Source organism: Cryptomeria japonica, chromosome 9 (genome assembly GCF_030272615.1).
Source record: "Cryptomeria japonica chromosome 9, Sugi_1.0, whole genome shotgun sequence".
In the NCBI taxonomy this organism is placed as follows: Eukaryota; Viridiplantae; Streptophyta; class Pinopsida; order Cupressales; family Cupressaceae; genus Cryptomeria; species Cryptomeria japonica.
In genome coordinates, this window is record NC_081413.1 from 274,898,718 (window position 1) to 274,970,806 (window position 72,089).

Below are 72,089 nucleotides of genomic sequence, written 5' to 3' on the forward strand. Positions count from 1 at the left end.
TTGCTCTTAATTTTTTAAAATCAATGTGTTCATGCAAGATCTAGTTTAAACAAAATATGCAAAGCACCATCATGACACTGATATATACTTATATCTCTTTCTCTCTACCTATCTCTATCTTTATCTCTCCCTCTCCTTCTTTCTCTTTATCTATCAATTTTCTTATATGTATCTCTCTATTTTTATCTGTAACTCTCCCTCTATCTCACTCTATCTCTCTATCTATTTCTTTCTCTTCCTCTCCCCCTCTATCTTCATCTCAAGTTTTATGTACTCTAAACTAATGGCAGGAACATGATGCTTTGCATCTCTTGTTATTATTATTATTATAGAATTTATGTATTTATTATTTGACCCCACTAAACATCCTATACATTTTTCTTTCCTAAGACTTATGCTACCTCATCCTTAAATTTTTATTTTTTTTAAATGAATAAAATATTGTATACCTTAAATTCATACACTCTCTCTTATTTAATGTTAAATAGCCTAGCTCATGGGAGAATGATCTAAAATAAAAAGAATGGCAAGAGTATTTTTATTTTTGGGGGGAGAACAACTTTATTTCATTGTTTTTCAGAATCAATAGTAAACTTATATATTTTTTTATTTTTAGTTTAAATTTGATTTTACCTTATAGAATGAACAATGTGTTTCCTAGATAAACAAAACATCTTTGAGACATCCTTTAAGGGGTGCAAGTGCTATTACATATTTTTTTCTAAGACTAGTGAATGAAAGCCCATAATTATCCAAATTTAAAGAGGGTATATGTGTAGTTGAGGATAGGTAGCAAAAATAATTACAGTAAGACTAAAAGTATCCAACATAGCAAATTTGGAGAAGGCAGTAGAGAATGGTCTTAGCATTGGATCTTAAACATATCATTTAGTTTATAGTCAATCAACATGGAACGATTTGTCCTCTATTTTGAATACGTTACACCTCTTGGTATTGACATAATGATAGATTTAAAAGGATCTCATAAAAAGGCTTCAAATAGGCAAATGAAATTGGTAGGTGTAAGGTTGAATTTGGTGCTTAAAACTCTTATGGTGGAGAGATGGGCTGAATTTGGTGTTTAAATCCACTATGGTGGAGAGATGGGCAAGGCATGTGCATTGTTTAACATACTAGGTTTCATTAAAAACAACCCCAAACAACATGATTTCAAATAAGCATATACAATATCTATTGAAGAGGCTCTATAAATTTCCAAACAATTATAATTTACAACACAAAAATGAATAATGAAAAGCCCAATTCTTGTAGGGATGATACTATATCCTTATGATCCGACTGCCTTTGGAAACTTGACTCTAAACATATTTATTTAGAATTTTTCAAACAAATGCATTTGGAACGCATAAACACAAAATAGATAAATTTTTATGGTGATGTATGGTCTTTCTTTAGTGACCATCCCCATTAATTTTTCTTGTTTCTTGCATTTGGTGAGAGGATCAACTCAAAAAACTCAATTTTGCATCAATATGTTAGGATACAAAAAAAAATCAATAATCATCATCAAACTTCCATGCATTTCTAAATAAACATAATGATTAACTAATCCATAATTAAAAAATAAAATAAATATAAAGTCAACAATAAACAATCAACAATCAATATATTAATTACTTTTCTACTTATGTCACATTATGTCAAAATATTAATAATAATTATGTCTGATAAAATTCGGGGTTGTGATAGTCTTCGGTAATGTCAATCTACCAACTAAATCATGTCACACTACATCTAAAGCTTGAGCAAATTTTTCATTACTATTTTTACTAAACACATCCTTGAAATAAGCATTTTTTTCAAAAGCAAGCAGATACTGTAGTACCCCTACTCGTTTGAACTCATTAGACTCATATTTTATTATTGTTTACTTTTAGTGGATACATTACCATGATGTGTTATTCAGACTTATATGACATTATTTCATGCTTTATCTAGATATGAGATGCATAATTTATTTGCAGTATTTCAGTACTTGTGGTTTATGGCATTTTATGGATTATTGCTATGTACTGACACTTTACTTTATCTATGCAATGTGTAATTATATGTTGTGTGTCTGCGAGTGTATTGGATACAAGGGGATGATTTTCCTTCACTCACTCTGGTGAGATAGGGAACATCACGATTCTCCTTCATCGGTGTGCATGCCATTTTTTCTATATTGTATATATGCATGTGTGGTTCGGTGATGTAGGATATTGCAATTACAAGTACCGGGTAGGTACGGGGTATCATCTCCACCTGGCTTCACAGGTCTGAGCGTGTCTTATATTGTCTGATGGAAGTGGAGGAGGTAGTAGTTGACCCTATTTTACTCAGTTACATTCGTGTGAGTGTCGTCAGTTGGTCGCCTGTCAATTTGTTCGGCCTTCGTATTTTGTCGTTTGATCTTTTTATGAGTATTTGCTTGAGGTTTGTTCAGTTTGTGTGTTTTAGTGGATTTAATTAATTAATTAAATTTATGGAGTTGTCTCATAGTTAGTTTTTTTGAATTATGTATTTTATGCATTGAGATTATAAATTTAGTTAATTAAAAAGAATTATTAAATTAAGTTGCAAGTTGCATGATATTGAAAATATATTTAATTTAAATTTTAGTGAAAAATAAATTAGATTAATTTCATTTATTGTTTCCTAGAATTTTAAATAAATAAAAGAATAAAAGAATAAATAAATAAATAAAAGAATTAATTAGAATTAAAGTATTGCTTTAATTTCTTTATTTAGAAAATTAATTAATTTGCATGAGAAAAGAAAAGAAAGAAAAATGATTTTTAATTATTGCATGTTAACTTATCCTTTGTTGGAAAATTAGAAAAGAAAAGAAAATTGCTTTTATTACTAAAATTAAATATTATGGTTTTTTGGGAAAAATATATGCAACCTAGAATTTTAGTTTAAAAGGGGAATAGGTATTTTATTTTGGGGGACACATGAAACATGTCAGGGATTTAGGTGAAGAGAAATTTATTTGGAAGCTTGTTGAAGGATTGGTTCTCTTCTACAAATTTCTTCCAGGAAAGCTATACTAGGTTGGGTGGCTTCTTTTGTTTGTTTGTTTTAACAAAATATTTTCTTTCTTTCTTCTTTCTGAATGATGTGTGTGTTAAGACATTTGTCAAATCTAAAATCCTGTCTGATTATTTCTTGTTTTTGGCTAAAGTGCATTCCTGAATTTAATTTCTAGTTTATGGAAAGAAGTTATTTCTTGGGTGTTTGTAGATTAAATTTTGAGAAAATTGGGAAAAGTTATTATGGCAAATTTTGCCAAGATTTTTATTGTGTATGGAAATTGCAAGATTTGGGAGGAATGGGATTTACCAGAGAAATCATTCCCTCTTATTTGATTTTTGTTTCAATATCTGGCTATGACAGTCTTTGTTTAATGTTTGTATATCTCTGTGAAATTATTTATTTACTTTAGAAATAAATTTAATTATTAATTAAATTTATTGGATTATTTAAGTTTTGGGGAAATTGTATGCTGTTGTTTTTGTATGCTATTGTATTTTTTTAAAGAAATTAATTTAAAAATTAAAAAAAAAAATTAAAATTTGGAGTGGGGACGCAAAGCCTGCTACCCATGGTAGCAGAAGCTACCCGAAGGTAAGGCAGTAGCGCTACCCAAAGGTAGTAGCTGTTACCATATGGTAGTGACTGTTGCCATTTGGTAGCGACTGCTGCCATATGGTAGCAGTGCTACCATTTGGCAACACGACTACCAAGAGTTTTGCCACATCGCCTTGCCCTTTTTGGTGTGTGCAACACAACGACTATGAATGGTTGTTATTAAATTTTATTTTTAAAAAAATATAATAAATTATATATATATATATATATATATAAGGTTTTGTTTAAAGGAATGTCATTCTTATAATATTTGAGAATGGATTAAAATCGAGGAATTTAGTCTTTATATTTTAATATATATATATTTTTTAAATATGATATATGTTTGTATATATATATTGGAGTTAATTTATTTTATTTGGAAGCATATATTTAGATTCTTTTATTGATTAATCATGAATATATGTTAGGGGGTTAATTTTGATGTAGTTTTATTTAACCTTATTGGACGAATGACAACTTTGATTTCTTTGTATAAATATGGTTGTATTTTCTATTTTTAGGAAAAATCTTTAATTGCAAGTTATTTATGCTTTTGGCTATTTAAAGAAAAGATTGCCTGTATTAGGATCTTGTGTAAATGGTGTTTGCAGTCAAGCTTAATTTCGTTGCAATTCTGGTTGAGTTGTCATTGTGTCATATGTTGTAATACCCCCTTGGTCAGGTGTTGTTGTGTAACCTTGTTGATATGAGCCATTGTGTGTTTTGTTCCAAATGGTCAATCCTGGGTTAGTGATTGTGTATCCTTCACCTGTGGTTTGTTAGGATTAGATATGGCTGTCTGTTTCGCCATAAAGTTCTTGTAGAGAGAGACCTTTCCTGTTAGTGTCCTATGAGAGAGAGTGGCTTTTGAGTAGGGGTCACGCCCAAAGTGGATGGCAGGATAACCCTTCGAAAGTCAGTTAAGAAGTGATAACCTAATAATTGATTTGGGGTGGGTAGATTAAATATTAATTAAGATAATGTACCTTGTGCATAGGTGAGTGCTAGTACAAGGTTCATAATGTAGTGAGAAGGCCTAGAATGACAAACTTACCACCTTGTCTTCACAAAAGGATTGGTAGGGTCCGCATGAGACTTAGATGGAGCCAGAGGTTCGGGAGAGGTTACCAGGATAACCCAGGATAGGGACCAGGACCTATGGAGGCCTACCAGGGTAACCACCATAAGCCATGCGATGACACTCTCTCCTTAGAGTCACTAGTGTTTGTGAGTTGAGTCACATGGATATTTGCAGAGTCATGTAGTTCTTTTGTACTTGTCTTATTTTGCTTTCTTGAGGGTTTTCTACTATCTCCTAGCACGATGGGGTGGTTCCATTTTGGGATCACATGGTCGGGTGGTAGTGCCACTTCCCATCCGATGTTCTGGATTGTATCTTTAGGCGAGGAAAGGCTTCGCTGGTGTTTCTTGGTTCGTAGTTCATGTACCAGCTCTTGTTCGTGATCATTGTTCAGTTGAGACCTTGTGATCATTGTATCAGACTTTTATGTAACCTTGATATTGTAACTTTTGGATTCTGTGGTATTTTTGGAAGCCATGTATTTATGGATATTGTAATATTATATTGGTGGAATGTATGTTAATTCAGTTCCTTTGATTTTATGTATAAATGGTTTATGGATAAATAAATGCATTGGAATACTTTGATTCTTTCATTATGGAATTTAGATGTATGTGTAGGTTTAATCTTAAACATTTAATTTATCTAATTAAATGGACAATTGGATTAACCATGGTGTTAATATAATATGCGAATTAGTCTTCGTTGGTAACCCTTAGGAAATCATGTATTGGACTTCCGCTATGTTATTAAACATGCAATTATTATAATTAATGCACTTAATCTTTAAAAAAAAAATATTTCACCCTTTAGTTGCCTAGTTGTGTTGTTTTCCTTTAGGGTTCCTGGCGGGGCATTACAGATACAACCATCTTCTTAAAATCAACCATTCTTGAACTTCACCAAATATAATGCTAAAGCAAGATAAAACCCACATCATATAAACTTCTAAAATTTCATTGACAAATTCAAAATATGCATAATTACTTCTCTACAAAATTACAAAATATGAATGCAAATTTCACAACATCAAAATTAGTCACAACAAGCTTACTAATAAAGCATTGTTCCAACAATTTTTTACTATCTAACTAGTTAATTGAAGAAAAATCTAAGAAATCATATAAATTTAGAGAAAATTTTACACACTCATCCCTAACAATTTTTTTTTCTTTAGAGAAATCCAATTTTTGAACCACATTTTTATTGAACAACAAACTAGTTAACAAATTTTCCACAAGAATATGCAAAATTCTAACTAATTAGAGCTATATAAATAAGGTTCACCTCTAGAGCAAAAAGGTAGTTTAGAATTCAATATCACATATTGATCTTGTTTGCGATCTATGTTGTAAATACTAACAAAACAAAAAAATAATAAGAATGAAGAAAATTATTAATATTTAGTATAATGTATTGCTATATGACACAAACCCCCCATCTGATAGACAAGTTTTTGAGTGAGATGAAGCTACTTAGTAGTGGATCTATCCAAGTAGTTGATCTCTTGAATTTTAATTAGAGAAACATTATTAGGGGTAAACGAGGGGGTGAATTACATCATATTTGTAGGGGTTTCTAAAGTCTTTGTTTTGCACTATGATGTGCAATTTCTAGTGGTAAAGAGTGCATATCCTAAGATTTTAGACTTAACAAGATAAAAAATGACCATGCTTGACTTCCATAGGCTTGACATGTGGAAATAATGATGAAACCTCACACATGCTTAAGACAAGTGATTTGAAAACCCTATTATTGCTTATTTGTAGGTGTTTGTAAAGTGTAGTGCCCCTCCTTGATTCATCTTGCCTTTTTGTACGTCAATAGACCATATTAATATAACTAGTCTGCTTTAAGATGATTTGATGGTATCATACTATGTATTAACCCTATTTTATGATTAAATTGGATATGATGGTGACTGTGATAGAGCTTGGTTGTCGTGACTGTCTTCTATTGCGTTTGTGATAGAGACGATGTCATACCACTCATTCATGAGCACGATATGACATTGCGATTCCCCTTCACTTGCTTGTTTATTTCTCGATATATGTTATTGTATATGTTTTTGTGTGTGCATCGGTGGTGACAGGTTTGTAGGTACTAGACATCAACTCCACCTGACTTCATAGGTTTGAGCATGTCTTCATCCTAATGGCAAGTTGATTGGAGGTCACATGAAATCCTATCCTACACTCTAGGTTTAAGTTGATATCCTTGTTAGTCTAGTATCTTGATTTGAGTCGTCGTATAGCGTCGTGTGGTATTTTACATTACTGTTTGTTGAGTTGTCTTGAGGAATTGTGATTACTGGTTATTTAATTATTAATTAATTAATTGATTCATATAGTTTATAATAATAAATTAAAATAATAGTTGATATTAATATTTAATATTTAATATTAATGTGAGATTATTATTGGGATTACTATTTATTAATGATTTTATATTATTGTTATTTATTATTTATTATTGGAGTCCTTTGAGATTTATTAATTGTTCATTCTACATACCTTACTTTGCTATTGGTTGAGTTGTTGGGGTAAGTAATTAAATATTATTATATTAATATTTGCCTTGATATTTGAGAGGGTTGGTAAGAGATATATTTTAATTTATTATTTTCATAGGCTAACTTGTTCTATAGTTTTGATTTTAATTTTATTTATTTATTTGGTTTCCTGTGTGATTGTTGGGATTGACTTTTGGAATTATTTTTCTGCGATTTTAAAGATTGTTGCATTGCTGGATTTTGATTTGGTTGGAGCTTGGGGATTTTGGATTGCTCTTCTTCAAATTGCTTTACCATAACTTCTATTCTTTCAGGTTGGATATTTCTCTTCTTTCTTCGCATTTCAAATTAAAAAGATCTGTCTACGCAATGTTTGGAAAAGTTTGTTTGTGGGCTGGGAAAATGGATAATGTCATGAGAATTAATTGTATAGTTTGAGAAATAATAATTCGGGAAAAAGCTATAATATTTTAGTATTAATTGTTGTGATTTGTCGTATTTGGCTTTTTGTGGATGCGTATGTGTAATTATCAGGCATGAGTTGTTGATAAATTCTCGTATCCTATTGTTGATAACTTGTGGTTGATAAATTGGTTTATTTTATGTTAATGTTCTATTTATGCATTGTTCTGTATAGTTCGCCCTTGGTATAAGCATTGAATTCAATTTTCAGACTTATCCTAATGTTTTATGGGCCGTCTTTGAGTCTGTTTCATGCTTTGGAATATGCTAGAGAAATTGTTCTATGCACTATTAAAAATGATCTATGTGCTAAAAGAATTGGTGGATGCGCTTAAAGAACTAGTTTATGCGCTAATAAATCTATTCTATGCGCCAAACTGCTCTGTCTTTTGTATTTTTGATCATTTTGGGTTTTCTGAGTTGATTATCCAATTCTATATCTTCCCAGAGGTTGTTGTCTTTAGATTATCAGGGTTCTTGAGTTGTCCCAATATCGGTTTATTAGTTGTAATGGATTCTCTGTGTTATTTGTGATTATTTACCTGGGCTCATATTAGATATGATCTTGATGTTATTTATCAGATTCAGAACCTTGGATAACCAGGTATGTATTGTTGAGAGCCTTTGGTCATGTTATATTATGCTTGTATATGATGTTACCCTAAGGTCTAGGTGCATGCTAGGGGGAGTGGGCTTTCAAGTGAGTGATTGGAGTTGCGAGGAATAGACATCCAGGTTACCTAGAATCTAGATCACCAGAATATCTCATTGGGAGTTTACCTTGTAATCAAGTGATAACTTATTTAATTAATTCTAGAAGGGTTTGGGTAGTAGCAAATCATCTTAATAAGATAATGAATGGACATGGTGGCCCCAATGCCTTGCCTAGGGGTGGTAATTCAGCATAGGATTGGGAAGACCTTGGTGACCTAGGTAAGCTAATCTCTCTTACTCCTTCAAGGTTGAGATGGCTCCGCATGAGCATCTTGGATGCCGGGATAGGTGCCCAGGTTCCCATTATGATTGCATGCAATGACACTCTTTCCCTACATGTAGGTCCCAACACCTTGAGTCTTGATTTGTGAGTAGCCTCTGGAGGTCTTATGTTTATATTGAGCTTGATCTAGCTGCATGAAGTGTGGAGTGTTATCCTTTGGTTGTTAGGTGTCAGCCTGGATCTAGAGTGTGTGTGGGATCTTGTGTCATCTCCTAGCACGAGGGGTGGTTCCTTATTGTTCCACATGGTCGGGTGGTTTGATGCCTTCTTCCATTGGGATATTCTTCATTGGATGCTCTTGTGCATGGATGTGGATTCTTATCTCTTCAGCTATGGATGGATATTTGTAGCAGATTGATGTATATGATTCATATGGCATATGTATGTGTAGAATTCATGATGTAATTGTATTTGTAGTTGAGAGCTATGCTCTTTGATGTTAAAAGGTTGATGTATATGTAATGGTAGATGATGTATTAGGTCATGATCATAGTACTTGTAAGAGAACATATAGATGTATCTTGTTGTATCGTGGATAATGCTCATTAATGGAATTGGTTCTGTGGATATGCATTTAATGTTATGTGAATGTCTATGATGATTAATGAAATGGATTAGTAAGGTAGTTGTTAGCATTAGAAATGGAGTAATGATGCTAGAATGTTGAATAAGAAGTTGGGATTAGGTACATTTGGATTGGTGCTCTTAAAATGAATCTTAGGGGGTTTAATGAGATTTGCATTATTAATGAATGGAATCATGATAGACAGGCTAGTGAGCTATCTTATGTATGCATGAAAAGATAAATGTTAGTTGAGTTAAAATGCATTGGATTATGGTAGCAATTGTAGATAATGTCGCTGAGATACCCTAGGGGCAGATGTTGTGAGTTTGTGTTTATGTTCATGGTGGATATGTGTATATCTTGCAAATGGATGTTAAATGCATATGAATAGTTAATTGTACATATTGTATTAGAAGATGTTTATTTTTTATTTTTAATTCTATTTGCATATTAGATGGTTAATTTCTCTAGAGTATTTTGATGGGCATTACATAAAATCGATATTTTATACTAAGATGTGCAATTTCTAGTGATAAAGAATACATATCCTAAAATTTTAAACTTACGTCAAAGAATGACCATACTCGACTTCCATAGACTTATTATGTGGACATAATGATGAAACTCAAGATAAATGATTTGAAAACCCTACTATTGCTTTCTCCGTTACTAAAATGAGAATGGAAACACTAAATTTGTGCATTTATATAATTAATCTTAAACTAAGAAAGAACAACCAAAATTTCACTCAATTTTTTCTTGTTTTGTGTTCTTTTTTCTTGTCTTCGGATCTGTTGTTTGAATCAGCTCCAGTGCGACTATTTTACTGTGTTTTTATGGATAATTTGCTGTTAATATTTCCGTCTTAAATTTTTTTAGACCCCTTCTGTTCTATCTGTTTAATCAAAAACTTATTTTGTAAAAGACATGTCTTTAATACAATAAAAAAATACTTAACCCGACGCTCCAGGCCGCACCAGATATGTTTATCCTACCGGCAAAAAATATAATTTAAATTGAGTTGAACCAAATCAGCAGACTTTATTAGATCGATTAACTCGATAAGCCAAAGATTAAGTAAAGCGGTATCAACTGCGCAGAGTTAACTCAAACCGTCCTGCAATTTATTTTTATTTTTCAATCGGGTGGAGCTTCTCAATTGGTATACACAAATATGGCAGCACCACCTTCCAGATGGGGAATCCGGATTCCCTACATTGCCTCTCGCGCATACTTCTTTCTCATATTTCTGCAGATCCCTCTATTCAGGTACACTGCACTGATTTGTTTCTGGATTTGATCGATTCATCAATTTTACATGAATTACTGTATTTTTTGAAATTATTTGGTTTTAGGAGCCGTCTTTCTGTTTTTTCTTTTCTTTTTCTAAGGCAGTAGTTTTATCAAATTTCCATTTTTATAATATACTAAGTACTATTACACAGATATTTGCAGTTATAACCAGCGTGCATGAAATCTTAAATCAGAACAGTCTCATGAAGCTAGGAAATTTTACTTTAAGGATATATACCTAGAAAATATCTTCTAAACAATCAAACACACTGTGATTAGCCCTACCGACCGTGCTAGTGTAAAGCATGTTACTTGTTGGTTCTGTTCATGTGGGATTTTAACTGGATATATGTTAAGCCATCTTTTGTACATGACCCTTTATTTCATGCGTATTCACAATGAAAGAACCCACAAAGTATACAGATACCTTTAAGGTATGTTCATACCAGAGAAAAGGAAGATAGTAACATATTGATCTGGAGACATTAATCCCAAAGCTTGATCTAGATTGGCAAAGCTTTTGCCTCATGTGTAAACCTTTGTCCATAATCCTTCCTCTCCTCCAAGAAAAATAGAAAGAAAAAAATAATCAGTTTCCTGCAAATTGCTTAACTTGTCACAGAGCATTTGATCTCGTGGACTGCCAAAATGCATTTTTAAACGTTTCCAAAGGAGAAGTGATGTCTTTTTTCTGCGCTTGCAGGGGGCTATTCTTCACTGTTTTCATAGTTGAACTCAGGGTTCTTCTTCTTTGTGTTTCATTCAAGTTTTTGTGAAATAGTTTTATTAATATTATCCAATTTTTAATTTTTTTTGTTTTCGCATATATTGGTGATTTAGAGAAAAGGGTAAAGGCTGGTGTTAGTCAGCTTAACTAACCAATTTTTGAGGGTCTTTGCTATTCTGTTGCATATGTTCTTTTTTTAATGGGCAAATAGAGGTTCACAACAGGTGCTCCACCTTTTAAACCATATATAAAAAAACTATAGTTCTGACAATAAACAAGGAGCACGTATGCGTATTTTTGATAGGTAAATGATGGGTTTGTGGAGGACCCTTACCCCCAAAATATGAAAGATTGCATAGAATTGCACCAATGGGCCACATCTGGGACACAAGCCTAGAAAGCTGCTCCAATCAATTAGAAATGGCAAGAAGCCCATTGCAATTTTATTTAAAAGATATCATATAACATTTAAAATTGGCAACTTTAGAAATTTGTGTGGAAACTCTTGGCCATACCAACCAAAACTAAATTACCATTAGAAGGTCATCTTGCATGAACTGCTGGAGGAAAGAAGCTGTACCAAACCAAGAAGCAAGCTGAGGATCTAATCCCCGATGGAAGAGGAAGGACCTGCTTCATGGCCATACTGATGGACCACCTGCATCAGCATTGAAGTTGCCATCCAATGTAATGTACTAGTATCCATTCCCATCTCATTTCAGTCACTTGTAGCAATTGGCACTTGACCATGCTCCTGACACCTACCATCATGATTGCATCTACCATTCCCACAATCTCTACCTTGTATAACATTAACGAACATCTGCAGGGGAATGTTTTGCCACTCACTCGAGCAAGAAAACTGGCCTAAGTTGTACCATTCTTTTCTAGTCTTCTTTGGCCTGTTGAGGAGCTACATGCAATTTGCAGGGCCTCTGCTGCCCCCTGGCAGAATTGTGAGGACAACCTCAGCACCTGGCTTGCTTGGATTGATGACTGAAGCCAAGCCAAGAAGAGCATCTGCCAAAGGGAGTTGCTGGAAAACCAGTTGGGAGGCCAAGAATAGCAGCCTGTTTTTACCATTTTCTTCAACCAGTTTATGATTGACAGCTTTGAACTTCAGGAATTCCATGTAGTATGAGTGCAGGGTTTCAAATATTGACTCCATGAATATCAGTATTTGGTACTAAATTGGATTTTGAATAGAGGCCCCAAAACTATCCTGCCAGCATTAGCCATGTCATTCCTAGCTATAATGGGATGTTTAAACTTCATCTCTTGAAGCCTTCTTGTAATGTCCCCACTTTGAAAGAGAATTTAATGGTAAATAATAATAATAAAATTAAAATTTGAAAGAATAAAAATAAAATTAAAATTAAAATTTGAAAGAACAAAAATAAAATAAAAATAAAAATATAAAAGAATATAATTAATTATAATTAAAATCTTATTGAGTTAATGAATGGTCAAAAGACATGTAATGAAAAGTTGTGACTCCCTCAAACATGAGATATAAAAGGGAGAAGAGAACCTCATTTGAGAGGGGATAATTTGGGAATCAGAAGTGTAGATCTGATTTAAATAAGAACTGCAGATCTGATCATGAAAGGTTGTGTCCCTTTCAAAGGGCAGATATAATGAAGAGTTGCACTCTTTCAAAGGGTGCTAATGGTGGAAAGGGTGTGTCTCTTGCCAAAGGGCATACATGATGAAGAAGTGTGACCTCTCCCTCACATTGAGAGATATAAAGGAAGGAATATAGGAATAGATATTCTGCTTAATGTATTGAATGCTGAGCAAATAGCATTGGATTTACAGCTTGGTACGCTGAGCATACCCTTGCTGTTACAATATGGATTTATTGTTCTTTCTGATTTATAGATAAAGGTAATTCTCAGAATAAGGTTAAGAGCATAAAAGAAATAATATACTTTCCTAAAGAAATCTGGTTATTTCATTAGCAGTATCAGTAGTAGATATCATAGTTATAAGGAATTCTTATGGTATCAGATGAAATTCATATATTTCTGATCTAACCTCTGTTATTTCTGCTAATGCCTATGGAGGATGGGTTAGATTTGTGCTCAGGGAGAGGCAGTCTAATTCCAACCAATTAGGTAGTCCTGAGATGGGGTAAGCATCAGATTTCGCAAACCTTGAGGGTATAATCCCAAGATGGGGTAAGGGTCTGCATCCGTAAACCTTGAGGGAGCTTGTTGTAGTTTGGTTTCTCAGTGCCCTGGCAACATAATCACCCCTTCCTCCCTTAGGGTTAGGTAGTAACAGGGTTAGATCATAATATAGAAGGCTATGAATTTTGAAATGTAGAATTAATTGTAAAAAGGCATAATAACTTGGTAATGCATTCAGTAATGTATAATAATTGTTGGAAATATGATAGCTTCCCAGTAGGGGACATCACACTTCTGTTCTACACCATGTTTTGTTTCCCACAATAAGTGGATCTTTGCAGGCAGGGAAGAAATTGTCCAGCAAGGAGAAGTCAGCTGGTCATGATTACAGAGATATGTTGTCACCATGGCAACATATTTTGTAGGAAGTTGTCTGCTTTTACTGAATTTGGTGGCTTGAATCTAGGGAGATTGACTATCTCATCAGAGCCAAATTCTCTACACCAAATCAAAAGCTATTACCTTTGTGACTACAAAAATAATCTTAAGATGTCTAGTAGAAACAACGCCACCAAAGAGGATATCATGGCCCAACATAGCACTACTTCAAAAACCAGTCAGAGCCACTATAGAACCAAAGGCAGGGAGCAATATTAAGTAGGCTTGAATGAAGGTAAAGCAGAGTGCCAAAGACAGGATCAAGCCCAAATGATGAAAGTTTGATTGCAAATTGTAATGTCCCTTTTTGCAAATGCCCCAGTTTTTGCCCTAAAAACACAATTCCAAGTAACTTTCCTACTAGGGTTAGGAACATAAACTTAATCATATGATATCTCTAATTTGTTGGGGAAATTCAACTGTAGGGAAACTAGAATAAGGTGACTTGGTAGGGCGCCCTAGAGATCCTCTACCCTAGGCCCAAGAGTGGATATACCATCCCTCTTGGCCTCATGTGGCCCTTGCCATCCATATGAGATGGTGTACCTAGTGAGGTGTCCTATAACCGTTCCCCTCAATCTTGCCACTTTTATCCTACTTCCCATGATTGAACGTTCTTAATGCATTCATTTACCATGATAGAGAGCATGAGGAGCATTCACAATAGGGTGCCCTGAAAGTCTATCCTTTCTAAGCCCAAAGGCAGTACCCTTTTGACCCCATGGGACTCCCTGGTCTTATACCATGAGCTGGCGTACCTAGAAGATGACCCCATTGCTGTTCCCCTACTTGTAATGCCTCATTACCCCTACCATGGCTGAAAAAAAGAATACATATAGAACATCGTATATTATGTCACGTATTCTATATATCTATATATTAAACAATCATAAGCAACAGCACAATATGAATTAGCAATGAACAGATAGAAATAATATTCATTATGCTATATTAGACAGTCATAAACAGCAATGCATCATTAATCAGCAGTGTGCAGATATACATAGTATTCATTTTGCTATGCATAGGAAACTCATACCAAAACCACCGTATAGAATCGAACAGCTGTATACTTAATCATTAATACCTGAATTTGATCTCTTCAATGATTGATTGATTGAATGAATGAATTCCTTTGATTTGATGATTTGAGGTATTGGTGAGTGATGATTGAGTGACTGTTGATTTGATAGAATGATTTGCTGATTGATTGTTTTGCTTGATTTACATGATTGAAATAATGATTGATAAGTGATCCTCGAATGATTGGAATGATCTCTTTTATACTTCATTGGTGAAATTTTGGTCACCACCTTTCATAAGACTTGAGTCACCACCCTTCATTGCTACCTTTGAGAATAATATATTATTCTCCAAATTGATCTCCTTCCATCTCTTCCTCAAATGAACCTTCCTCCCTTTATATCTTCCCATGTGAGGGAGAGGTCACATCTCTTCACCATGCCTGCCCTTTGGCAAGAGACACAACCTTTCACAATTTCCACCCTTTGAAATAGTACAACCCTTCATAATTTTTGCCCTTTGAAAGAGACACAACCTTTCTACTTCCCATTCTTTTTCCCTTCGCTGAGCTTGGGTTTTTTGCCATTTCGCAGCCCTTAACTCACGAGCATCTCTCCTTCGCGAAGTCACGCTGACCGTCGATCTTTTTGGAACATGCTCACTGGTTAAGCCGTCCGTTTCCTGCAAAACTCGCCTGCCTGCCTCGGGATCCGTGTCTGCGTGGGGTCCAGCTGTCCATCAATCCTTCCTTGGTTCACATGCTTCCATTCATTTCTTCCCTCCTTTTTCCTTTTCAAATGATCTCTTCTCCCTTTTATATCTCATGTTTGAGAGTCTTCATTCCATGCCTATTGACCTTGAATTAACTTAATTACATTTTAAGTATGTTATATTGTATTTATTATTAAATCCTATTTTTAAAAAGGGAACATTACAATTTATGACTAAAATAATTTTCACTCCAGCCATTCCATCACTTGTAACCCAACTGCATATGCCAAATGTTATAGGATGATGTCAACAATGATGATATTTCTAAATTTTCATATAATTTTGGCCAAGAAATGAAGAGGCATATAGGGATTTAATTGGATTCCCACCCTGAGGAAGTATTTAACATTATTTAGTTGATCGGTCTCCAATCCTGTGGAATTGGAAGCAACGGGGAGGCAAGAATCTGCTCAGTCACCCACAACTGAGCTAGAGATACAGGTTAAGGTATCTTGGTCTGCCCCAAAGTTGGCCAAAAATCTGCTGACCTATTTTCTTCTTGATAGCACTGGGAGAAGCAGACCTGCAGAAAATCTACAGTCAGTTCTCTAGCCTCCCTGAGGACGTTGCTTGACTTCCATCTTAGATTTTGACATTTGTTCTCTGCTGAGATGATGATATGAGGCTTTTCACCATGGTCTGCATCTGCCTTATTGTTCATTCCATGTGGGATGAACAGGGAGGCGGCCATAACCCATTTTTCCAGTGTTTTCTCTCTTGATGCCTCCAGCTCTAGTTCTTGCTGGGTTTTCTTGGGAAGCTCCTTCAAAAAATGGTGTAGGGAAGGATCCACTTGACGAAGGATCTATCAATCTTGATTTCTCTTTTCTCTTTAAAGGGAAAGGAGCACATATATATTAAGATTTAGAGTTCATAGCTTACACACATTATTGCACATGCAGGATATACTTGGCAACGCAAAACAGCTTCTAAGGCAGCACAGCCAGGCTAGTATGCCTGAGGCTGATACCAAAACCAAATTACTAACATCTCCTATTATGCCACAAGTTGACAAATTTTCTGTCAAAACACATGAACAATCAAATAACCGGATACCAAAACTGCTATCAGCAGCTGATTTAGATAAATGCAAGTCCCATTGAATGCCCTTCTTTTGAAGATACGACAGATGCGCAAAGTGATGAATTTCCAAGTATCCTCCCCTTCTGCTGTTTACTGTGTCTTTGCTACTGGGACTACTTTCTTCAATGCTGTCCTGTCAATTTCCCTTCAGCCTCTCTATCCTTGACGTTTCAGATACTGTTTCTTTTGTGAGTTAGGAGCATTTTTGCCAAATAAAATTCTTTTTTCCTACACAATGATCAATCTAAACATGGTAGATGTTGGCTGCAAAAGTAAATACTTTTAATAAGAAATATTAAATATATAATGGAAAAAATAGATTGATGGAATAATGCTGAATATTTATCCTGTCTGCGAATTAAACCATTTTGGAGGCCTCATTATTAGCCTTTGAGCACATAAATCCCTGAAATCCCTTGTTTTGGAATACACAATCACGTAACATCTATACCTGACAAAGAGAGCTTGTTGATACTTTGCTCTGGCAGTACATTTCTTTGCTTACTAAGAATTGTCTATTCTTAATGTAGCTGTTACACACACACAACACACATGTATGTACATACATACAAACATACTTATGCATGTAGATACAAATATCAATGTTGCAAGAGCACAGATATGGTATCAGATACGAAAACGGCCATTTACTAAGGCCCCTACTATGGATATGGCTGGATACAACATTTGTTAAAAATGCATACACATATATGGTATCTGATACAAATACGGCCATTTTCCAAGGCCCCTAGTAGGGATTCGGCTGGATACAACATTTGTAAAAAACGCACACACACACACACATATATAACACACAATTATACAATTTAATAGAGGATATTTTTATTACTTTAAAAGCAATATAGATACATAATTGCTACATATTCTGAAGTGTTTATATTTAGATATAGTCTCATCATCAAAGGAGTCACGTTGGAAGAAATCATGGTGTAAGCAGGTTGTGAAAAAAACTGTTGGAAAGTTCCTTAATTTTGTGAACATTGAACTGTACTCCTCAACATTATTCATACAAAATTGGACCTGCACTTTTAATAGTTTCTCACTGGTTTTAGCCAATCCATAACCTGAGGTATAAATATTTTTTAATTTTTTTAGCCAACTCACTACAAATGCAGGGCAATTTTTTTACAAACCCAAATCCTTGTGAATCTGGCACAGATGGAGACCAAAGAAATTTAGGGCACAGTAAGTATGCTATCTGGGCCATATCTGCTCTGTACTATACCCGAATCCATACTGGGTACTCAGGTATGTGTGCCTATAAGGGGGTGTGGCGTATCTTGCAACCTTGACAAATGTGTGTACCATAAAATAAAAAGGAAATCACATACTCAAGCAGCTACCAGTTAAGATATCGTGCCTTGAATTTCTATTGATTGGTAGCATGGTTTGTGTGAAATAACGCATTCATAGGATTCTTTAGTTATTAGGCCCGCCAAGACATTTCAGGGACTATTTTTTTTGTTTGTTAGGAATGTTGTTGCCAAATAAAATTTATCTTATTATACTATGATCAATATAAACAGGCTTGATTTGGGCTTCCAAAAGTAAATACTTTCATTAAGAAATTTACCAATAAAGAAATAGATTGATTGAATAATGCTTAACATTTTTGTTTTTCAGAGTGAAACCTTTTTGGGGGCCTATTGTGACGTCTTCACACATCGCCCCATTGCAAATGGGGACCCCCACTTTTCGCTTTTTAGAGTGGAAGTTTTGCCTAGTTTCCTAGTGTTTGCCTTTGTCGATGAGAGGGTTTTTTTTGAATTTTGAATAGGATCAAGTTGCAAATGTTGATATTTTAATGATCCTAAAGTTTTGTCCAAGTGTTTGACCTTTTGAGCGTTAACGTGTTTTTAAACACGCGCATCAGTGATTTTAAAGTGCCAAGGTATTCCCAGACCTTTTGGAATTGTTTTCTCGCTCCTATGGTATTATTTAAGTTGATTTTGCATTTTATCCCAATATTTTCCTCGCGTTTTGCCCATATTTTGGAAAATTTGCCTAAGTCCAGTCTAAATTTAAAGTTTCTAAGTGATTTTGAGTGGTTAAAATGATAAAATCCTAAGGGAAATCTTTATTCCAAGGGTAAAAGGGTCAAATTCCATGCTAGAGGTGCTTTTCCCCTCACATTCCAGACTACCCAACCCATTCCCCCACTCAAAATCCACACTACACATGGGTTTCCCCTGAAATCCATACTGGCTATTATTTTCCCCCACTGTTTATCCATACCCAAGTCGATTTTCCTCTGGAAGTGCTAAAATTTGGCTAAGTGTCAAGATTTATCCAAATTGCCATCGATTTTCCACCAGGAGTGCGGATGATTCCATGCTTGGGTCGATTTTCCACTTGGATTTTTGTGACAACTAAGTGAGGATTTTTGTCCGGATTTCCATCCAGACAGAGATCGATTTTCCACTGGGAATATTTTGAAGAGTTTTGAGTCTGGATTTTCATCCAGACTGAGGTCGAAATTCCACCAGGGAGGTTTTTTCCAAGTTAAGTGAGTTTGGAGTGTGGATTTTTCAATCCAAACTAACATCGAATTTCCCCTGGGGGTGATTTTTTGCAAGTAGAGTGGATTTTTGTTTGGATTTTTGTCCAAGCTCATATCGATTTTCCCCTAGGAGGTTTTTGTGTGCATTTTGATGAATTTATGCATGGATTTTTGTCCAAGCTAGGGTCGAATTTCCCTTATGGAGAATTTTTGACCATTTTAATGATTTTTAAAGGGATTTTTCAATCCCAACCCAAGTCGATTTTCCCCTGGAGGCTTAATTTGGACTTAAATTACAATATTTTAATAAGTAAGCCCCATTTTAATTGCTTTTAAATAATTATTAATGATTATTTAAAATTTTAAAAGCAAAATTTTATAACTTCCAATAATCATTTAATATTTTGAACCTTCTAGAAGCAAGTTAGTTTTTACCAAGCAAGTATATATACAAGTGTTTTATCCCACATTGTTTGTGTGGTGAAAGTAAGAGGTAAAAACAAGTATATGAGAGGAGTCTCCAACATTATTTTATTATTAAATCTGCCAGGCGTCTCCATGAAAGGTGATTTTTCTCCCTTATTGGCGAATTTTGGCAAAGTGCTGAAGTGAAGTGTTGGGTTGAGGATTGTTTCCTCCATTTTTTCAGTTTGGCTATTCCAACCTCCATTTTTGCAGATCCGTGCTGCCATTGAAGACATTTTCAGAATTTTGGAATGGTACCATAGTTGGGAAAATTTCGATTTTTATTTGGGGGTGCTTTGTGCCGTTGTTTGGGGTGATTTTCTTCATGCTTGGTGGCTGCCATTATTTTCAGACCTTGCTGGGCGCCATTGCTAGGAGTGATTTGACCTCCATTGTTGGTTGGGAACACATTTTCAGAATTATTCTTCATTGCCTAGCTCATCCACACTAAGGCGATTTTGGTTAAGGGCTGTTTGGAGGAGTTTTCAGTGCATTTTCAAGGGCTGCCATTGTTGTTACAGTCTAAAACTCCATAGTTGCAGGTTGTCTTCAGACTGATTTTCATTTCCAGCCACTTGCCAACTTGGAAAATTTTACTTGGGCATCATTTCTTATGAGTTTTTTGGGCATATGGTGGAGCTTCCATTGCTGATCTAAGTCTGAAACTTCACTTTCAGATTTAGATATTTTTTACCAGCCCTTTGTTTGTGCCCAGATTCGACAAACTTCACTTTGGGAAGGTGAAATTCATCAAATACAGGTGTTTCCTATGACTGCGAGAAGTTTAAATGACTGATTTATTAAAGTTGCAGGTTGTCTTCAGACATTGGGCAGCCATTGTTGGACCTTGGAAGGGTGTCTTCAGACTTTAAGAACTAAAAATCAAACTTTTCCACACCCTTTTCCAAACATTTTCAGAATTGTGCTATACTTCCGGGCACCATTTTTGACATTTTTTTGAGTATACCAGGTTGTCTTCAGATTGAAACTTCATTTCCAGCCACATAGTTGTGCCGAGATGTGATCGTTTCTGAGTTTTGAAGGTCAAAATAATTCAAATGCAAGCATGTGACATGGCTGTGACCACTTCCAGCCATTGATATTCATCATTTTCAGAGTGTCTTTAGACTTTTTGGAGCCATTTTCAGACTTTCAGAGGGTGTGTTCAGACTTAAGAATCAGAAAATCAGACTTCAATACACCATTTTCTGAGTATTTTCAGACATTGGAGGGCGTATTCAAACTTTGTCCTCAGAAAATCAGACCTTTATTGCAACTTTGATATAAAAAATCAGTCACTTTCTGAGTGTTTTCAGACGTCCAAGTGATATTTCCACACTTGGACATTCATTTTTGGGCTCCAAATACTTGATTTTCTAAGTTTGCATGGGTGTCTTCGGACTTAGCAATTATGATCAGACTGATCCTAAGTCTGAAAATCGGTTTTTCTTAAGGAAAATCTTCCAGACTTTAATCCGGACCTTCATATTTTCTAGAGTTGGTGTTACAATTTTCTAAGACTACCTATCACATGTTGGGACAAATGTCAGGAACAAAGTCTTGATGGTGTCCGGATTTCCACTCCATGGAATGGTGATCCAGTCAACACAAGATTTTCAAGGACAGTGAGTCTGGATGAGGATCGGATTTCCACTGCAGGGTAGAATTACAAAGGAAGGAAGTTGTCCAGATAGGCATCAAATTTCCACCAAGTGAAGAATGGACAAGGATAATGCGGATGGTTTTGAGGAATGATCAGTCCATATGTGGATGGATTTCCCACCAAGGTTGAAATCAAGTTTATCACATGGGTGTTTGATTCAATGCTTATTTGTTTTGCAGGACTGTTATGAGGAAAGGAAGCACGATGATCAAGGCTTGAGGTGACGGAGGATGCGCGCAATGCGGATAAGGAAGTTCAATACTTCAAAGATTAGATGGGGATTTCCGGATAGAGATTCCAGAAGGTGAAGATGAGGACTAGATCAATCATGAAGAAGACTTCACTTTGATGGTGAACAAATGAAGGAAAGCAAGTTCAAGAAATGAACACAAAGGATTTTATGTCAAGAAATCTAGAACTACATCAAAGAATTCCAATATCAAAGTGCGTCAAGGAAGGAAATATTTCAGGATTCCAAGATTGGGAAATTTTCCAAACATAAGGAGGGAACAGTTCATGGAATTCCTTAACATAAGGATGGAATGCAAAGTATCATAAAAGATTCCAAACATTGTGAAGATGAAGAATGTACAAGGCAAATTGGTTAAGTGTATAAGGCAAGCCGAGGTGGCATCCTAGTCACCACTCGTTCAATCAAAGGTACCAAGTCAACATTCGTTCAAGGAGGGAATAGGTGACACATGGCACTACATCAAATATTATTTATCTTACCTACCCTCGTTTCTTATTGGCCAATGTAATGGTGGTTGTACAAACCCTAATTAGGGTTTTATCTTGTAATCTTGGCCGTTGATCTTGAATCAATCTGAGCCATTCATTTCTTTTGAGGCTCTATATAAACCCCATTGCCTCTCATTTGTAAGGGAGAGTTTTTGTAGAATTGTTGGTATATGCTACAGCTATTTGAATCCTAATCATTGTTCAATTGTTGGTGATTTTGCTCTTCAAGTGTTGTATTTGCATTCATGGTTCTCAATTCCTCCAAGTTAGATTAGAATTTAGATTAGAATTCATTTTCATGTATGTTAGATTGAGTGGAAGATTTGTTGAATTTGTTTGTGTGGAATCCTTAATCCATACCACTAACCTCTTGCCGCTGGTAAGTGCGCCTTGTGTGGTCAACTGGAATCTTAAGTAAGCTTAACTTCAACTATTACTGTTTGCCCTCTCGGGTAAACGGTTAAATGCAGAAAGTAAATGCACAGAACATAATGGAAATATATTAAATAACCAGCCTCTATATTAATTCCACAGTCCATGTACAATAAGTGCTTATAACATTACATCTGACACGACTATCATGATCCTCCTTCGAAGAAAAGGTACACAATATATAATACCCGAAGGGGCGCGACACAACCGTCGCGACTCCAACTACCTACCCGTCGGCTAACTAACTGACCGCCGTAACTCATTATTACCGACGACAACATAAACATAATATGACAACATAACATAATGATTATTCCCGTCAACATCATCCCCCCCAAGAAAAGAAGTCGACTCCGACGATTTAATACAAAATAGAGATGAACGGCAGGAACTACTGACGCCAGTCGGGCCCGGATCTTATACACTTGCTGCATCCTCGCCTAAAAACCCTTTTCTGCTACCATCCGATGCTCAAGTGCGGATTTCACCAATATTGCTTCCTTTGCCAGCACAGTCCTCCTGTGCCTACCCCAAACTTGTCTGCAAAACATAATTTTCAGTCTCAGCTTCCACCGATTGCTACTCAAATGATACTGTCTCCCCAGCCAATTTGTCCTCGATAGCCACCCGTGCTGCTCTCCCGGCATCCAACTCCTGGGTACGCTGAACTAAGTCTCACGAGACTATTGCCTCCAACCTGGTGGTCAACTCCTCCCGAGCCCTCTATGCATCCACCAAGGCAACCTCACGTCCAGCCGAGACATACTCCGAGTTCCTCAAAGCGTACCTATCATGCCTGGAGGTGGCCACAATCCACTGGCACAAATGCTAGGAGACACCTCAAATCCTCCATCACACTCCTCAAAGGCTAAAAACTGAACTGAATAACTCCCTGGTGTCATACAACTGCACAGACCTGCAATGCCTTCCCTCGAACTCTGTTTGTTCCCAACCTCCAAATCCGTCTCCCTCTACGACTTATGGCTTCCCCGCCAATGCTTAGCTGCAGGCTTCTTTCTCACAATACGGACAACCACAACACTTCCCGTGGTCTGCTGTGGCTCAAATTAAATTGGGGGTCTGGGGGCAACGCCCCAGCGGGGTCGAGGGGCAGCGCCCCTCGCGAGGTCTGGGGCAGCGCCCCTGCGGGGTCGAGGGGCAGCGCCCCCGCGGGGTCCTGGGGCAACGCCCCAGGTGTGCTCTCGCAGTACAGGGCGGGGTCGAGGGGTAGTGCCCCCGCCGCCAACACCAATTTACAACCTTCAGAACCCCACGAAAGTCCATGGCATGCATCATTTCTATGATATTTTATGATGTCAAAACCCTTCTTCTACACTCCAATATTTTCAGTGTCTAGGCTCCAGACTCCAGCAAATCATTTTAAATCTGGCCGTCGTCGCTTTTTTTTTTTTTTTTAGGCACTGTAATGTCCCCGATGGCACCCCGGCCATACAACCTCCTTGTACAGTCAACAACAACACTAGCACCTCCAATCGTGCGGTCGACACCCTTCTTATTGTACGGACACACCTCCGGTCAACAACACCACTCCAATCGTGCGGCTGCTTGGTCTACCTGTGGCGGTCGTTTTGCCCTTACGTGGCTGTGTGGATTGTGCGGGCTCCCGCTCTCCCTAAGCGACGGATCAATCTATAAGAACCCTCGACCCCATCCGTCCGCTTCACTCCCTGCGGTAGCTCGTGGGCTGTGTGTATTGATCGGGCCATGCGGTGCGTCCCTTTCCTTGGCTGCGCGGTGATGTGCCTTCGGCCGTGTTCGGTGTCTTCTTCCTCCGTGGGGTTTTATTGCCAAGGTCGGCTGTGCGGTGTGGTGGCTTCTTCCTTTCCTCAGCGGTGTGCGGCGTGGTGTCTTCTTCCTCTCCTTGGTGTGCGGCGTGGTGTCTTCGTGCGACGTTTTATATCCTTGCGCGGCCTTCGGTGGCTCCCACCGCACGGTGTGACCACCGCACGGTGTGACCACCGCACGATGGTTCCACCGCACGGTGGTCCCACCGCACGATGGTTCCACCGCACGGTGGTGTCACCTTGTCACCTTGGTCCCACCGTACGGTGGCCATTTTCCCCTTTTTTTTTTTCCTTTTTTTTTGATCATACGGTCGCTGTCGTACGACCGTGCGATTTTTTTTTCAAATTTTTTTTTTTTTTTTGAAGTTGTCTAGAGAGTCTTCGGCTCGAGTCCCCTGTCTCTGGGATCGCCCTTCATCCTTCTCGGTTTTTCTCGCCCAAAAGTCTCCTGCTTTTGTCCCGTGCCTCTCGAGTTGCTTGCCCGGCCTCTTAGGTCCCCTTCCATCCTCTCGGGTCCCCCTTCGGGCTCTCGGGTGTCTGTCCGGCCTCTCGGGTCCCCTGCGCACTTCGCGTGGTAGGGTTTCAATTTGTACCCGTTGGTGGCAAGTCTATTTTCCATGGCCATCCGAAGACCTGGAACCACAAATTCTACAGGGACCACGACCTCCTTCCCGTACATAAGAAGAAGAATAATGAAGATTTTGAAGACTGCGGTCTTCCACACAGGGTTCCAATCGTTGCCAACACTCTTCGGATTCTCTACGTCGCCAGGGTTTGGGGCGTCTCCCTTCCAATATTCTTTGTATTCCGGCAAGTACACCTCTGTTGGTTGCTCTGGTTCCTCTACTTCAAGCCTGTAGCTTTGGAACATTTCATAATCCTCCATTTGCCAGTGGAAGAGCCCGTTAAGTGAGCATACCTCATCTTCAGAACATCCCTCCAATTCGAGCACCCCTTCACTGTTCGGCTCCATCGCGTTCTTGCCCTTGCTATCATCGGGACCCCCTTCCCCTTTATTAAAGTCCTCTGAGTCTGAGTCGGAAGAGGCGAGCTCTTCACCAACATCTTGGGTGTGTAGGTCAATGGTATATTTCCGCCCTCCCTTCTCCATGGAAAGTGTATTTTTCTTCCAGTTGTGGTTTACCCTCGCATTGATCAACCACGCTCTCCCCAGGATGGCGTCATAGCCTTTCTTCTTTGAGGGAATAACCACGAAATCTAACAAGAATGGTTGTGTATCAATTGTCACTTGCTGGGCCATCAACAGGCCGAGTGGCTTAATGCCGTGTTGGTCCGCTCCCACGAGGTTGAATGTGGGTGGCCACAGGGTGGGCTTCCCCAGCCGCTTCCATATTTCTTCTGGTAGTACATTCACTCCAGATCCCCCGTCCACAATGGTGTCCTTCAGAATGGTCCCACGGATACCCATTTCTACCACAGCTGGGTGTCTACCACTACTCAAGGCTAGTAACATCGGGTCAGTCGAAGGGCTGACGGAAACCTCCACCTGTGGTGTACTCTTTGAAGTGGTGGCGGGAACCCCTACCTGTGGTGCACTCGACAATGCGGTGGCGGGAACTCGTACCTGTGGTGCACTCGACGCTGCGGTGCTTTGCATATTGGTGAGGATGGCAGTCCTCAATTGTGGCATAGAGTCTAGAAGGTCTTTTACCTTTATCGGCACCTCCATCTGCAAGATTTGCCCAATGATGTTATTTTCCGCTTCCGTACGAGATGATGTACTCGCCACCTCGTTGTCCCGTCGTTCGGTTGTCATCTCACGTTCAATATTGGCCTTTGCCTCCCGTAATCTCTCCTTCTTCGTACGGGGGTCGGGATAAGTGGCTTTTTTCGTCTGGGCGCGGGTGATCGCCAGTACTTCTTTCTCACTAGTCTTCTCAGCCTTCTCAATGTTGAGGAGATTAACCCCTGCCTGCGGGCAATTTGCGTCCTCATGGTTGCCTGGCCCACACCAACGACAGAGGTGCTGAGGGGTGGCTTCCTTCGTGCAATCACGGGCGAAGTGCCCCCACTGATTACAGGCCCTACATTGGATAATTGGCCGGCCCTTGGCGTCATACTGGATACGGCTTCCGTTATTGTTATTGTTGCTATTCCTTCCGCTGCCGCGTCTGTTGTCCCGGTATCCTCCAGATGATGTCGTGTTAGTATGTTGGCTGGTACCCGCTGGTGCGGATGTTGTGGCCTGCTCCGTGATCAACACCTGGTTCATTTGCGTACCTCGGGTTTTCATGTTGTATGGGCACTCCTTGGTGGAGTGTCCCATCACTTGGCAAATCTCACAGAATGCCTTCTTTTGGCAAGTACCCTTTGTGTGCCCTTCCTCTTTGCACTCAGTGCACCATATGTCCCCTTCATTCCGACTAGTGCTTCTCATTATTTTGAATTCCTTTCTCATTCGCTCCATGTCTTTTTGGAGCGCTTGCACCCGTTTGCCAGCCTCGCCGTCGCTGCTGCTTTCCTGTGAAGAGTCATCGTCCTCGGATGAGGATTTATTACTTTTCTTCTTTGATGTTTTGTGTTCGCTCTCCAGGTCCATCGCCCTATTATAAGCGTCGTCATATGACGTCGGGGGTACAATTTTCATCTTCCTCCGTAGGGAGGATTTCAACCCTTCAACGAACCATCGTTTCTTCAATCCATCTGCGGTTTGGCTTTCCATTTTACCCAAGAGTTCTTTCAGCCTCCGACTGTATGCCCGTACTGTCTCCCTGGTACCTTGTTTGGTACTGTATATCTCCGTTACAATTTCATTGTCATCACGGAGCAACCGAAACTCCCCCGTGAATTCCTTCTGAAGATTGGCCCACGTGGCCACTTTTTGCTTGTCCACATCGGAGTACCAATCTATGGCAACTCCTCGTAACGTGGCTGGGAACTGCTGTACCCAGTCATCCTGGTCTGTTACTCCGTTGGCAGACCAAATGGTTTCACATGTACGGCAGTGTCGTAAGGGGTCTTCCTTGCCCTCCCCTGTGAACTTTGGCAATTTTTGTTTACTCGCCATCCCACCACTGGGTCTCGCTCCTCTAATTCCTTGTGTGCTTGTACCTGGCGATCCTCCGCCTTCTGCAACTGAACCTCCACTCGTCGGAAAAAGTTGCTGACACCGAACCAAACAAATTGCCTCCCGTACGGTACCCTTGTGCTCCCTCGGCACCTTCGGTCGTACCGTCACCTTCCGTTGTCTCCCTCCGGTTGTCCTCTGAAATGGACAAATTCTTTAGCAAGTCTCTGGTAGCGTCGATTAGGTTTAGACTTCGCCTTGTTTGTTCCACCAACTCTTCGCAGCTTCTTACCCTACGGTGGTATTCTGGTGAACTGTAGAGTTCTCCTTCGGCACCCTCCGTGACTCCTTCCGGCAGCCCTACAACAGTGTAGACAGTGTAGTTCTCTCCGTCTATCTCTGCCTCCGCAACCTCCGTGACACCTCCTGGGTTCCCTTCGAGCAACCCCTCGGCCGGTCGTCCCTTGGCAAGCTGCCTTAGCCTACGCCTTCGTTCTATCTGCTGTCTGAGATTCAACGCAGTTTGTGCCACTTCCCATTCGTCACTCTGTAGCTTTTTATTTTTGTCCTTATTTAGTCTATTGGGCATAAGTCACTTCCATACATGCCATGTACACAAAAAAACTTTTATTATTTTTATTTTTATTTTGCCTTTCGGCCACAATTTATATCAGCAGTGTGTCGGGATTATTACAAGGTTCAATTTCCTCCTGGCCTGGCGCCATCTCGTTCTGTTTCCCGTCGGCTGTTCTCTTCGTAGCGTTGCAGGATTTGTTGTTGTCGCTCTTCCTGGGCAATCTCCTCCAGGCGGGCCTGTTGTGCCAGCGATGCCTGTGCAAGCAACCAGGGGAGGTGGTTCATCAACTGGTTTACTGCTGGGCTAACCTCTAGCGCTGTCCACACGGCACTTGGTGGGGTTTCTGCCTCCGCCGCTTCTCGTCGAACGTATGTCTGAATGGCTACCTAGAGCAAAATTGAAAATTCTCACGTTGTCGTGTCTTCTCCTGTGTAAAGTTCTGTCCGCGCGTCGTCGGCCTCCGGGTTTACTTCACCAACGGGTAGGCCCATTGTGTCTGTGCACCATCCGTGTCTTCCGTTCCCGAGTTCGTCTAGGCAACGGCGCCAAATGTTTGCCCTCTCGGGTAAACGGTTAAATGCAGAAAGTAAATGCACAGAACATAATGGAAATATATTAAATAACCAGCCTCTATATTAATTCCACAGTCCATGTACAATAAGTGCTTATAACATTACATCTGACACGACTATCATGATCCTCCTTCGAAGAAAAGGTACACAATATATAATACCCGAAGGGGCGCGACACAACCGTCGCGACTCCAACTACCTACCCGTCGGCTAACTAATTGACCGCCGTAACTCATTATTACCGACGACAACATAAACATAATATGACAACATAACATAATGATTATTCCCGTCAACAATTACGCATCCCTTGACAAGCATCAACTTGGATGGTGTCAACGTTTGATGGTGATAGCCTAAAAATCTTTAAGTATACCTTAGACGATTGCACTAAGCTTGTGTCAATACCTGATTGTGAGACCTTGCCTAGTTTGATTCCACTAAATCCATTCATCATTTCTTACATTCCTAGGTTTAGAATAGACTTCCTGAACCCTATTCCTTTTGCTCATTTTTTAGTAAGAATTAAGTCCGGAGCTTCATTGCCAAATCCCAAGTTATCGGCATACTTATCCTGATCCATGATAAGATTGAGCATTCATGTACAACGCAAGTCCCCTTGTGATTCCAGCATTATCACATCAAACCACTAAACTTATCCACAAGTCAAGACCTGACATTTCGTAACCTTGGAGTTGTCTCATTTGATCACAAAGCATAGCATATGAGACTTTGTTCAAGAGAGGATAAGATACCTTGGTATTTTATTCCGTGTTCGCATGTGCATTAAAAACACATCAACAGGGACTCATTGTCAGTCTATGGCCACATAAATGCCTTGTTTTGAAATACACAATCACATAATATATGTCTGTGCCCATCAAACAGACGATCTGTTGATACTTCGGTCTGGCAGTAAATTTCTTTTCATACAAGAATGGTCAATTCTTATTGTAACTGTTATATACACACATGCACAGCACACACATATGTATGTGTATATATACATGTTTGTGTACCATGAAATTACTTTAATAAGGATATAGGAAAACAAAGGTGATAATCAAACAAAAAAACATTTGTTGATGAACTACCTTCTGTAATTGGCAAGTTGATACAGGTACCTAAAGATCATGATGCCCAGGCAAGTTAATATAGGACTTTCTCTATCTTGTAATTCCATGGATGCAATCATCGCAGTCACAAAGAATATCAATTTTTAAATGTGTTTAGCACATGATTCATGGCTTTTGATAAATGCTTCATGTTCCTTAATTGTTGTTGATCATTGCTCATAGGAGCTTCCATCATCACTCTTTATTGGGTATGAAAAATTAAATTTGGCCAAATCACTCATTTTTATCTCTTCATATCTATATTTGGAAGGAAAGGCAAAAAAGTATACCAGTAGAACATAAACATAAAATGAATGGATGTTTCACCAAATGTCTATTCTAGTCAATCGTATATCAGAAAAAAAGAAACATCATAAGGAGGCAATCATGATTAGACATGAATTTAGAATTAGATAATCTCAACAGATTTTGCAAAACTCACAAGTAGTCATCACTGTAGTGCTATTTAATCCTAGGCAACTTTGCTGGCTTTAAATTGCATGAATACCTGCTTTTGGGTCTTGCCAAAGCTGCATTTCTTATTATTTATTCTGCACTGTTTGTTTACTGCAAACATGATTGTTTGTCTATAGTGTACTTTGTTCCAAGAATGAGTTGTTGGAAATGGCATCAAGTCTACAAAACTGAACTTTGCCATAGCAAAAAATGTTTGTTCTTAGAATAAAGATTGGTTAAATGAGAAAACAACAGTGACAGCTGAATTAATATGTGGTCAATTAATTAATTAATTTTATCTGAAAGACTTAGTCAAAGCTTCGTCTTCCGACTCAATCAAGGTGGGTCATTGTTCCAAAACATCCAGTACTCGCCTAACTTGCAAAATAGCCCATTAACTTGCCTAGCTGAGTTTTTGGCAAAGACCACTCAGTTTGGCCAAGTTACTGAATTTAAGTATTCTTTTAATTTGCTGAGTTGCCTTGTCCAAGTCAAAATTGGGTCTTCTGAGTGGTGAGTTATGAAACTATGGGGTCGGTGATGGTGATTGCTATGAGCACCTAGCGACACAAAATAGTTTACCAGAAGCATTTGTCATAAGACTCATAAGCGTCATAAGAGGTGTCAAAACACTCACGAGTGGCTGTTTTTTTCTCTTGAATTCGAGTAGGGCCTGGATAGTACAAGTTGTAGAATATCCATTAATAAAGTTGCTCGTATGATTTGATTCTATTTATTTCAAAATTATGCTTCACATTGTTATGATGACAAATTTGTGGGAATTAAGCCCGCCCTTGAGGTTTTGCACCATTGGATGAGTAGTCGTACCTTTCATGACATTCCTCAAGTTTGAGAGTAGTATCTTTGAAGTGTGAATGTTGAGCTACGCGAGATCATTTGTTAAAGACTCGAAGCCGTGGAATTCTATGTACCATTTTGTAAATTTGTATTTGTAAGGCCAGAAATTGAACAGTATGAATCTTCAACAGATCTACCACTAAATCCTTGAATTCACACATTATTATAATCTAAACAATAGAGCTTGTAAGACAAATGCATGAAATCAAAGAATAACAATAAGGAAATTACCTTCACACACAAGTCTCTTACTCTATTGCTCTTTGAAGCTTTCTTTCAAAGAATGGTATGTAGCTCTCAGATTTTGCAAAGCACTATTTGTAGCGTGGTCACATGAAGCTTAAATATCGTGGTTCCTAGGATGGCGATGAATGATTGACATGATCACTAGCTTGATAATGACAATGATTTGATAACAATTGATTAGCTAGGGTTTAGTTTGATGAAAGATGATTGATTTATCAATTTAACTTGATATTGATAAACGGTGGGGATTACTTCAGATAGATTTGAAGATCAATGGTCAAGAATCAATGAGAGGATTTGGAAGCTAAAAATATGAGTTAACTGATTTCCCGTTTTAGTGAACTGATTGCATGCGAGAATAATGGATGAGAGAAGTGAGAGAAAGTGTTAGATGAACCGAAGAAATGGAGGTGCATGAGAAATAAAAATAGAAATAAATAAATAAATTGTTTAATTCCATGTGCATAATGATAAAATAAATAAAATAAATAAAATAATGATTTTATTTATTTTTAAAAGAGCTTTATTTAGAAAAATAACTAAATAAATTAAAATGATTTATTTAATTATAGAAGAAGAGTTAGCTAATTAGATAATTTAAAAATAATTATTTAATTATAGTGAACTAGAAGAATAAAATGAAAATTGAATTAATTAAATACTTAAAAATTATTTAGTGAAAGGTGGAAATTAATAAATTAATTAAATAATTAAAATTATTTAATTAATATTGGAAGAAAAAGAATAATTAATGGAATAATTAAATAATTAAAGTGATGATGGAGGGAAATTTTGAATTTGAATCAATGAAATGATGTTAGCTTAAATAAATAATAAAATTATTCAATAAATTTTAAAAGATGAAATATTGAGAAATGACAATATGATGATGAAATGTGTAGGTCATTTTTTAGTGTCTATGTTTTGCCCCTTTTTGAGACAATGCGTTTTATAGCGTTGTGTCAAATAAAAAGAAAAAGTAGTCAATAAGAAGATGATTAGATTTGGAAAGATGCCCCAGTCATTTGAATGAGTGACTAGAAGGAAAGATGATGGAAGTGAGGATGACCCCTCGAGAGGACATGCAGGTTCAAGAGAACACAAGTGTACTCTCGAAATGGATGAGATGATAGAAGATAGAAATGGGAAGAAGATTCAAGAGGATGAAAACAGAGGAAAGGATAGATGAAGTGATGATGGAAAGGAAGCAAGCATGCACAAGATGATTCAAAGACAAGCCTGATGTTGCCCCAGCCAAGTGAAAAGCCAAGTCAGGTTGTGAATGATATATCCCAAAACAACACATGGATTGGGAAAGATGCATTGTAATGTCCCCTTTTGGGATTTCCCTAAATTTTGCCCTAGAATCACAAGTTTAATAAAATAGTAAACTTAACATAGTTAGAATCATATTCTTATGAATAAAATGTCTTCAACAAGATAAAACCTACAATCATCAAAAGCATAATTCATAAAGAAATCATTTCAACTAGGGTTAGATAGCATATAGTCATAACTATTTCAAATCTAGGTAATCTCCATAATATCTATAATGCATAATTGGAGCTCAACCATAATAGGGCTTGGATGACAAACATGATAGGGCACCTGAAGCTGTCCCCACGCTAAGCCCAAGAGTGGATATACCATCCCTCTTGGCCCCATGTGGCAGTCTGCCATCCATATGAGGTGGTGTGCTTAGTGGGTAAGCTTGTACCTGCCCTAACTATCCATGCTGCCTTATCCACCCTTCTGATTGAGACTCCTTGAAACTACAATAGGGTGCCCAAAGCGATCCTCTACCCTAGGCCCAAGAGTGGATATACCATCCCTCTTGGCCTCACGTGGCCTTTTGCCAACCATCCTTCATGAGGTGGTATACCTAGAGAGGAAGCCTGTATCAGTTCTCCCTCCTTATATTTCCTCCCTCACCTTGCCATGATTGATTGCTGCAATGAATAGACGAGAAATACACATTATTACTTTTATCTAATATATATGATGTTAGTTATCAAATATATTATTTGAATTATTCCCTATATTAATATGTAAGGAACTGAGCATTTAAACATTATCTTGCTGCATATATCAAGGATATGGGTTTTGGGACATAAAGACCCAAAGTAGATGATGGAGGATTTAAGATAGTGGATTTTGAGATGTAGAGACCCAAAATAAATTTGAAAGGTGGGGAATTTTTAGATAAAGGAATAAAGGAAGCTTTTGGAATAGCAACTTTGGATGTCAATTTTGATTTTACTTTGGGATGCATTGTTTCTATGAGCAACTTGGGAATCCACATGGTTTTTGATTTTTTTTTGCTTGATGGGCCTTTGTGGCCTTTTGGATTTTGCCTTTTGCTTTTGCATCAAAATTCTCATTGTTTTTACATGTCTTTAAGATTGGACATGTTGATCTTTGGACGTATGTGCATTTTGGGGCTTATGAATTTTATGATTGGCATCCAAATTGATTCTAAGAGAAATGGGATTCATGGATGGATAAGAGTGATATGGAGGTCTTTTGGATGGGTTGATGTAGGTGGATGGTTGGAAGGTTCTCAATGATGTGTGCCTTTGTTGATCTTCATTTATGATAGGGTAAATGGATAATGAGCTAGGGGTGACATGGATAGTGGATGGAGGGGTATAAGGACCTAAGATGGATGGAAGGGATGAAGGATTTGATTTTGGGATATAGGGAACCAAAATAGATGGAAGGGATGAGGGGGAATGTGTATGTTTGGATTTAGATGAAGGGATTAGGGGTCTAGTAGGGATACCAACGTTTTGAGAGTGAGCTATGTAGCGAAGGCTATGATAATTGGGATTTTCTTTGATAGGGGTTCTAATATACCTTGTTCATGGAGGCCTAACCCTTTGCCCGGATAATACATGTTTTGACAATTCTTTTTACTAGTGGGGTATTTGTTGCTTTTGAAACAAGATGCAAGTCCATTTTGAGGAGGATATGGTATGGAATGAATGATAAGCTCATGAAGTAAACCAGATTGGATGAAATTTGATAAGGGGTTTGTGAGTAAATTGGATAGGGGTGATGTGATCTTGAGGGGGATTAGGAGAGATGATGGGATCTTGAGGTGGGTATGGAGGACTATGACATGGAGATGAAGGGATACTTTGATCTTGACTTGGAAGAGGATCATTGGATGGAGTGGGAAGGGTACTTTACTCTTGATTTTGAATGAGATTATTGGATGGGATGGAAGGGATATCTTGATCTTGCGTAGGAAGTGAATTATGAATGGGACTTGGAAGGATACTTTGCTCTTGAGATGGAAGGGGATTGTTTTGGAGTGAATGAAAAAGGATGATGGGATCATCATGAGATTCGTGAGAGATGGGATCTTGGTCAACAATTGGATGGGATGGGAGATTTTCGATATCTTGATCTTGATTTATTTTTTAGGACTCGTTTCTTCATTCTTTTGATTATTCTCTTGACATAGATCCAATTCTAGTGATGGGTTATGTGTTTGGATATGTGTGGGGGATTCTTGGATGGAGTCAATATTTTGGCATGATAGAGATTGATTTTGAATAGGACTCTCTAAATTGGGCTTGATTTGTAATGGAGTGTATGATGGTGTTTGATTTGGGATTCTTGAATCATAGAAGGAATTTGTATCAAGAAATAGATTACCTTGGATTTCATGATTATCTATTGTGGATAGCCCTTGGGGGTAAATTAGAAAGGCGTCGTTGTTGGATGTGTTGTTTGATGGAGATAATGTGGATTGCTGTTCTGGGGTTTTAGGGGGTGAAGGCATGTTGGAAGAGATGGAGGCTACTTTTAGGCCAACTTCTTCTATATAGCCTATTATGGAATCATATGAGGTGGATATGTTATTGGTGTTATTGTTTTGGAATGAGCCATTGCTAGATATGGATGGATGATTTTGATCATGCTTGGAAAAAGTGTCTTGACATATGTCTAATTTCTCATTAGGTGAATTATTTGGATGATCTTCAATAGCAATGTCACCTGGATCGATAGGGTCTTGAATGAGATATTTTAATTTTGCACAATTAGGAGTTTTATGTCCTTTGGTCCTATGCTATTCACAAAAGTTCTTGTCTTTCCACCATGCTAGTTTGATTTGAGGTTCGTATTCAACAATTTTCAAGTAACACGATGATGTTTGATTGGACCAATTTTCTCATACAAGATTTGATTGGTTCTCCAAGATGAGTGTATTTTCGTGTTGTTGTTTGGAGAAGTTTTGCTTGGGGGTTGTTGTTTGGAGGAATGTATGAGTGGTTTTGAGGATTTGTCATGTAATGTTGGTTGGATTGGAGTATGATTTGATGATTGGGGTTTGACATTGATGCTTTAACTTCCATAACCATTTTGTCAAACCAATCCATGATATTTGTTTTTGGATTTTTGGACTAGGATCAGGTATGTTTTGGACAAAGATGGATGATAGGGTGGATTTGATTCTAAAACTTGGTTTTAATTGTTGAATGATGTTGGATGATGCCAAAATAGTCAAAGTTCGTATCTATATCTTAGGTGATAATGATCGGGATTTTGATAGATGTGTCAAACTTGTACTAGACTTATGAACACAAGCCCAATGGACAGGGGGTACAAAAACGACCAATTTTAGAAGTAGCAAAAACTCCTAAGCTAACCTATTATGCTAGTAGGCTAACTTGACCCTTGACTTGAAGAAGGCAAAATTTCAAGCAAGAGTGCAAATTAGTGAGATGGGAATTGTAAGATTTAGATAATCAATGAGAAACTTTGGATTGATTTGTTGATTTTAATGTCGGATGGGTGTCTGATCTAAGGTGAATTTATTAAGATAAATGAACGTAGTGATAAATGATATGCAAGGTGTATGCTAAGTAGGTATGATTTGGTCTCAGGTTTCAGTCTTTGGTTTTTGTCTAAAAGCAGGTCTGGTTTTTGAAAGTAGGATCTCAAGGCAATAACCCTAATATATCTGAATTAGTTGCATCAAAACAGAGCTCAAGTGTGACACAAGACTTGTCAAATGCGTTACAAAAAAGCTTAGTTGCATCGTTCTATCCAAAAAGGTCAATTGTAGTTCAAATGCAATACATCATAGTTTGTTTGCAGTGTTTTATAGACAATTGCGATACAAGATAATACAATTGTGTATCACAATGCTCAAATGCGTAGCTTGGAGATTCAAATGTAGCATAGGAAGGATCAAATGTGGTGTTTTGTGAAAAATCCTAGATTTTAAGACTCTATCAACTACATTAGAGGGTTGTTCAACTGTAGCGTTGTAGCAAATTTTTGAAAATTTTTGTTTGTCTGATCGTTTTTTTGACAAGAAGACACTCAACAAGCAATGAAGACACAATGGTTGACTAATATTTCCAAGGTAAAGGTCAAATGGTTTCAAGAGTTTTTGACAAGAAAAATACTCTTAAGACAAGCACAACCTAGCTATTCAAGAGGGTGTGTTTTTGATAGTGCAAACCCAAGTTCAATATCGTAGGATTGGAGGGCTTGTCTGTAATAGGCTGAGATTGGGAGGGTTCTCTCTTGTTTTCCTTATCGGCGAAGTCTCAGTAGACTAGGGGTCATGTGGTTTGATTTCGAATGATGCTAGCCACTCTTTGAGGTATAGCTTTTTCTCTCCCGCCTTTATATACCTTGCCAGAAAATGTGGTTGAGGTTGAACCTTGGGTTGATGAAATCCTCAAGTAGGCCTCCTAAAAATAAAAATAAAAGTGTTAGTATTTCTCTTGCACCCAAGTTCGCACTAACATGCGAGGGGAGAGAATACGTACTCAACACTTTTGGGATAACAATAAATGTGCAAGTGCACAAGACATGGTAGACAAGGTTATTTCCTTTAGAAAATTGAAATGTGAGCTAATCTAAAAATCAAAGACACATAATCCTGCAACATATATGTTAGTAATTTGAAGAGTAATAACTTCTCCCAATGATTGCCAAGCAATTGCACATATTGATAGTACCCCAAAAATCTCTACCCTAATTGGTATCAAATGTGTTACTGTATTGCTCAAGTGCGTTACAAAAATAGTCAAATATAGATAGTAAAGGACTGAGCAAATGTGTCAAAACAAATTAAAACCCAAAATTTTATAGCTATTTACCTTAAACAGTTGCATTAACACAATAAATAGATGCGGCACTACATATAGACATTGCATCGTGTCAAAAGACATGCGGCATTCCGATTGTCGACTATGGCAAAAGAAGTAACAAATGTGTTGTAGTACCTGCAGCCAAGATGACCCTAAAAGAAAAACACAACCACACCCAGAAAGTAGAAAATCACTGCCAAGGTCAGTATCTGTCAGAAAAACAGAGTTCTAAACCTACGTGCAACCCAATTAGCAATTAAAACACTATAGCTCAAATACGTTAGAGAATGAAATAGTTGTCTCACTATTTTAATCAAATGTGGTACAAGATCTAAGAAATGTTTCAAAATAGAGAAATTTTAATGCTATCAACATAAACAAATGCGTCGATTAAACTCTTAGATGCAAAACAGGATGACCCAAATGTGTCGAATCCCTTGTCAATTCTGTCGAATTATCTTGAACCTGCTTAAAACATCAATTTTCTCACAAAAATGTTAGAAATCAGGGAAGTGAGTCCCATCGGGCATGCCAAAATGTAAGAACAAAAATTGAATAGTATGAATGTTTCAATCACTAAATCCCTAAGATACCGGGTTCGTGGGTTTTGGGGCCCAAATGTGAACTGGGTCCGTGTTGGGTTCTCACAGGGTTCGCCATTTTCCCTGTGGGTTCGCCCTGGGCAGGGTGAACCCATAGAGAAAATGGCAAACCCTATGAGAGCCCGAGCAAACCTAGGCGCGGATCCGAGCGAACCCACGGACTGGGTGGGTCAAGTCACTAAAAAGTGACTTTTTTAGATTAAAAAACTACTAATTTTTGCCTTTTTGGGGTCAAAAACCCTAATCCGCCCTCGCTAAATGCATTTGAGACCCAAAACAACTTCATTTGCTCATCTATTCTCTCTTGGTTTCATTTTGGCATTTTGAAGGGCAAGTGATTATTTTCAAAGAAGATTGTTTGTGGGGTGCTTGACAAAGGTGGAGAGCTTGCACAAAGGAGATTCAAGCACTTAAGGTAAGCATTTATCCCTATTCTTTGATATTTTGAAGAATATTTTCAAGTTTTTTTTTTCAATTATTTTTTTTATAGAAAAAGATAAACAAGTTCTATTATTTTTAATAATGTTTTTTCATACTTACATTAGCTTTTACATTGTGTAATATTGCTTTTTTGTTATTTTTTATTTCTAATTTGAAAATGTTTAATTTCTTATAATAGCAAAAAAACAAAATGGCATTAATTTCGAGTTCAGTGGGTGGGGGTTACAAGACAATAAATAAAAAATCTAAAGTTGATAGATGATCTCCTTTATGGAATTATACTACAATGAATCAACAACTTCCAGGAGGTGGGGGATTTGATTGGGATTGTAAGTTTTGTAAAACCAATTATAGGTGCTCGTATTATCGAGTGAAATGTCAGTTTTTTGGCCCTGCTGGGAAAGGGATTAAAATGTGTGAAGGGCCAAGTGGGATGGGTTGCCCGCAACACAAATAGCAGCATTCATTAAAGAACAAGAAGATGCTGATCAAGCTATAGCAAGAGAAAAACTTAGAGCTAATCCATTTGCAAGCAAAACACCAATGACTTTACCTGATGATCGTAGAATACTAGAAAAGGCCACCAATCACCCTTTCTTGAATATACCCGCTATGCAAGATGAAGTTGAAGTAGATGATTCCCATTCCCGCAAAAGAGACCCATTGGAGAAAGCATTCAAAATGGAATCAAGAGTTGTAGAACAAAAAATTGCATGTTGCCTCTATGCCAATGGTCTTCCTTTCAACTTGGTAAGATCACCATATTGGCGGGAGATGGTGATAGCAATCAATAATGCACCTACTAGTTTCACAAGTCCTGGGTGTGAAAAGGTGCGCACCACCTTATTGGCAGAAGAGAAGAATTTTGTAGAGCAATCATTGAAACCGATTAGATATTCTTGGGTTGAATCGGGTGTTTCTATTGTTTTTGATGGATGGAAGGATGCCAAAAACCGTCCATTGATAAATGTTATTGCAGTGTCCCCCAAAGGGGCAATGTTTTTGAGGGTAGTTGATTGTGACGGGCAGCTCAAAGATGCAGAATACATTTCCAGAATCCTCTTTGATTCCATAGATATGGTAGGACATGAAAATGTTGTCCAAGTCATCACAGACAATGCAAAGGTTTGTAGGGCTGCAGGTGCTTTGGTTGAACAAAGGTATTCACACATTTTTTGGACACCATGCACCGTACACTCCCTCAACTTGGTCATGCAAGCAATTGTCACTCAAATAGATTGGGTGAAGGATATCTACCAAGAGGGTGAGGAGATCCAAATGTTTGTGACAAACCACCATATGTCACAAGCCATTTTCAGGAGCTTCTCGAGGTTGGAATTGCTGAAGGTAAATTTAATTTATGATTTATCTATTTAAATTTATTTATGCCATGTTTAATTTTATTTTGTATTTTTTAAAATGTGTTATTGACATAATTTTTACATGAACCTAGGTTGCTGAGACCCAATTTGCATCACATACAATAATGTTGAGATGCCTTTTGAAGGTGAAAGAGGCATTGAGTGCCATGGTCATTAGTAACCAATGGAGTATTTGGAAGCAATCAAATTCAGAGAGGACCAATAAGGTTAGGGATTTGATCTTGAATCTCAATTGGTGGGATAATGTGGAATATGTATTGAATTTCATCGAGCCTATCATGAGTATGCTCAGGTATACTAATATAGATGCAACATGTTTGGGGGAAGTCTATGATGGCATGGACACCATGGTTGAAAAAATCAAAGTCATAATAGCACAAAGAGAGAAGGACCCCCAAGAATTTTTTTTCAAAAGGGTGGAACAAATCATTCATCATCGGTGGAACAAGATGACCACGCCATTGCATCTCCTTGCACATGCTTTAAATCCCATGTACTATAGCAGTGAAGTACTTTCTTTGCCAGGGAGAACTAAACCATATAGAGATCCTGAAGTTGCTGCTGGGTACAAGCGGTCATTTGCTAGACTCTACAGTGATCCTGAAGTGGTGGACGGTGTTAGGAAAGAGTTTGGTTTGTTTATATCAGGAAGAAGTCATAGTCCTTGTGCTATTAATGACCAATCCAAAATAGATGGAGTTACATGGTGGTACCTTCATGGTCAAGATTTTATGTTCCTCCAACCTCTTGCAATCAAGATACTATCACAAGTAAGTTTTTTTACTTTTAAAATTAAATATTTAACATTTGTATTGTAAGTTTAGCTTTTAAGTTTTTTTTAACATTCTTCAATTTATTTTGCATTTTTTTAATTTTAAGTTTTGTTGGTTTTCTCTCCAATTTCAAGAGGTTGCAAGTTCTTCTACTGCTGAATGGAATTGGAGTACATACTCCTTTATCCATTCAGTGAAGCGTAATTGGTTGGCTTCCAAAAGAGCAGAAGACTTGGTTTATATTCATTCCAATTTGCATCTTCTAACACATAAGGGAAAACAATACAGGGAAGGGGCAATGAAGCTTTGGGATGCAAACCCTGAGTGTACCAACTTGGATGCAATTGCTGATGATCTGGTTAGAGTCACTTTAAATGATGATGACGAGATACCTACAGCTGATGGAGCTAGTGGGAGTGGCACTTGTTTGGGTTCAAATGATTTTGAATTTGAACTTGGAGCAAATGATGATGATCTTGATCTAGATCCTTTTGATGATTGATGAACATTGAACTTTGAAGATAGAAGACAATTATTATTTTTGATTGTCAATTTTGTAATTGTAATGATTTTCATTCGAATCGTGAACTTGGACATATATGAATCTATGAAACATTGATATATATTATAAGCCATATGAGTATATTACATAATATGATATTATTGAAATTCTGAACTATCAATTGAAATGGCATTTGGCATTGATCAATGATGAAGTAGCATACAATTAAATGTATTTAGATTTGTAATTTTGTATATTTTTTTTAAATTTTTGTATATAATATATATAGAACCCAAAAGGCAAAAAAAATTTTCCCTGAACCCATGCACCGGGTTCGCGTCTTCGAACCCGATCCTGAACCTGAACTGGTAACTTAGCTAAATCCTCAAATTCACACATTATTCTAATCTAACAATAGAGCTTGTAAGACAAATGCATGAAATCAAAGAATAACAATAATGAAATTACCTTTCACACAACTCTTTCTTATCTATATTGCTCTTTGAAGCTTTCTTTCAAAGAATGTTTTGTAGCTCTCAGATTTTGCAAAGCACTGTTCACAGTGTGGTCTCATGAAAGCTCAAAGATTGTGGTTCCTAGGATGATGATGGATGATTGATAAGATCACTAGCCTGATAATGATAATGCTTTGATAATAATTGATTTATAGATTTGATTTGATATTGATTAATGGTGGAGAATACTTGAGACAAATTTGAAGATCAATGATCAAGAATCAATGAGCAGATTTGAAGGCTAAAAATATAAGTTAACTAATTGCTTGTTTTACTGAATTGATTGCATGAGAGAATAATGGATGAGAGAAGTGAGAGAAAGTTTTAGATTGACTGAAGAAACAGAGGTGCATGAGAGATAAAGATAGAATTAAATAAATAATTTATTTAATTCCATGTGCATGATGTTAAAATAAAAAAAATAATGATTTGATTTTTAGAAGAACTTTATTTAGAAAAAAGAATAATTAAATAAATTAAAATGATTTATTTAACTATAGAAGAAGAGTTAGCCAGATAAATTAATTATAGTTAACTAGAAGAATAAATGAAAAATGAATGAATTTAATAATTAAAGGCGGAAATTAATAAATTAGTTAAATAATTAATTATTTAATTAATATTTGAAGAAAAAGAATAATTAATGGAAAAAATAAATGGATAAAAATTATTCAGTTAAAGTGACGATGAAGGGAAAATTTGAATTTATGAAATGATGTTAGCTTAAAATTATTTAATTAATTTAAAACGATGAAATAATGAGAAATGACAATGAAATGATGATGAAGTGTGTAGGTCATTTTTTAGTGTCCATAGTACTGAATCAATTTTTCTATGGTTTTAGTCATTCACAGGTATTTGGTTGAGACTGTTATTGTGATGATGCATTAACTTATTTTTATGGTTTACTTCTATGCATGCATGCCAAAGTTCTCAATAGTTGTCTTTCAGCTTATATTTTCAATTGTAAGAGGTAGGTGGGCCTTGATTGAAGCAAACATGTTTAGGAGATCTTTCCAAGAATCATTGGTTGTGTTCACAAGTGTGCCATTGTTCAGTTCAATTGCTAAAGCAATCTCTTTTAGGATATAAGCATGCAGCAGCAACAGGGGTGTTGTGGATTGCAACACAATGACTAATTATTTCTGCACTATATGAGTTGAATATAGTGAAAGTTGATTACTGATAATGTACCGTATTAGGATTTAAAATTTATAAGGTCATTCATTGCACAAATTTATGTTGCAATATCAGTATACATTTCTTTGACACAGTTTTCACCATTGCCAGTATTCTACAATTAAATTACATATTGACCTCAAGTGATAATCCTTGTACTAATTCAAAAGTAATGGCTAAGGCAGAACTCTTGATGGAAAGTTATCAAATGTTCAGAAAAAATTAAGTTGATTTTGCAAGGATTTGTTGTAACTCTTCAATAAACGCTTGTCCTCTGAAGTTGGCCCTAAATGAATTAACTTTGAGAAGAGTTACCAGAAACGAGACCAGAGGATTCAAAAGTGGATCTAGTTTGTTTGAGATTTCATGGTAAAGTGATCACAGCTTAGAGGACACCTGTGTTACAGGTCCAAAAAAGGTCTTTAATAGCATCAAACTCTGAATGTTATTGCATAGATGGATTCCTCTGGAAAAAATATGCATTTTCATAAACACCACCTCATTTCGAGTCCATATGCAAAAGTTATGGCTTCTTGGAGGACAATCAATGCTAGAAAGTAGTGGTTTCATAAGTTTCATAGTGGCGGTTTTGTCAAAAGAGGTGGTTTGATTCTGACTGGAAGGGGTGGTTCTGTCATGGCTTCAGAAACAGCCCAAACATGTCATATACTCTTCTAATTCCTTCTTTTGACTTATAGTGTCTTTTGATGTTCCTAACAGGTTTGTAAGGACGTGTTAGTCTATAAATGAATCCCAGAAATGTGGAATCGTATTCATCATTGGAATCTAAGTTGTTCTAGAGTGATTTCACAAAGAATTCATAGTGAGCAAGAAGACTGTATAGGCTTAACAGAATGTAACAATGTTGTGGTGAGAGGTCTTGGGGTCTGAAATTACTGAGATTCAGGCTGGTTATGGGTCCGAGTGGCCAAGGGTTGTACTTACCATTCAAATAGCGGATTTAAGTTGTAGCTCACATGTTGTTGGAGTTTTCTCTCAGATGTGGGTTTCTCCAGGGTGAATCCTTTGTCTTCATTTTGTGGTGAATGTTTCTCTCATTTACATTTGCAAGTTCACTTCAGCTGATTGACAAAGTATGCATTATTGGTTTCCACAGGATAAATCTGTATGTTGCTGACTAGTGTATGGAATATCCATCCTAGTTAATCATCAGAGGAGATTTCTACGTACAAACTTTCCTATTTCCCGTTCCTGTGCAACAGTGGGAAACTTCTGTAGCATATAGATGACAGTTGAGACGGCTCCTATTTTATATTTCTTATAGACTATAGTTCTTATACTTTTAATCTGGATTTGTATATCCTTTTTAATCCCTTTGGCTATAACATTATGACATCAGATGATTTTTCAGGAGACTCAGAACAATATCTATTATTGTGTATTGTTGATTATATTATACGATTTACATGCCTAGTAACCCTGTGGACATGAATTGTTTGCAATTTGTAATTTGGTAACTTGAATTATCATGAAATCTCCATATGAAGATTTTATTTCTAGTTGGCCATGAATGTTAAAATGTCTAAACAAAACCTTTGTACCACTTGTTTCTTTCATGTTTCCATTTTCGGTACTCATTTGGATGTGCTCTCTGGAATGGAGTCTCTTGGAATCAAGTATTCAGAGTAACTTGTCCAACGATATTTCAAACATTGTGTAATACTTTTCCTTTTAGCAAGAAACAGAAACAACATTCCTACATTTGGATATGTGCAAAGCTACTTTCCATATTAGTGGTGGAACTTTGAAAGGCAAGATTAATGTATCTTGGTTGTATTATTCCTAACGAACTGTGATTGACCAACCATTTCTTTCATGCAGAAACTTCTATGTTTGTACTGCAGTTCACTGATATTTGAGTGCTTGAGAGAGTGAATTCATCTTATATGTAGAGTCTAGACCATGTTTTCAGTTGCTTACAACATGACAATATAATAGCTAATTTATCAGTAGACATTTTCTAATAAGATTCACCTTTCAATTGCAATGACTAAATGTAGTCGATGGAAAAGAAGAAGGATTCATGATAGAATTCTAGTTCTTATTATTTGCCATTTTAGCAAATAATAATAATTTTTTCTGTGCTTTGTCAAAGATTTATCTCCAGAGCTCCCCATGCCTAGCTTAAGAACTTAGATCCTACATCAAATGGCAGGATTTATTCCAGAATGACAAAGGAGTCGATTCCTTATCCCCTTGGAATCCATTTGATGATACCTCTTGTCAATAAATTCTCTTCCAGAGGTCCTCTATTCTAAAATTTTAGAAGTGTATCTAATCCAATTAATGGGAATTAGGCATAGCTGTAGATATATAAGTCAACTTCTGATTCATCTTGCAAACTAACAGGAACTTGTTCCACCTATTGCAACAATTATTCCTGAGATTCCCTTTTGAAGATCAAAAGATGTAGATATGTGGCAACCATTGATGAATTTTAATTCATAGCCAAGGAAGTGCAAATCTGCTTCTTGTATATGTTGCAACAATCTACATTATGTTCTTACCAAAGTGTATCCGTCCAGAAATTTAAAATCTCAAATTACGTAAAAAATTAGCTTAGCTTGAATGCACTTGAATATATAATAATATACAGTTACCACTTCTTTCTCATAAAGTTTTATCCACTGACTATGCTTTGCATTGCTTACAGGGTTCCATGTAGGTCTGGAATGTGTTCAACCCCTTTGGAAGTAACATCTTCTCAACTAATTGCCAGTGACATTTTTCCTATGTTTGCGGTGAAAGCTATTCTCTATCCTGGTGCATTTGTGCGTGGCCTTGCAGTAAACTTGTCCATTCCTAGCTGGGAAGGCCTATTGGAACAGTACAATTTAACCAGCACCCAGTTAACTTCTGCAGAAATTGACCTTCAGCGCCTTGAGGTAAACTCTTGTTAATTCCTGTCTGTTCAAGTAAGGAGCAGGATGTCAAATCGAACATTTGAATTACTAAGTGTTTCTCTCATGTGAGCCGCTTGACAGCTTTTCCATCGCAGTGTTAACTGGCTTTTCAATAGTAGTTTGTGAAGATGCAGATCTCTGTTAATTGCTTTTTCTGGTCTAACTATTCTATATTATGCTTTATGCATAGTAGTTTCATTTTTTGAGTGTGTATTTCACTCATTCTTAATTTTTACCTTTTACTAAGTCAAGCTGCCATGTTTTGTTTAGGTGTTAGCAGGTAGCTACTTTGCAGTTGCAGGCGCTTGTGTAGGCCTCTTGAAGCAAGGGCGGATGAGCATGTTTGGTACTCTCCTTATAGTTTGGGGTCTCATCAAAGAGAGTTTACTTGGGAAACCTGCTAACACTGATCCGGCAAAAGCAGCATATCTTTACCCCACAATGCTTCTTGCCTTATTATGTTCATTTTTTGCTGTTAAATATGACATGAACAAAGTCCAATCAATTGCCAAACCCCTCGCCAAACCTTTGAAGAGCTCTTCGAAGGCTAAACTTAAATAAGACCTGTAAGCTGGTTATGCCTCTTTGGGCTTGGCAAAAGCCCCGATGCTACACATATTCCAAACTGAGGATATTGTTTTGGTCAATGAATGTTTTTAATTTTATTCTTGCATTTATCCTTTAACAAAATTAATTCTTTTGTTTAGAACACCTTTTACAAAATGGGATTTCAATTTGTTTGTTTCTCTTTCGCTACTTCCTTGAGAATGTGGTTTGTGATAGATGCATCACAATGATATTTGCTCTTAGAAAAGATAGTGTAATTATCAGGTACGATTATGTTGTGAATGCAAGACAACGATAAATTTATTTTATGTACTCTTAGATAATTTTCACTATAACACAAACTTGTAATTTTATATACAATGTCATGGGACGAAAGTAATGAGATCTGAAATTCTAACAAGCTATTGATCTGCAGTCTTCTCTCAAGTGTCATGATGTGTAGTAGGCCTATTTTTAAAAAAAACGAGGTGGAAGAAAAGAATAAGTTATGTCCAAACAAGTTATCTCGAAATAGTAAATACACAGAAGCAGAGATGGAATACCAAAGAAGATGTTGCATAAAGATCACATGTGTATAGGATAAGAGTTCCTAAAAGATGAGATGGCAAGCAGTTGCTCTAAAATTTCAGGCAACAAACAAATTGTTACTTGAAATTAATAATTTGGAAGACTCCTTGATGTCTCTAAAAGTTCTCGAGTCTCTTTAAAATTGAGATTTATCTGCCCTTCTATACCAGAATCTCTAAACTTAGATTACTCAAGATCTATGAGGGGTTAACCACCACCAAATTGTTTTATGATGTAAATAGAAGTTGTCTATCTTCAACTTACATTTATGCTTGATGCAAAATTTGTTTGTAGGGTAATTCATAGTTGGACTACTCGCGACTTGGCTCGACTCACCAAGCCCTTGAGAAAAAAAACTTGGCGAAAAACTCGGCAACGTAAAAACACGCTTAATTTTAATAAAAAATGCTTTTTTTGTTGCAAAATTTAATGAGAAGATGCATCCAATGAATCAATAAATGATAACACAAAAGAAACAAGCTGATTCTAGATATATTTAAATGCAAAGTGTATACAAAATCGCATCCTCATGGGGAATGCTGATGGCTAGAAGCAAAATAGTAAATAGTTTTTGTAAAACCAAAAAGTAAATACATCATTACAAATTACAATTACAAGTTCCTCTTCCCAGCTCTAGCTAAAACTATTTACTATTCCTCTTCCTCTTCCCAGTGGAGATCTTCCCAGTTCTAAGGGTGAGAAAAAGAGGGGGAGAGAGATAGGTCTAGATCTTGGTGGAGATCTACAAACGCGCAATATTTGAAATTTCATCATTTATATTGATAGTTTCAAACTTTCAACTCTAAAATGTATAATACCAAGATTTCTTCAATGCTAATTATGTTGTTATATGGAGCCTAATCAGACTCGGAGGTTGGGTTTGGAGGCAATGCCCCCAAGTTGGGGTCAAGAGGCAGCGCCCCGCGAGGCCAAAAATACTCTATTATTTTATAAAGGCGTCAGATGTTATAAAGTATAAGAAAGGAAAAAGACATATTGAAATGCCACTTATACTTAAATGTTATATTTCATGTGTATATTTTGATGAAGAGAATGATACTGATCTGAAAAAACAAAAATGATAATTTTTTGACATGTTTGGGCCTCTTTTTTTAGTCTAGCTAAGTTTTTTAAAGAAACTGGCCGAGTTTTTTAAAGAAACTCGCCAAGTTTTTGCAAAAAAGTTGGCGATTACTCAACAAGTTTTTGCTGCGAGTTAAAGTCATAAAAACTCGGCGAGTTTTTGAAACTTTGCGAGTGTGTCATCTATGGGGTAACTAATGAGACTGTGACAATGTATTCATTTGTCAGGATGGTGTCTGTTTGAGGCTGTCCATATTTCTTCTTCCTAGATTTTGCTATGTTCTGTGTCTATGGCTTGTAGATTCTTTTTGTTGTTAAGTTGCAAAGAGTATCCGTCACTATATTGTGGATATTAGCTGAGCAATATTGCTGATTTCTAGCTATATCTCAAGTTGCTATATTCTCCATTATCTTCTTGAGTTGGTGTTTATCCTTGCTTAACTGGGTTCCCAACTCTTATGCTTGAGCATGCTTCATGCAACAATCAGATTAGGGCTATGGTAAATTGTACTTAGGTTTGCCAACTTATTGAAATTTAGCATACTAGAGTTTGCTTTAAGCCATTTAGAGTTTAAAACTTGATGGAGGTTTTACTTTTATGCTCTATTAATTTATTAAAAAGATTATTCCATCATCATTTTTCCACCTTATAAGAGGGGCATATGCCATAAGTTGATTCATGAAATTCTAACAAAATTTGGTTCCTTTATTGAAAGCATGCATTTTCTAGACTTGTAATGCATTAATGTGATGTCTTCTCTTGCTAGATATCATATGAAGTCAACATGTGTCCAAGGTTTAGTTGCAACCTAATATTTTTTTTTTGGTCGGTAAATGGTATATTATATTAATTCATCAAAACAAGTATTACATAATTTTGAAAAGATTAAAGTACGAAATTTCAAAAGAGCTCCAAAAGAGGTTTCTACACCAGATATTCATGACTTGACTTCCCTATCCTTTTTATCTATCTTGCCACCCCATAACTATATACATATTATGTATCAAAGGAAACATTTGTATAGTCGACATTAAAAAGATAGTACTGTAACAAAATTATCATCTATGAGTCACTCCTCTACCACTATCTCCTTGCCTTTGTTCTGAGAAGAGGTAGCCCGCTCGCTAGCCTGAGAGTTTCTAGCAACCGCATGATGATCTGGAGGAAAGCCAATCCACAAGGTCCTAGCCTTTTTCTTCGAACCCTTTGGTCTTTGTCGTTTCCGTCGAGAGGAAGATGCCTCCAACGCCATCGATGAGCGTTCTCTGTATGGCACCCACTTATGCACCTCCCATCAAAGAGACTGTGTCTCCACGCTCTTCAGATAAAACTTAACCCTTGTCATTCCAATCCATGTTGAAATCTTGCGGGCCTCCTTGTCGCCAGTTGCACTCCATATGAAAAGGGACATAATGGGGGTGTGAAGTCGCTCGCTTGGAGCCACACACCACCTGGACATACAAAGCCTTTCATTTCCATGGCCATCTCCATGAGGGATTCAAAGCCACCGCGCCATTCCTCTTTGATGCAATTTTCCACCAACCATCTGATGTTCACCTTTGTCTCAAGCTTGAAACACCATGCAGTGAACATAGATGCAATGTTTGTATAGCATCTATACTTGAAGGGGACGTTTAGGAATTCTTCGCCAAGAACTATCTTGACGCGAGTCAAGAAATCTTTTGATGCGAACTTGAACACGTTGGCCAGTCGCTCATTCGAGACCCCACCCCAGAACACCACCATTGGCTTCACGACAGTTAACGAGAAGTTCGCCTCCATGTTGCCCTGAGATGAGCTGCTCCTGCTCTCAAACGTAACCCAAAATATTTGATGTTTCAAATGAAGGCCGACTTCGAAATCCGCTTCTTAAGGACGCCAACTTCAATGTACTCACATGCCAAGGAATTCAATGTCGAGTGTGTGAGGATTACAATCCAGCTCGACATTCCTCCAGGATTACACCTTGCCCGAGCCTAATTAATTGATATGACTACCCATGCCTTACTCCCTCTACGTTGGATGCCCACGTATCCATGCCAATAGATGCTTCATACCATGCCCGAGGATTGTAATGGCATTTGGCATAACTGATGCAGTTGAAGTTGGATGATTGCATCGGTAGAGGATATAAGTCTATTTGTGATGAAGAGATTGAGATTCTATGAATAAATGACATGATCAGTTATTTGTGTTGTCATTGCTGGCAATTGATGTTCCTGATGTTCCTGATGTTTTGTTTTGTCATCTAAGGGATTTGGTTTACTGGAAGACAGGGTTTACCGATAGTGATCTAAAGTCTGTGAAATAAGACTTTAACCGGTAAAGCAGAATTGTTTTGATTGGATCGGTCGATCAGCGATGATTGGTGATTTGCGGTTTGGATGGTGAACTTGTATCATGGAAAGGTGTATGTGACCAGAACCAGAACTTGTGATGATTACCATAAGGCATGTTACAAATTTCTGATGAAGTTTTGCTAAGGTTTTAGTAGGGTTTAAGGACCAGTGAAGAAATCATTAAACCGATAACGATTTCTGTTATGATGGTGATCGACAACAAGTATATATGAAGTTGGTAACATGACACAAACCGCATGAAAGATTTGATAGCTGTTTTGGCGTGATTCAAGGAAGATTTTCTTGGGAATCAACGAAATGCTTAGTAGAGTGTTTTGAGGATACATATCAAATTTCCGTGATGGGTTAAGATCAACCAACGGTTGATATTGCATTGTAATTTGTTGTAATGATCTGTATAGCGATCTATGATGATCTCTTGTGATCTAATTGTAAATTCATGATGTAATTAGGTTTTGTGGTCGACCTAGTTGAGATGGCTATTTAGGTTGACACAATTGATGTTTATTGTGTTGGCGGTCTTAGATAATGTGTTAAGCCATCCAAGTGAAGTGTGAGATCTGCCTAAGAGTTGCAGAGTGTTGAGGATAACTGGATTTGATCAAGCAAGCAGAGAAGTGCACATAACAAATCATTTTCTTACTGTTGTTCCCTAACAGTTGCAACAGGTTAAATCCCTTATCTGAGTAGGTTCTAACATGCCTTAAACATTTAAGTCCCATAACAGGGCAACTCTTACAAGAGTGTTAAATCCTCTCACGAGGTTGACCCTAACAGATCATCAAGCTCCTAATCGGGCTGCAAGGCAAATCCCCTAACCGGGTGACTCCTAACAGGGCCTACTCTTAACCAGGCGTATTGTAAGCTTTTAATAGGGTGTACTTCAAAAGAGTACAAATATTTGTGGGTGCCAGCTCCCACCGTGGTTTTTTTCCCTATTTGGGTTTCCACGTCAAAAACTTATGGTGTTCATGTGTGAAATATTTTTCATGTGATGTTCTTGTTTATATTTCATGTCATGCATGATTTGTGGGACACCAGTTATGATGTTTTATCAGAAGTTTATCAGAGGTTATTGGTACTGATAAGAGGTTGTTTGAGAAAGTATTTGATCTTATTGATAAGGTTAATGAGTTGGTAAATGATCAAGTTTATATGATTACTTTGGTGGTGAAAGTATTGGTAAATGATTTAATTAATGTGTTAAACAAATATGATAAAGAGGTTATTAGATCTGATTACAAAAGTTGAGATATTTGTTAAATGGTTTTAGATCTGAGATAAGTTTGATTTTGAGTTAAAGTTTGAATTGGTCTTAGTATTGATTCACCGCCTCCCCTCTCAGTACTAACCGGATCCTCATAGGATTAACAAATTGTACCACCCTGGTTGCTTGAAAGATGAGGCTCCTCTTCTTCGCACACACATCATCAAATTTGAATGGGATATGCTATTATCAAAAGCCATCTACCACCTGCTCTGCATTTAAGAGACTGTCCCTTTCCCACCCCAATTTTCATTTCATATAGTGAGCCATTTATCATTTTACAAACCCATATCACCCTCTTCGTCCGATGTAATTTCAAAATTGATCTATCAATTGATCGTTGGAGCAAAAAAAATAAATTTGTTTTCTTCCATCTTGCAGACCAAAGGCAGAATTGGCACACTCATTTTCTTCTTTGTTTCCCTCTCTTTTGATGTGAGACACTTTGAAGTTCTGAAAGGAAGAGAGAAGCCGCCCAATGATTTGGATGTCTTGTTCAATTTTCCAATTATCTATACTACCCTTAGCTATTGAATGAACTATGATCTGCGAGTCTCCCTCCAAGTGAAGATTGACTACATTCAACCATTTAGCCAGTTGAACTGCTAAGATTGCGGCTTCAGCCTCTGCCATATTGTTTGTGTTTTTCTCGATGTTTTGATAACCTTTAGCCAATATATTGCCTTTCTCATCCTGTGCAATGCAACTCACACTTGCAGGTCTTGGGTTACCTTGCATTGCACCATCAAAATTTATCTTGATCCAATTTGATTCCGGAAGAGACTAGATTATTGTCTTTCATGGGCAAAGGATGAACCCTTGAAAGCCCATTAATGGGCTAGTTGCAACCCAATATTTTTGTAGATAACATCTTTGTTAATTGTTATGTTACTCCATTGTTAGGCCATTGCAATAGGGAGATTGGAGTGATAATAAACATCCTTACCCACTTCCTAATGCGACTGATATGATAGGATGTATTCATGTGTTATAGCTCTAAAATATTATGATGTTGCCACCTTCCTCGATGTAATTGGATGTAGTCAGATTCTCAGCTCTAAAATGCTGTGATGTTGCCACCTCTCATTCAAGACACAAAATCGTGCAGCACATTGATTTAAATATTGTCATAATTTTAGTAGCATATTCGATCCGTAATTTTGTTAAGCATTGTTTACTATAAATATAACAAACCTTTAGTTTCGTATGTTGTTATGTGATTTGAAAGCCAACAAATTGGGGTGGAAATTGATGTGTGTAACAATTGCATCTATTGACTATGTTATTATTTATGTTGATTTCAACATGTTAATGTTTTATTCAAGTCTACACTACTTAGAAGTAGATGTATCTATTGTTAGAAATGAAGGCAACTACTACAATATGGAAATCTGATTTAACTTGTAAATTTGACACATTTTAGAATAATAATGGAGAAATTATTTAAACTGCAAAAAATTAACACAATTCAAAAGTCATGCATGTCACAACCCTCCTTTATCACCTTTTTTTGATTTGATACAATTCTATTATATTTTTGGTTGAGCTATTGAAAATAATTGAATGAATATTATAAAAGAATAAATAATGGACACACACACACACACACACTTGGAGAGTATAATTCAAAAGGCATTATTTGTTTTTATTTTTATTTTCCCATTCCCAATTAAGGCACATGTTGTAGGAGGAATTAGAAGCTTCTAGAGGAATCTTCAATACCTTGCATGTAACTCCCCCACTAGGATATTAATCAATTCTGCATGGGTCCAATATTGGAAAAGAATCTCATTCTTAATTAGTTTCTCTAGATAGTGGAATTAAGAGATTTTTCCTATATATTGTATGCAAGTTTTCATAAGAGGGAGTTGATTATGTTTTGAAGAAAATTTCCCAAATTTCCTTCTTGTTAGTAGTAGGATCTTCCTTGGTAGTCACATTTTCGTTGTAGGATTGTTAAGTTGTTCTTGAAGATTTCTCTCAAGTTGCAAGGAAGGATCTAAGAAGGATAGCTAGAAGATTGGAGAGGATTCAACGTCGAGCTTTGATAAGCCAGGTTCTCTTCTTTTGTCATCTCTCATTTACATATGAGAAATTTGTATTATCAAAAAAAAAAATAGCTTCTAGATCTTCCTTTATATAAAAAATAAAATAAAAAATCATTATTAGATTGTAAATCTTTTCTTCTTATTTAGGGATAAATATTGATAAAAGTACTTTTCATATAATGCATGTAAAAGATAGCTTTATTATTTATTTAATTTTCTTTAGAAAAAAAATATATATCAGATCTTGCTTTTGCTTTTCCAATTTTTTTTTTAAGATCTGTGCAAAAATCATATTTCCCCTCATTTAAATTTCTTCTTCTGAGATTAAACTCTTCTCTATGTGATTAAATGATAATCATTTGTGTATGAATCTTGTTCCTTATTATTCTTCTCTTAAATTCATTTCTCTCACTCTTGGAATGGAAATCTGAATGTAAATCTTATTTCTTTAATTAAATCTTACTTCCCTATGAATAATCTTACCTCTGTGTGAATATAAGTTTGATCATCTGTATATGAAGTTATTTAAAAAAATTCTTGTGAGTAAAAACCCATTTCTCTCTCTGAATGTAGATTTGATCATTTGTGTGTAAATCTTAATTCCTTAATTAATTCATTCTCCTCTAAGAGCAGTCTTACTTCTCTATGAACAGAAAGAAAACTTCACTGTATTCATTTTCTCTGTGGAGATAAAGTATAAATCTCTCTCTGTGACAAAAACTGTGTACATTTAGGTGTTTATTATAAATAAATTCTTCTTGAGAAAACTCTATTTATCTCAATTCCAACTATATTGTGAAGATTTCATCTTTATCTCTAAAGCCTTCAAGAAAAAGGGGGTCTTTCTCTGTGTATCCACGAATAGTTATAACCCTTGAGATCAAAGTTATTTCATAAATTTTTCTGATTAGATTAATTCATTTTTTTTTATATTGCTATTATTATTCTCATGGAAAAAGTTAATTAAAATTTATGAATTACCATATATTATATTTTTATACATATAAATAATTAAATTTGCATTCAATAAAACTCTGGCGTTATTTACATTTCGAAGAAAATTTTCGGGCAGCGTGCAGGGGAGGCGGTATTAAGGCAACCACCAGGAGTGGTACCCCCCACTACCCTACGGTCACTGTTACGGCAGTGGCCGCAAGGTAGTGGAGGGGACCACGGCGGTCCCATCATCACTGCGGGCTTGCACCCGCAGGTCCACAGTGATGATGGGACCTGTGGGCCCCCTCCAACCCCCACTCCCCATTAACTTTACTCCCCATTAACTTTAAACAAGTCTCATACTCTTTTAGTTATTTAGATTTTTTATATATATATTAATTTTCAAACTAAAAAATTGTTAATAATTGCCTTAGTTTAAATTTTAAGTTAGTAAATTTAGGAAAATTTATAAATAATTAGGATATTGTGTAATAAACTTGTAATTTTAAATTAATGAATATAATTGGAATCTCTCAATCCGTTTGAGATTTATTGGGTTACTTGGTCGGAAATTTTAGGTTCGTTTAAAACAATTAAGTCATATTATTATGAATTGATCCAAAATTGCCAAAAGTCTAAACTAACAACTCATTTTGAATTAGTAACTCTATAATTAATTATTCTCGTGATAGAAGTAATCATTTCATAATTTTGCATGTAAATGACACTATTTTTGCATCATACGAATTACTTATATATTAATTTGCATTCATTGATGAGCAAGTTACATTTCCATCATCTTCATGCAAGTTACATGTTTTAATATGTGAGTTCATAATTGTCATTATCATGCAATTATATATTAAATAGTTTAGTTGTAGAAGAATGGCATTTTTATCAAGTGGTACTTGAATGCCATCGAAGTAGTTGTTTCAATTAATTAAACTTTGCAATGTCTAATTATGTACATTCTTTTCATAATTGTTTTCAGGCATGATGTTTTTCATAGCTTCTTAGTTAGAAAACTAAATAAAGGAAGTCAGAAAACCAAAACCTAGTAGCGTTCGGTATATACAGTGCCTCTGGGTCACGCTTATGGGTAATGTCGTCGTGTTGAACTACTGCACTTAACGCCTAATAAAGCTGCATCAACGACGTCTGTGGCATCGTCCCTATAAATCGTCGGGGAGTAATAAGGGTCACTTGGAAGTTAAAATCCAAGGGGCGGGTAATCCCCCTTGGATCGATAATCTAACAAGATAATCCTTAAATGATTCTACATCCGCTGAGTTAAACCATAGTAAACTCCCTTAAGGTTGATTGAGTGAAATGCTTTTATGAAATTGATTTAATCTTGAAGAGTTGTTGGCGATTGACAATTTGGTCAAGGGTGACGCTTATGATAGGAATTAGGATCTAATTGTTTTACGCCACAAACAATAGGCCATCCTGAGCCTTTGCTTAAGTGCTACCACCGTGGGTAGCAACTGCAGAGAAACTGTCTGGGACATTGACCCTAGAAAGGGTTGCGTACCCACTAATCAGTTTACATCAAACCATAGAGTAGAAAACAAAACTACATACTTTACGCCTTGATCCCATGCCGAAATGGGTATGTAGGCAGTCTAGGGATGGAGTTGTCCCTAGTACTCAGGGGTTCGTGGATGGGGTCTAGGTTTTGGTAAGAAGAAGGATTGAGTAGAATCCTAATTTGAAAGATAAGTATAATAAAAAGAAAAAAGGTAATTCAATGCATACTGGGAAGGAATCCCGTATGGATTCGCTTGACTTCCCAAGGCTTTAAGCCAAATTTCGAGGCGGAATTCAAGCTTGTATTATGTTATTTTAATTTCTCCTAAGGACGGCGACCTCGGTGCACTCCTATTAGAAGAGTGTAGTACTTAGTGAGTGGCTTAGGACTCAAATGGTCCCGATGAGTCTAAGTCTTTGGCTAGAGCACCTTCTATCCCAATTGGATAGATGCCTACCTCGTATGGGTAGATGCCTATCCATATTGGATAGATGAAACCTCCTGCTCCGTATGGACAAATGCCTAACTCGTATGGTTAGATGCTCATCCCGGATGGATGAATGCCTAATCCTAATGGATGGATGCCTAGAGTATGCGATTGAATCAAACACAAATGATTAAAGTAAAAAAAAAAAGTGGTCAAATTTTATTGGGTTAAGTAAGGTGGGTTATTACAATGCACATAACACATTGATTAACGTGAAGAAAACCCTTTCGAATAAAAAAATCCACTAGTAAAAGAGTGCAAATCTGTATTATTCTTCAAAGAGACTACAATACAATTCCTTTTTTCAATCTTGCATTCAATTCAGTAGTATTTGTGTACTTGTAAAACAAATTTCATACAAAATTTATAAAATTTTTACTTTCAAACATTTGTAATATAGAAAATGAACCACCATGAAAATGGTGCCCAAATTGGTCAAGTCATGCCACCAACTTGGAATCATCACACGCTACCCATAACTACCCCTTGCAAATCCCCTTACAACTATCATAAGATGTCTCTAATGCATGGGTATGTAGGACTAAAAAATAGCAATTTTGTTGTCATAGCTATCATGGAATCTTATGATAGGTTTCATAGTTGTAATAGATGTTACAATTTATGATAATTGTTTTTGATTTAAAAAGCAACGTTAACTAGGGCACCAATCCTTAACAAAAAGCAACATCAAGAGAGATGATATTGGAAGAGAACCACATCCTGAAGGAAGAAAGGAACAAAACACAGTTAGATAGGAACCTATCCAACCAGGGAACAAACCCCACTCAAGTGGGGGACGGGCCACCCAAAACCCCACGAGGGGGGGTATGGGGCAGGGGAGAAGATTTCCCCTTATGCCTGTGAGCAACCACATACTAGGCAATGCTAAGATCCACTAGAAGGCCCCCCGCAGGGTCAACAACACCAGTGACAACAAAAGGCTAGAAGAGGGCCGTAGGGGGCTGGATAATAGCAACAACAACAGGTTGTGATAGAACATCAGTACTAGAAGCAGATCCAGCAGTAGGGGAGGGCTGCAGGACTGAAGAAGCGGAAGTGGGGGCCTCCAGAGATGAGGCCACAAAAACATTAGTAGGAGCAACATGAGTCATGGGGGGCATGACATCATCCTCATGAGAAGAGCCAACAGACACAAAATCGATAACATTAACTGTTAAGTGGTCAACAATAGCATTCTTCCACCAATTTATGACAATTGTTATAACATCCCAAAATATCATATTCTCAAGGTGGATGTCTAGAATCTCCAACTTCACTTATTTATTGTTACCATGATGCGTGGCCAATAAAAATAACTTAGTGACTTCTTGCCAATAAATAATTAATTAACAAGGTCAATTAAAAATAATTTACCATTGTTGGTTAAAACCTCCATCCCTTATGATTGCTTTAAAAAAAAGTATGAGTAATTGAATTACATGAGATTTATAAAGATGAAGTCACCTTAATCTCAACATTCTACCACTTGACATCATACATTGTAAATACACTCATACAAAAAACATAAACATAAATCAACTAAGTACTAGGAACAAAGCCCATGGCCTTCATGTACCATTTAAATTTATTTGTACTCACAAGTTAAGTGTGTGCATCTACAAGATTCTCTTGAGTGTCAATCCTCTTTAACTCAATATGTCAATTTGCAATCAATTCATGAACAAAGTGGTATTGTACATTCACATGTTTAGTCCATGCATGATACATGGGGTTATTGGATAAACATATTGCACTCTAGCTATCACAACCAATGTGAATAATCTTGCAATCAAAACCAATACTTGAAAACAACCTCTCTAACCAAATAGATATGGGTAGTAACCATATGCTTTGCTTCGATGGTGGATAAAACGACTATAGCGTACCTTTTTATCATCCAACTCATTGCTCCTCCAAACAAATGATCAAGAGTGAAAATTCAAGAAGGACGAAACGATAGGCATGGTTGGAGAACTTTAGATGCCCTCATCAATGATTGATCTTCAAGACACACAACTCTATTCTAAAATATAAGATTTGAAACATAAAACCATCATTGGTAAGATCTGGGATACCAATTTTCTCTCTCATAGTTTCAAATCTAGGCAAAAGATCATTGGTATGACATTTCTAATACTTATTTGATTTCTAAGGGTTTTTTCATTGACTTTCTCAAGTAAGAAAATTAGAGAAAAGATTCTTAATGATGGTCCATGGTTCTTTAAAGAGAATGACCTCATACTTCAACCTTGCACACTCCATTTTGATCCCTTCTATGTTGTATGGCCATCTTCACCTTTTGGTTCTCCCTTCCGAACCTACTATCTGAGTTTTGGGACTTTACCCTTTTAAAGAAAATATGGGAATCCATTGGGAATTTTTGGAAGGTTGCCCATCCCATTATTACTTTAACTCTAGCATGCTTTACCAACATGTTTCTCCCAAGGTCAATACCACTTAGATTGCTACTTCATTTACAAAAAAAAAGCAAATGTTTGTCCCTTATAAACCATCCATCAAGGATCCCCTTTAGCTCATCCATCAACAAGTAGGAGGTATTTTTTTCAACATGTCAAATTATAATGTTAAAGTAGGATTCAATTGCATCCTTTTAATTCAAACTCATTGAGCTATATTTTATGAGCATGAATAATCCTCTTAGCATGCATTACATCTAGGTGATGCTCATCGAGGTGAGAAATCTAGAAATATTGAGAGGGCATCCATCCTAGCACTACTCTAGCCTAAGCACATTAAACCATGGAGTCTTCCCCGAGATAAAACCAACTTAGCTTGCTAACCCATTTATAAAACCTTATTTAGCAAGTGGTGTTCCTCATGAGCTATTAATTCAAATATAATTTTAGAATTTGAAAAACTACAAAAGTACCTCTTATTGGTCATCAAGAAGATGGTCACAAGAAAACAACAATCACAATATAAAATAATGAAGATGTAAAAGATTACAATAAGAGTATTTAGAAAATCCTAAGATGAAGAAAATGATTTGGAACAACTCATTTAAGCATTTGAAAGGCATAGTAGTTATTTAAAAATGTAAAAAAAACATGAGTTGAGTTTGAGTTATCTTAAAATTATCCTATTGTGTGCAGATGCTATCATGACTACATCAGACTAACTAGGTCATTATTGTAATTGCAATAACATTCAAGATGACACAATTTTTTATGAAATCTCAATAATATACATAAATAGAAAATAGAAACTTAAGAGTCACTGGTATCTTAACAACTAGTTTAAATGTTAAGAATTTGGAAGGTAAAGTAAAACATACTAAGGTCACAAACACTAAAATGAGTGCACAACACAAAGAAACTTATAAACTTGGAGATTTTTAACTCTACACTATGGTGCCTTCCTAATATGAAACTTTATTCATAGCGAAATAATTCATGTCCATGTTCCACCACCATCATCACATTGAAAGTATACCATCTAAAGTAACACTACTATAAGGGCGCATTAAATTCTCATGATACATCTTTTGAACCATGTGGAACTAACATTTTTGCTTACTTTTACATGATTTTCACTATCACATGTTATGATTTTTATTTCACACGATTTCGCTTGATCTTGGCACTCCAAGGTAAGGTGTCATTGCCTTTTTGCAAGTTTTATATTTTCATGCTTTCTCTTTGGAAAAATGTGGGTGTATATTTTCTATAAACTTCCTAATGTATATTAAATAATTACATACGTAAGAATACTAGAATTATGTATTCTATACTATTTTTTCTCTCTCACACACACATACACACACATTCATGTTTATTTTTCACACAATTTTTTTAATTACACTTAATTTGTATGATCATATCATGTTTTAGTCACAATTTCTCTATATCTTGAATTTATTTGCTTTCCTTCATGGCATAAACAAAGTGATACAAATTTACTTTATTGACTTGAAGATGCTTTATATCTAGAGAATATTTTATTATATAGAATTAACTATTTTCTATATGTTTACACTTCGGCATGTATGTTCACACACAAAAGTGGAGGCAATATGTAGACAAGAAAAGGACAAACCAAAACACTTTTTTGCTCTTTTTCTATGGCATGTTGGGTCAATGCCTTGGATGTATAGTTCTAGCACACAATTTGATTATTTTGGTGCACTCATTGATCCAAGATCAATTCCAACTCTAAAAAATGCAACATCACTCTATTTCAATCCTTTCTAATCGAATTCTCAATAGTTTACTTATTATGGACATCATTGTAATTGTTATTAGATCCCTTGGATGATAGTGTTAGTGTGATCATATCCCCTACTTTCAAAACTTTGAATTCTCACATTACAAGTCCAATCTTCCTAAGATATGATAATTCTCTATTAGCAAGGGTATCAAGAATTCAAATTCATTCATCTATCATTTATTTGTTTCTTTGGAATTGTCACAATTTTATTCCAGACATTCAAATTTTTAAGATTCAATACCTCGATTCTTTGATCTTTAACCTTATTTCAATTACCAACTCGCAAATCTTTATCACAATATACAATTAAAAACTGTTCTTTTTTTAATATCTTCAATTTCAACACACAATCACAATTTACGAGACTTCATAACTCTTATTTAGAGGCAGTTTTAAATTACATTTGGACATAAGCTCGAGCCAAGAGGAGGAAAAAAGCAATCTTTACTAGTCATCATTTCCTAGACTTTGATTTAATCTCTTGGTCGGATATTCCATTCGGCATTGGAATGAATCACCCCATTGATCCATTCTTGTCTGTTAGCTTGTATTAATGTCTTAAACTGTGAAACAATCATATATGTTCCAAATTTGGTAAAGTGACTGACAATGAGGTCTGCAATATTAGACAAGAGACGTTGAAGCAGAGAACGAGATGGATATGTTGGACGACATCAACTATAGACTTTTATTGTATCCTCAGTCCTCACCACATAAGAATTTCATATATTTATGATTGAATTGAAGATAAGAATTTCATATGGGTATTCTCCTCTTTATTCTTCTTCTTCTGTGAGTGTTGCAGAAGATTTTACAGTGCTAACTGTAAACACCCATATAGCAATAGCCATGGATATGGCTGTGGATGTTTTCATTCCAGAGGATTACATGAGGAGGAGGCGCTACACAGCCAAATTCCCTGTTCCACTGCCCAACAAAGTTGTGGGGCTTGAAGGTGCAGAAGTTCATCATCATCATCATGTGGAGACTAAGCCAAATAAGATTGGAAGAGATTTTAGTCTTGATTTTGTGCTTGCTTGCTTCACTCCATAGTTTTCTCAGTTGTAACTACAGAGAATGTGAAGTTGCAGCCCTTTTGAAGTTTTGGGATTGTAGAATTAATGAATCTCAACGCAAGCTCTGTGTTTTTGTAAGCAATATATTGTACTTTCTTCTTATAGGTTCCAGGTCTTCGAATTGAGACTTATGTTTATGATTAAGTAATGGAAAAAGATGGAATTGGAGCTCCACTGGTTGCTAATGAGGATTTAGCCATGATTATGTGCACTCATACTCTATATTTGATCACCCACTTTTATACTAAAAAGAGATGTTTATGACTTGTCATGTGTATTAATTTTCTTTTAATGATGTGGTCATACTTCTTAATTGCACTCAGGGAAGAAACATCCACTTTATGGTGATTGACATAGCTATAAGAAGATAGAACTATGAATAAACTTTAGTGATGTTCAAGTAACCATAAAATTCATATTTTTTTCATGCCTTACAATAGGCATTTGACAATTCCTTAGAAGAGAAAAGTCTCTAGATAGTCTCCTCTTAGGAAGAGATAGGGATCAAAGTTACTAAATAGATTCTTTTATGAAAGAGCTTCTATGGAAGAGATGTGATTGAGAGGACCAAAAGTCTAGTTATAATGATATAATAGGTTGTCAGTATGATTGGCACTTTTTTCTTTGAATGCCACTCATTTTCAGTGAACGGCTTAAGTCACATACATAAAGCTTTGACTTCTAGGCTTAGAAGTGTTAAATGTTCAGAATTGATTGACATTCTCTAGGCTTAATATGTTGTGTAGTGTGTGGGGTTTAAGGTTGCCCATTTTCAGATATTAGATTGTTGGAGGCAGCTATTGCTTTAACTTCTTAACTTTGCAATTAGCAACATGAAAATTAAAAATATATTATAGTGATGTCTATTAATAAAATGTTTGGATCCATGTTATTCAATAAGTCTTATTTTATGGTATTTTCTAATAGTTAGTATTAAAGCATGGTGGTTTCCTATCAAATTTAGTTTTAATTTCTGATTATTAAAAAAAGTGATATTGGGTGGTTATCTTTCTCTTTGATTACAGCTAGCAAAAGTAAGACCACAAATTTTTGCATCTTAGATCATATTTTCTCATCTACATGTTTCCCTTTCAAATCTTTTGCCTAATCAAATTGTTAGGATTTAGGTGCCATCAACCTTGTAAATTCTTTAATTTATTGCTTTTCTAATATCTTTTGTAATTTATTTATAAGAGAAACTGTTTAACCAATGATGGTGAAAGAGACCATATAAAGACAAAGTTACATTTATTGTTTGTCTTCTAGAAAAAAGACCAAATAACTAGACGTCCCCTCTTAAAATCTTCTATTTTGAGGTGTTTGAACAATTGTTAGGGGTTGTAACAGTATTTTTAACGGTTATGATAGATGTCATAAGATTTTATGACACCACCTTTGACGGTTTATAACAAAATCCTTCCACATCACATGCGTGAGAGATACCTTATGACAGTTGTAAAAACATATATAAATTGCTATTTTGAGTATTATATTAAATTTGATTAAATATTTACAACTGTTTATAGAATGACCAATCAGATGCAACAGAGAGACCAATACACCTTAAATGGTTGCCATGATACAAAAAAAAGCTAACTGAGACCATGGACAAAAGATAGAGATGAGACAAGGGCTCCAACAACAACTGAGAGAATGACCAGTGATCCCGTTCCCTGCCATAAACCTTCTCTTCGATAGCCTGCTTGTGGCACGAAGAACCCCATGCAAAAACTGACATTATCAACCAAGGTCCAACAAAATATTAAAAAAACAATCTCCCATGAATCATTTTTCATCATAGAAGGCCTTCGATCTAACCACCTTATCAAATTGTTCAAACCAAGGAGAATTGTTCTCTGTTTCTATCCCCAGTGCTCTCCTCAAAGAACTCTCACCCCACCTTCACCCAACGTCGGTGTTGCTCCAAGCCACACTCATCCAGATCTATGATGAAAGGTTGCATGGCTACCTCATCCTCTAATTAATTCAAACATTATGGGGATGTCATCTGACCATGGGATGCCCACACCCGGTTCCGCGACCACCACCACCTCAATGTTGTCTAGTAGGATGTCTGCTTTGAAGACCATCCTCAACAAGAATAGAGTCTGCACCTTTGGCTCCTCAAGATCCAAGAGAGATGCCAAAAATCAAGAGGAAACATCCGTTTGACCCAGTGTTAGTTGGCACTCATCAGAAATTCCCTACCCAGGACCATTCTAATGGCCTCCAATGTCAGAACTGTGGGAGCATTGCAAATGGCTTACACACGATGATCGAAGATGTAGCCAAGAAAAGCCATCTTCCGCTTCTCACATCTCAAACGAATAGGGGGACTCCATTACTGCAAATAGAAACGTGGATGAAGGAATGTGTGGGGGTATATTTATAGTGAATTCGTTCAATGCCTACACATGCCAGCTTTGTTGGTAACTAGCCAACATGCTATCCCAATTTTGACCACGTTGCCCTTCGATAAATGCTTGAAGTGACACAAATCTTTGCATTTATTGATCTCATAAAAAATAAGAACAGTCAAAAGAGAATAACATCACGAATCTTTAGTGGTTAAGCTCTTCTTCTTGGACAATATTAAAGAAGGAATTAAAAATCTTGCAGCAGTAAAGTTCGAGATATAGATGGCTTACAAGCAGAAAATTTAAGATGGGGTATGGAAGTTCTCACACCACACATTAAAAGAATATTCAATGGAGTCATTCAAAATGGATTTCCATCAAATTGGACAACAAGTGTTGTCATTTCCTTGCATAAGAGTGGCGACATCAACAATCACTCAAATTATCACACTATAATGATCAATCCTCTTTTTGGTAAACTTTTTGGGAGCATGATAGAAAGACGAATCAGTACTTGGGCTGAAAAAAGGGAAAGAGGGCAAAAGGGCAGGCGGGATTTAGGACGAAACATTCCACCATTGACCATTGCATTACCTTTAGACACTTGATTGAAAAGGTTTGGGACAAACAAGGAGGTGAGGCCTTTTGTTGCTTTGTTGATTTCAAGAAAGCTTTCGACACGGTACCTAGAAGTAAACTATGGAGCAGAATGAAAGAACTAGAAATTTTAGAACATTATAGAGCTGCTGTACATAGGTTGTATGACCTAGTCTAGGCCAAACTCCAAACCAAATAGAGATTATCCGAATGATTTAGAAGTGACATTGGGGTCAAGCAGCGCTGCCCACTTTCTCCTACCTTATTTGGGTTATACATTGACAAACTAGAGGATTGGATAGATACGTTTGGTGGAGGGGGATTTTGTTTGACCAATTATGTAATAAAAATGCTATTATATGTTGATGATCTTATCTTAATGGCAAAATTAACACTAGATTTGAAGAAACACTTGAAGGCCTTAGAACCTTTTTGTCATGAGGCGGGGATGCAAGTAAACACTAGCAAAACTAAGATCATGTTCTTTACCTTGAAGAGAAAGAAGTTCATAGGGAATTTGTTTTTGAGGGCAGCCCATTACAAATGGTCAATGAATATAAATACCTTGGCCTTGATTTCCACAATAAACTCAATTGGGAAACATGCAGAGCGAAAAGGATCCAAGGAGGATGGAAAACCTTATACTCATTGCAAAATAGATGTAGAAGAGCTGAACTATGGGGCTGAAAACCTAAAAAGACTCTTTTTGGCCTTCTTGTGGTTCCAGTGGTCTTATATGGTTGTGAGGTATTGGGCAACAACACTTCATAAAGTAAATGGAGGCAGATAGAGAGATTACAAAAACACTTAATCACAAATAGCCTCAAGATTAAAGCATTTGTTCCATACGAGATTGTTCTAGCAGAAGCGGGGGCTTTTTCTATTAAGGTAGCATCTATGGTTTGGTTGCTAAGTTATATAAAAAGAGTAGAAAACATGGACACATCATTGGCCAAAAATAGTAGCAGAAGAGAAGCTAGAAAGAAGAAAGAAAACATGGATGAAGTAAAACATTAAATGGTTGAATAAATGGAGTATTAGCATAAGTGACTACCCAAATAACAAAAAAGAAATAAACAAGTACGTGCAAGGAAAGTTTAGAGAAAACATGTGGACAAGACAACTTGGGAGAAAAAATGAATATTATATCAGACATTTCAATCCCACACATGACCATACACAAAAGAATTACATAGGAACGGATATAAAATGGAAAGCAAAAATGTTAATTGTTCAAATCAAAACTACTTCACATCAACATAGGTGTGAAACCAAAAGATGGATGATCCTTTAAGAGGAGTGGGCAGATAGAAAATGTAGATATTGTATCCAAGGGGTTGTGGAGACAGAATTACACTATACCATGGAATGCCCAACTTACAATGGTATCCGGATCCACTACATTGACATGCTAAATGTAAACACCTTGAGCAATTTATTTGAAGAAGAAAAGATAACAAGGGTTGCAAATTTCTTGATTAAGTTACGCAGTTTAAGATCCAAGATGCATAAGGAAAAGGAAAAGGAGGTTTAGTAGATTGCTCTTTGGTCTTTGCATACTCTTCTTTGCTGGCTACTTGTGGGTCCCATAGGCTGTTTGACCTCGTGGACGTTATTAAAAGCATTCATTCATTCGTTCATCCTAATTTAGATAGATAAAGGATGGATATTTGGGAATTGCCACATTTTCAAGGCACCATAAAGCTTTCTAAGGTGAAGCACATTAAATGCTATGCATGACTAGCCAAGAATGGAGCGTACTTCCCCATTGTTGCCAACTCAATCCCCAAGTCCAATTGCTCCCATTTCAATGTTGTTAGATGCCATGTTGTCCATGGTGTCAACATCCTCGTTGACTTCTCGGTAGACATGATTGATAGTGTATTCCAAATAAAATCTTAGAATTTTGAGAGATCCGCCCAACAAAGAATTAAGTCACCAATTCATGGTGGCACTAGATCTAACTGCATTCACAACAATAGTTGAATCCACTTCAATTTCCACCTTCAATATTCCAAGATATTTGCATAGCAATAGTCCTTCTATGAGCACCTTGAATTTAATGACATTGTTTGTGTCAACTTCTAGTGGCATCATCATCTTGGCCACTATAGAGCCATCCCAAAAATGAATGATGCAACCCACACCGAAAGGACCCGGGTTTCATCAAGAGGCCCCATATGGACTATGCTCTAGCATTAAAACTATCCTTGCCACCAAGGCCAAAGAATTGAGGGATCTTTATACCGTGCCATTTGATTCTCATTTTACTATCCTAGTTTTTGAATAGGTTGTCATTCTATTGTTAGTGAGTTCTATAATGGACGTCTCAACCTTGTTTAAAAAAGATTCAAGACTCATTCTTTTGTCTTGAAAAAACCTTTTGTTGTGTTCTTTCCAAATATCCCATAGCAGTAAGGAATGACTTGAAACTTATAGGCCTCCAAGTAATCCAGATTTATATATGATGGGCCATCCTGTAAATAGACTCAAAATTTCATTTGGGAGGGCCAAAAACCAACCCAATTTGGCACATAACTAACTCTGGCAGGTTTGGGAGAATGAGCAACCAAGAAGAAGGTGATCCGTGATTTCCTTTACCCCTGATAGAGAACACATATTGAAGAGCCTTCAAAACCATCTTTCTAAATCTTTTGGAGGTCAGATCTTGCCTTGTAAAGTAGCACAAGAAAACACGTCAACTTTAGGCATGCAAAGTTTGTTCCAATATACTTGTGTTGGTAATCCTATTATGCAAAGCTGCACTCTCTAAATGATTGAGTTGCGTCCACCTTTCACATTGAACTATCCATTCTTGGAGCCAACCCACACAAGTTTGTCTTGCCCATTTCGAAAGACCAATGATTTGCTTTTTAGGATCTGTGTAAGATGAGTGATGTCATTTCTTGGCAAGGGCAACACCCTCAAGTCCTTCCAAGACCATCCAATGGATGGATCGTTGTTATTTATCTCCACATAGTTTCTAACCACTACACCCCAATGTTAGATGAGGTGGTTCTTGATTCATTCTATGTTTATTAAACAATCAATGGTCGGATATCCTCCCCATGAGTCTTCATACAAATCATACAAATGCATACAAATATGTATAATTTTAAATGTGAATTGATTAAATGCATACAAATTAGATCTAAAAATGAAAATCAAAAGTAAAGCAAGAACTAAGTCGGATTCACAAAAATGTAATGGTGGAAAATAGGGGATCTTCACAAGTTAAGCTATGTAAACTAGGAAATCCAATTATTTTCACATTTAATATTACATTGAGGGGTCAAATGAATTTGATTGATCTAATCTCCTCTTCAAATATGAAATGGATTGAATGCAATTCACCACCCCTTTTTGGAAATCGAGGTTGAATGTATATTATTGAATTTGAAAACGAGATCTAGGTCAAATGATAGAAAATTTGTTGGGAAAAATGGTGTCTCAACCTTGCATTTACATGAGGTTACTATTTATAGTAATTTTTTTTGTTTGAGCACGAAATGGTGCAAAATTTTCCTTGAAGCTTCTGGTTGGGTAGATAAGCATTCTGGTAAAGTTTCGTCACAAGATCACAACTAGTTTTGAAGATATTGAAGTTTCCATTTTGGAGGGGTGCGATGAAAGGTTTAAATTTAATTTTGAGGACTTTAGAGGCTCCGAAACACCCTAAAAAGTGGGCATAAATGGTGTAGTAGTTTATCAAGTGATAGAGCACTTCGTGATCTTTCTGACGCTTTAAATGATTCGTCAATCAAAGACACAGTTCACAAGTTATGGCCTCCGAAAGTTTGTGCTCCTAAAATAAGAAATATAAAATGCATCATACACATAAATGAGCTGTAAAAAGGAGGGACACGTGTTAATGTGTGTTTTGACATGTCATAGGGCATCTAGATAGGAGATAAGGTCGGCTCCATTTTATTGGGTGGTTTTAGCCCATGGTTTTGTAATACCGTTTGACGGTTTCTTGTATTGCATCTCCTATATATGAGGTGCATGAGATAGAGGTTGTGTGTAAGAGTCTCATGACAATTGAGTTACCTCTCTGTCTTTGATTAGTGGTACTCTTGTGAAGAGCTTGCTCTGCAAGTATATTGTAATCTGTTATTGATTGTTGAATAATATATTGAGTTGCTTTTGGAGTGTGGGGTTTTACTCTCGAAAGGGTTTTCCCACGTAAATCACTATGTTACTGTGTTGTGGTATGCATGATATTTTGTTTATTTCTATTAAGTTTTTGTAATTGCTGTAACGGTCTATAATTTTAAGGTTAGTGTAGGAATTTGTTTCGCTACTTAACTTCCTTACAAAATTGACATAAAATAACATGAACAACAAGTTTTAGATGTAGTATGCAAATGTAGAGCTAGATTTGAGAAGGAATAGAGAGACACCTATGTCAGAAAATTCAGCCCAAAAGTATAGGATGAGGATGCTTGGGGTGACCCAGTCTTCTAGCTATTAGATACAAACAAACAAGAAACTTTCAGAATTAGAATGTCACTCAAAATCTTCTCCTAGAAGTTTGTTAGAAATTTGTGGGACTAAGATGCTTGAGGTGACTCAGTACTCCAATTTTCGCTCTTGCCAAATTTATATTTGATCGCCATCGTCTCCTCTGTTAGATTCTTCATTCATAGCTTCTGGATCTACCATTTGCACACAAAACGAAGGGAAATGGTGTTGTTGATAGGGGTTTGCCTAGGTCAAACCCTGGGTTTGAAATTACCCCTTGAATTGAAATTTAAATTGAACTTGTAATGGAATTGACTAAATTGGAATGCTTACCTTTTGAGGGTAAGGCTAGAATTGAGTTAAAATGCTTGAATTGGAGCTTGATACCTTGATGAATCTTGCTTTCAAGTCTTCATGCGAAGGTTAATGATATCATGCAAAATGTCTTCATAATGTCTTGATCATGGATGCCATCATGAATGCTTAAAATCTAAACTTTACCTTTCCTTCACTGCCTTAAAGATGCTTGATTACTTGCTCACTTGTATTCACAAAAGTGTAAATGGAAACTTATAGAGAGATCATCAAATGAGGGGGTTAGGCTTTCTTTTATACCTAACTACACCAAACGTGTTTGAAATTTTGAAGCAGGCTAACATAGAGAATTTTTTTTCGCCTCCAAAATATGATCATTGCGGAGTCCAAATGTGGGACCCATTTGGGAGGACCAAGGTGCCCAAGGTGTCCCGGTCCTACTAGTCAAAATTGAAATTTGGATAGGACCTCAAAAAGGTGTTGAAGATGTTGATTTTAGGTTTGTGTGAGAAAAATCAAAGCATAGTCAAGGCACGAAAGGCTAGAACATAAAAGTGAGGCCTAGGTGAAGACAAAATTGTATAGGGATACAATTTATGACAGTACAATACCCAAATAGTTTTTTGCTCTTTTTTATGGCACTGCGGTCAGTGCCTTAGATGCATAGTTCTAGCTCATAATTTGATTATTGTGGTGCACTCTTTGATTCAAGATCCATTCCAACTCCAAAATATGCAACATCACACTATTTCAAACCATTCTCATCGAATTCTCTATAATTTTCTTATTATGGACATGATTGTAATTTTATTAGGCATCCCTTGGATTAGAGTATTTATGTGATCATATCTCCTACTTTCAAAACTTGAATTCTCACATTAAAAGTCCAATGTTCCTAGGATTTGATAATTCTCCATTAGCAAGGGTATCCAGAATTCAAAACCATGCATCCGACATTATGTATTTAAAGTCACCATTCCAGGTCATTTGAAGATAATATTACATCACATGATAGCATGTGTAAGAGCATATAATATCTCTGTGTTTTTGTAGTTACATGAACTATTGCCCACTTCTCTATCAACATTAGTAATAATCAATTTCTCTACACTACTTAAAATTCATTGTCAAAGCACAAATTTGGAAACTCTTCGACACAATCACTTACTAGTTCACATGAACAATACAAAAATATTAATTGATCTAGAGACATTCAATATCACAACACATTGACATCCATTTTCACCCACTTATTTCTTTTATTTTACTATAAATTTATCTCGAGGCTTGGCTAATTTACAAAGACGCCCTCAACTTTAACCTTTGAATAACAAGTCCCTGTGTACTATGTAGTACCACCCCTTAATTTCTTTAGACATTAGCAAGTGAGCACTTTCTATAAGTATTAGTTAGCTCAAGATCATGTCATTGGGATGGTAGGATCATTGTCACAATTTTATCCCAAATACTAAAGTTTTAAAATTCAATACCTCTATTTTTTTTTATCTTTAATCTTATTTCAAATACCAATTTTCAAATTTTTATCACAATATACAATTAAATAACATTTTTTTCTCATTTCTTCAATTTGAAGACATATTATCACAATTTACGAGACTTTTTACTCTTATTTAGAGGCAGTTTTAAATTACATTTGGACATAAGCCTGAGCCAAGAGGAGGAAAAAAGCAATCTTTACTAGTTCTCATTTCCTAGACTTTGATTTAATCTCTTGGTCGGATATTTCATTCGGCATTGGAATGAATCACCCCATTGATCCATTCTTGTCTGCTAGCTTGTATTAATGCCTTAAACTGTAAAACAATCATATATGCTCCAAATTTGGTAAAGTGACTGACAATGAGGTCTGCATTATTGGACAAGAGACGTTGAAGCAGAGAACGCGATGGGTATGTTTGACGACATCAACTATAGACTTTTATTGTATCCTCAGTCCTCACCACATAAGAATTTCATATATTTATGATTGAATTGAATATAAGAATTTCATATGGGTATTCTCCTCTTTATTCTTCTTCTTCTGTGAGAGTTGCAGAAGATTTTACAGTGCTAACTGTAAACACCCATATAGCAATAGCCATGGATATGGCTGTGGATGTTTTCATTCCAGAGGATTACATGAGGAGGAGGCGCTACACAACCAAATTCCCTGTTCCACTGCCCAACAAAGTTGTGGGTCTTGAAGGTGCAGCAGTTGATCGTCATCATCATCATGTGGGGACTAAGCCAAATAAGATTGGAAGAGATTTTAGTCTTGATTTTGTGCTTGCTTGCTTCACTCCATAGTTTTCTCAGTTGTAACTACAGAGAATGTGAAGTTGCAGCCCTTTTGAAGTTAAGGGATTGCATGCTTCATGAATCTCAATGCAAACTCTGTGTTTCTGTAAGCAATATATGGTACTTTGTTCTTATAGGTTCCAAGTCTTTGAATCGAGACTTATTTTTATGATTACATAATGAAAAAAGATGGAATTGGAGCTCCACTCATAGTTAATGAGGATTTAGCCATGATTGTATGCACTCATACTCTATATATGGTCACCCTTTTTCAT

The 72,089-nt window shown here is 36.6% G+C and overlaps 2 protein-coding genes across 2 annotated transcripts; both read left to right on the top strand.

Annotated features, from left to right (window-relative positions):
• Positions 1-9,958: 9,958 nt before the first annotated feature.
• Positions 9,959-46,381, top strand: LOC131033011 (uncharacterized). The gene is made up of 3 exons (XM_057964116.2): positions 9,959-10,522; positions 45,384-45,615; positions 45,904-46,381. Exons 1-3 carry the CDS (start codon positions 10,428-10,430, stop codon positions 46,192-46,194), a joined length of 618 nt encoding a protein of 205 aa, XP_057820099.2. The 5' UTR covers positions 9,959-10,427; the 3' UTR covers positions 46,195-46,381.
• Positions 38,507-41,148, top strand: LOC131033010 (uncharacterized). The gene is made up of 2 exons (XM_057964115.2): positions 38,507-40,510; positions 40,802-41,148. Exons 1-2 carry the CDS (start codon positions 39,845-39,847, stop codon positions 40,835-40,837), a joined length of 702 nt encoding a protein of 233 aa, XP_057820098.2. The 5' UTR covers positions 38,507-39,844; the 3' UTR covers positions 40,838-41,148.
• Positions 46,382-72,089: the final 25,708 nt, after the last annotated feature.

Coding starts and splice junctions, on each gene's coding strand:
- LOC131033011 (XM_057964116.2), top strand. CDS start 10,428: ATGGCAGCACCACCTTCCAGATGGGGAATCCGGATTCCCTACATTGCC. Junction 10,523..45,383: donor CTGCAGATCCCTCTATTCAG/GTACACTGCACT, acceptor CATTGCTTACAG/GGTTCCATGTAGGTCTGGAA. Junction 45,616..45,903: donor TTGACCTTCAGCGCCTTGAG/GTAAACTCTTGT, acceptor TGTTTTGTTTAG/GTGTTAGCAGGTAGCTACTT.
- LOC131033010 (XM_057964115.2), top strand. CDS start 39,845: ATGTTGAGATGCCTTTTGAAGGTGAAAGAGGCATTGAGTGCCATGGTC. Junction 40,511..40,801: donor CAATCAAGATACTATCACAA/GTAAGTTTTTTT, acceptor AAAACAATACAG/GGAAGGGGCAATGAAGCTTT.